This window comes from Lactuca serriola, chromosome 2, assembly GCF_051521515.1.
Source record: "Lactuca serriola cultivar US96UC23 chromosome 2, Lser_US96UC23_V15, whole genome shotgun sequence".
Classification (NCBI taxonomy): domain Eukaryota; kingdom Viridiplantae; phylum Streptophyta; class Magnoliopsida; order Asterales; family Asteraceae; genus Lactuca; species Lactuca serriola.
The window spans coordinates 106,798,057-106,870,145 of record NC_136409.1 but is presented as its reverse complement, the minus strand read 5'-3'; the positions used below and the strand labels follow the sequence as shown (position 1 = coordinate 106,870,145).

Sequence of the window (72,089 nt, the reverse complement as noted above, 5' to 3'; positions counted from 1 at the left end):
GTCTCATAAAAAATCACATCTTATTTATCTCCCAAGAAAGTAAAAATTTTGTTAAAAATTTCACAAGCTCTTACAACCAGTCCACGTAATATGCTGATGTGGAATTATAATTATAATTACATATAAGGGAGTGAAAGTGAAAGATGGTTGCTATGATTGAGCTATAATATACAGCAGGTGATGATATATATTATCTATATGACCACATGACATGGCCACATCCATGATGAGAGTGGTCTTGGATAAATGTGATTGTTTTGTTGTAGACTTGTTGTGTGACTCACTGCTAACCTTACTTTTAAATGTTATAGTTGTTTGTACATATTAAGTTCAAATTTTATAGATGCTCTCCTTGTATAGTGCTTGTCTTGGATTTTTTTTAATTGATTTATTTAAATTGTCTTCATTATTTTCAATCTGTTGTTGGAAGATGTAGCATCATCTATATTTCCTTTGTCATTCCGGGTATTATTATTGTATCTTACCTTTTATTTTGGGACAATTATCACTCATGGAGTCAGAGCAATGTTCATTGCCATTATGTTAAGAATATAAGGTCCTGTTTGATAAGCAGCTGATCGGGTCCGGTCGGTATTAAGGGTGACAACTCTCGAGCCAACCTGTAACCCGACACTGACCCCCGAAAATAGATGGGTTTGAGTTGAGATTTTTGACCCACCGACCCATCAACTCGCCAACCCGTTAACCTTTTTATTTTATGGGTTGGATTGGGTTACCTGTTTGGGTTCATAGGTCAAGCCACCAATATATATATATATATATATATATATATATATATATATATATATATATATATATATATATTACATTTAAAAAAAATAGATATACCTAAATTATAAATGAAATATGATTTTCTTCCGTATTCCTAATATTTCGTATCATTGTATTCTTTCTCTATGTGTATGTTTCTATTTTGTGTTTGTGATGTTTCTATTTTGTGTTTGTGGTTCCCTAATCAAAAAAGAAAAAACACATGTCGTCATTATTAGATACTCACAAGTTACGAACAGGGCTGTTTACTATTTGGATAAAACCGAATTGTCCAATTCGACAATTTGGATTGGACTATTTGGTTCAGATATTCGGATTGGTTTTCAAGAAAACCAAATTATTATTTTGGTTTTCGGATTGGTTTTGATTTATAAAATAAGAACCAAATAGTCCAAAAAAACCGAATAAACATTTATTATTTGTTTATTTATAATATATATCTATAGTTATCTATTACTTTTGTAATTTATTTTTTCAAATAAGTTCAAAACATTTCACCCGATAAGTATGAGGTTGATTTTCTTTTCGATTTGGATGAGTTGACCACGGAAGAAGCATATGAAGATGTAGGATTAACACTGAGTGGTTATGTTTATGATACCATATATCATGTTAAAGATAGTTATGGAGGCCTAGAATTTGATTTTAGTTCTATTTCCACAAATTAAATCAACAAGAAATCATTGGTGTAAATTAAAAGTAGAAGGTAGTGGTAGTGTTCAGTTTTGTTTGGTATGATGTAGTGGATGATTGGATTAGACTAGAATGGATGAAGTTTCAAGAAATGGTGTATGTGTGATCCATGAATGTTGTATAAACCTTAGAATTGATTAACTATATGTATCATAATGCCTATTGCTTATGATCCTAGTGTTATATTTTCGAAGAATACTTGTAAATTACATCATTTTGTCTTTGTCTTATATTTTTATATGCATCTTTTTTTTAAGAATGGTTGTAAATTACATATCCATTTTGTAAATTACACGGTAATTTTATAAATCCAATGGTTAATCATAGATGAATTATTATAAATTTTTTGTTTGAGGGTAATATAGTCATTTTATATCGTCAGTCAGATGTAAAATCAAACAACAAAGTTCAGTCAGAAGTTAACTTAGTTAGAACTTCTAACACAGTCAACTTCTAACCTAGTCAACTTCTAACCCCTCTAACCAATTTAGCAATTATCAAACGACACCTAAGTGAATTTATTGATGAGTTGTTTCCTAAACCAACATTTTTAATCCAATCATGTATAATTCCTGGATGCGTGACAATAAGCTTGTTATCTCCTGGATCTTGAATGTTGTTTCAAAAGAAATCTCTTCAAGTGTCATGCTTGTAGAAATAACTTTTGAAATATGGAATGATTTGAAAGATTGCTTTCAACAACACAATAGTGCAAGAATCATTCAATTTCGTAGAGAAATAATAAACTTGAACCAAAATCAAGACTTGGTTGTTATTTCACAAAATTGATGTCTCTTTGGATGAACTATCCAATTCTTGACCTTATCGTTTCTGTGGGAAATGTCGATAAAATAGAGTTAAAGAAGTAGAGAAATATTTTCAAATGAAACTTGTTATGAACTTCCAAATGGAATTAAAAGATTTCATCTCTCGCCGCTCCAGGTCAATTTCTTATAATGGATCCTATATATCAAATTAACCATGTTTTCTCATTGGTCAGAAGAAATATAGAATGAAAATCAACAATAAAAATTGTTAAGTTTAGTTAGAGCTATAAACAATATTTCAAATATTTTACAGTAGGGATTGAAATGACATTTAATCAAATTTGTCTTGTTTAGCGTGCTTCTTATTAGGATACAACACAAGTGACCACATGCATATGAAGTGTTGGGGGATATATAATATTGGCAACAAAACAACACACTGAATGTTGGAGAGACTCATTAAATGTGGTTTGATTAACCATTTTTTTTCTTGTTTCAAAAGTGACACCCTCCATATTGATCTTTTTACTTTTTTTTCCCAACGTATTGTACAAACATTTTATGTGTTAAACCCAACCAAAATCAAATAGACCCATATTAGCGGCAGTTGAGAGGAATCAGGTATCTTCGGTATATGCGGTTCAACTACTTCTCCATGTTCCTTCTTCGATACACAGTTCCATAGTCTCTGAACGTATGTCTCCTTCACCCTCTCATGAGTTCAACTCCTTCCCCATGTTCTTACTCTCTCGCTATTGATTGTGTCTGTAAGTGTCACACCCCAAAACCAAGAACGGCGGAAACGTTCTGGGGCGGAGGACGTCATGTAAGGTAATCACAACACAGTAAATGTAAATAAGCAAACAACATCATCCATTGCATTAAATATATAAATTTAATACATGCGTGTTCTGTACAGTTTTAGACACCAAAAATATAACGTAAATCAAAATAATAAAATGATGAGTCTTGAGTGCGCTCCATCATCTCAAAAGCTGGCATCGGTACCTGTCTACTGATGACCTGAGAATACAAGTTATTTTGAAAGAGTTTATCAGCATTAAGCTGGTGAGTTCATAAGTATTTTAGTGTCAATGTTTGTAGTCAAAAACGTTTGAACCTGTCTCAATGTATAAGTTTGTAAAAGTTTGAATCTCTCAGAAAATCCTATATTTTCTATAAAAGTAACCTTCTACCAAGGCTAAACTATTTTGTAAACTCGTCTGTTGTAAAAGTGTGTAATTACCCAAGTATAACTATCATTTGTTAAAATATAGTTTGTACATTAATGCTTAAGTGAGGTTATCACTAAAATATGTAATGGGTAAATCATTGTAGCACTGTAGCTTGGTATAATAAGACTACTGCTGTACTAAATACTACTACCTTAAACCGGATTTATATTAAAGTATAATGTGATAAATTGCACCATGCTATCGACTGGTAACAACGACATAAAGAACGGTCGTAATAACGGAATGACGTTTGGCACCCGCAGACCTGCAGGTCCGGCTGTAGCTAGCAGCAAGGTGTAGGATAGTCAATCCAGTATAGATCTATACGCAAACTCAACGCTCTCCCTCCAAGAGAATTCTGGCTACAACTCGGGCCATGACATTTAAGGCATGCTCCGATACAGTGGATCACATTTGTTATCGTATTCTTGCATATGTGATGAAATGTTTCTCGTTCTAGTATAGTTGTATATGTTGTCATAGTATAGTTGTATATATTCTCTTCCTAGTATAGACTCATGAATGAACTGACTCATTGATCTAGCAGTTGTAATAGTATGATTCTGTGTTACCCTGATGGTAACTTGCTAACGGTGCGTCTAGTACGTATGATTATGGAAGTACTTTTATGTCTATATATGTATATTTGATATATGATTAATATGGAAACGACCTTCGGATGGTCACCCGAAATCCCACCAGACCACATCCAAATCGAGGAAAAGGAAATAGGGTGGATGGCCTTCCTAAGCCCTTTAAACATTATTTATACATCTATACATATATGGGCATGTAATTTATAATATAAAAGCATAAATAAGTATTTATAAGACATTTGAAACATAAGTATTATTTTTAAGGAAAGATCGACTTGATGTCAATCTATAAAACAATTTGAAGGCATAGATTTGATTAAAACAGTTTAGGTATAAGAAACATTTGTTTAAATCACAGTTGTAGTATAATTTGAAAAGTAAATGGGTTTGGAAAACATTTTGAAGTAAAACAGTTTGATAGACAGTTTGAACAGTGATAAAATCACTGGTTTCCCCTAGTTATTAATCACATGTGATTAATGCAATCACATGTGATTGAAGCAAATAACTATAAGTATTTAGCTTGTATCCCCCCCCTTGAAAGCATATAAAAGCATTTAGAATATTTAAAAAGGTTGATTAAGGGGTATGAAACTCACTTGATTGATTGAAGAAAGCGAGATGGAAAACCGGGCAGAGTTTTGTCTCGGAAAACGGATTTTTCTCGGGATTCTCGGGAATCTCGAGAGTAAAATCGACCCTCGGGACTTGAGCAAAAAGACCAGAGCTTCGGGTTTGAACGGGCACGGAAAACGAGGCAAGATTGTGAGAGAGAGGAGAGAAATGAGCCCTTTTCTCGGAAGCCCTCGCATCCTATTTATAGGAAGGCTGAACCGCCTCCGTACGCGGGGCATACGCTCGTACGCAGCGCGTACGCGTACGTCATGCATGACCGAAGCCTCGACTGCCTCGGCTTCGGATGGGATGGGTTGCTGGGTAAGCGGGTCGGATGGGACGGGTTGCTGGGGAGACGGGTCGGATGGGACGGCGGGTCGGACGGGTCGGACGCTTCGGACGGGTCGGACACCTCGGATAGGGCGACGTGGACGATCCGAGGCCCTTGATCTCAGTACGCGGGGCGTATGAAGGTACGCAGGGCGTACTTCGGTCCTACCCGATGACTCCCCTTCGGATAATACCGGGAGTTTATAATTAAATTTATATTTAGTTTAAATAAACTTCAGAAATTCATATCTCCCTCATACGAACTCCATTTTTGACGTTCTTTATATCCACGCGAAGGTGAGACCATGATCTACAACTTTCGTTTAGATTCCGTTGGCAAATTCCGAAATTATTTTTATTATTTATTTATTAAAAAGACGTGATTAAGGAATTTCTTCAAAAATTCATAACTTCCTCATCCGAAGTCAGATTTGGACGTTCTTTTTATGTACGAAAACCTTGATATGATTCCTACTACTTTAATTAACCCAAATAAGATTTTAGGAAAATTATATTTTGATCTAGATTTGACCGGTTTTACATTACATTGACTCGAAATATCGGGTTGTCACAGTAAGTTGCTTTTCAAGGAGTACAAAGGTCTCCACCTTATATTTATTTTTTATCTTTTCATTCGTCTTCTTTTTCTGTTCTTGCTAATTTGATTTAAATTATTGTTGCACGTCTCAAGTAATATGAACTTATGACATCAAATCCATGTTACACCCTTGAACCTCTGCTTTGAATCATTTGTTTCGCTCGATTTTATTTTGATTAATGTGATTTTCATATAGTTGGTAGAAATATGTATTTTGATATGGTTTTTTTTGGTAGGTTTTGAAGTAATTTGAAGAAGTCAGATTATATGTTGAATTCCACAGTTCGTATCTCTCATATCTAATAAGCCTTACCTCTCGTTCTCTCATTTCTATATTTGAATCCACTTTCCTTATATTTATGTTGACTAATAGGAATAGAATGGTTTATTTCTATCATAAAGTCTTCTTTGTTCTTGGTTCTGATTGTCTTCCTCGAGGTAACATTATTGACCTTCACTACTGTATGCTGGTTTTAATAGCTGTTTGAGTTGGTGGTTTTATTGTTCTCATTTTGTGTACAGATCGGCTGCTGATTTTGGTGCTTTCGTCATAAAGACGAAGGAAACTGATATCTTCCAAAAATAATTTGTGAGGTTTGTTGTTACTACTAGGAATTTTAAACTTTTTCTTAATTGTATTTTAATTCTTGTTTTAGTTTCACTTTTATTTATTTTAGTTTTACATTACAACTTATGTAATGTAAATTTATTTATTAAACTTGACTTCAATTACAAGTGGTTGGCAGTGATGTATATTTTATTTTGTTTTATTATTGGTGTGGAGTTTTGTGTACATGTTACCAATTCTACTGAAGACATATAATTTTAGATGTGATAAGGAGATATGTATTCATCATTCTCACAGTTTCATATTCTCCTTGTCACTTTAAAGATTTCATCTTCAACATATTCAGACAATGGGGTACTCAGAACATACACCACTTTCAGAGTTTTGTTATTACATTTTAGGTATGGAAATGTTTTTATTACCTATTTAGTTTTATATATCTATGTTTCTACTAAAGAGTTGATGTGTTAAATGTTCACCAAATTTAAAAGATCAATATGCAGTGTATATTGCTATCTATTATTAGTCATAAATCAGTCTAAAAAACTCAACCTGACAATTATCTTCATTGCTTCAATTAAATAAACTTTACCTTCCCTGTTAACCTTATTGACCTTTCATTTACTAGTAAAGTCTTATAAATACCGTAAATTCGTCTTATAACTTTAATCTATGTTCTATTACGCAACTTGATATCCTTTTTCTAAAATCCCCTTTATAGGAATGGGCAAGTGCAATGTCCCTTGGGTGATCAGAGGATCGACACCTACAAGGCCTCTTGTGATGTTGATAAGTTATTAAATAAACTTGATGATCGATTAGATCTTTGTAACAGGTAGTGCGAAGAACATAAAACAATAAATAAGACAAGTATGGATCACAATGTGTCGAATGGTTAATTCAAACAATCCTCAGCAGAGCTCGACTAAGAACTTCCGCTGTAGAGGATTTAGGGTTACAAGAACAATAATAAAAACTTCTGAATAATTCTCTGATCTATCGTTACTATCGTTAACCTAAGATGCATGCAAGCACCTATATTTATAATAAACCCTACTATACTCACGGATGGACAGGCCCATTCCGGAGATACAAAAACGAACTAACAACCGAGCCCAATAGACGCAACATTCAAAACACGACCCAACAATCTCCCCCTTTGTGTCAAATTGGAGCGAGACTACTTCTTCTTCTTACTTGGGCCAGCAGCGGGAGTCTTCTTTACAGTATCAAACAGACGTGTGATAAGAGCGAGAATAGTCTGTCTGAACCGAATGTACCATTATATCATGTCATCGAAGTACTTGACATCATCCGCTAAGTTTTGCTTGCATCTATGGATGATCCCCAAAACATGCTCTAAGCAAGCAGTAGTGTACAGATGTTTGTCAGCCAAGGCAAAAAGACATTTCTGTCCTTCGTTCCTGATGAACATGACCGAATTCCTTCTTGAGTCAATTCTACCCATCTGCATTTGGTTCAGATCACTGGCAGAGCCAACAGGAGATATTTTTGGTTTCTTCTTAAATACGCTTGCTATCTCCTGATCCATCAACGCAACTTCCATGATGTAGCACACCAGCATCCTCTTAAGATGGTCGATGATCGGACCATATTCAGCTTCGTTAGTTAGAAGGATGTTGTGCAAAATTATCCAATCATGGGGATTGAGGTTTGGAAGATCTGCAAGAGAAATGGCATGTTCGGTTTTGGCAGATCCCCGAAGTACCTTGAACCGAATGTTGATGAAGTTCCCTTCAGTATACGGTTTCAAGACCCGAACGTTGATAATCTTCTGAGCGCTCCAAGTCTGATACTGAGGTTGAGCAGCCTTCAGATAGAAATCGATTAAGTCCCGATCAACCTGTGGATGAGGATGAGGGAACTCTACAACGTTGGAGAAGGCATGAAAGATGAACGCCTTTCGGGTCAGTGGCATGTCAAACTGAGAGTCGACAGTATTGGAACAATCAAAAGAGATTACAGGTTCCAGCCACAAGATACTCGGTGTGTCGATGGCTTCTTTTATCATCCTCTCGAGAGTCCAAGCAGGAAAAAGAGTTTTCCTACTCTCAAGAAGGTCGTGGGCTTCCTTCTGTTTTCGTTCAGCTTCTTCAGCTTCTCTTGCCACACGAGCACTGACATCAGCCTCATTGCGTCGACTTCTACACTTCAACAAGTCGGCAATTGTTTCTTTGTCTTCTTCCTCTTCTTCCTCAGCAATATTTTTGCCTTTGTCTTTCACACCAGAACCGGAGGCTTGGCCTACTGGAGGAGGTTCGGTTGAGTGAGTTGCTTTTGAGGAATGAGGTGGTTGGGATATAGAATCCTTCTCTCCCCCTTGTTTCGGAATGGACACGAAATCAAGTAACCCTTCAAGTTTACTTAGTAGGGCAAGGGCTGGAGCGAGTTTCTCTGCAAGGTCACGCCTCACAATGTAGTTAAGGATGGGGTCATGTGCTTCGAGGATGTTTGAAATGGCTGAGTGGACATCCGAAACACACGTCTTTATCACCTCCCTTTCGGACCGAAGAGAGTCAATCTCCTGTTGAGAGTGAGAGAGTTGAACACTCTTGACCTTCAGAGCAGTGGTCTTCTTGGCAAGAACATCCATAAGAGAGTTCTCAACAGCCAAATCTTCTTGGAGCTTCGAGAGACGCTCGTCTATGGTTGTGCAAAAGGCTGAGTTGTCGTCTGAAAGCATTTGACGAAATGAAGCGAAGGACTTCAACTCAGTTGAGACAGACGTTGTCAACTGTTGAACAATTGGTTCCAATGTCGTCTTAGCAACATTTGCACTCTCCTGTAAAGACTTTAACAGGACAGAGGCATCAGAAAATAGTTTATCGACTTTTTCGGTCGCTTCCTGACAGGCTTTTGTTGAGGCGTCGATGGCGGAGGTTGCAGAAGCGATGGAATCTTGCTGAGCCTTTGAGAAAGCATCAACAATCTTCTGAACTGCATCGTCAGAAAGGGATGAATAAGTAGTGGAAGATGAGGCGATGAGTAAATCAACTTTGTCATGGAGCTCCTTGAGATGTCGTTTTGTGACAGGAGCGTTGTCATCGTCATCACTCTGTATTTGAAACGGACTGAAGTAGACCGAGTCAAATGTCATATTTTCCCCGCCAAGGAATGGTTCTTCACCCTCTAAAACATGACCAGGAGAAGGTGGTGGTGGTGAAGCTGGTGGAGCTAAAGTATGGGTAGGTTCAGGTTGGGTTGTTTCGGGTATAGATGTAGGTTCGGATGCTTTTGTGGTTTCGGGTGCTGGGGTGGTTTCGGGTGCATCAGTATGAACCCCCGTATCAGATACGTTGGCTCGAACATCTGCAGTGGATGTTGTGGTTGCTTCGGTGAATATTGGTGTTGGTATTGGGATGGAAGTGGGTGGTATTGAAGTAGTGGAAGTTATGGGGGGAATAGAAATAGGAATGGTTTTAGGTGGAGAGTGAATGGGAGTAGTAGAGACATGAACCTCTGGTGTAGGAGATCTGGGTGGGGTGTTGCCTCGTGGAGAATCGTCAGAATCCGAACTCTCACCCTCAGTCTCGCTTGAGGAGGAAGCGATGATCAGCTTTCGTTTGGGCTGAGTTTTTCGTCTCTTTTGCTGCGGAGACTGAGCAGCCTTGGTTCATTTCCTCTTCTTTGGAGAAGGGCCTTTAGCCCCTTTCGCCACCTGTTTCCCCTTGTCAGCCTTCTTGCCTCTTGGATCAGGCTTGTCGGCATCATGAATAGACTTCAACATCTCCGGAGTAAGATCCCTCAGACCAGAACGCTTGAATCCTTTGTACGTCTGGATAATCCGGCTATTAGCAGGAACATCTCCATACATAGTTTCCGGAATTGAATCGTTGAATGGAAACTTTGAAGCGTCTGAGACAATGATCTTCGTGGTATGGAATGTACCAATCGAAGACATTGGAGCACCAGCAACAATGGGGACGTGGTACTTGTCCATCACCCATTTCGTGATCAAGGTCCAGAACCTAGCGTATGAAATTTCAGAATGTCTGGATGTAGAGGAGAGACTCTGGATGAGTTGTTGCCATAGAACAGATCCATAATCCATGTTGATTCCATTGTAGACACCATACATTATAGACAAAAACAACTGACTGGCACCATCAGATCCAGCGCTTCTTTCAGATAAACCTTTGAATAGAACAGTGAACAGCGCATTCCACTGTGGAGGTAGACACGACTTCTTGAACTTCACGACTGAAGTAAGCACCTCCGTATAACCCATGTTGTAAAACATGTTGAACAAATGCCCCATTGGAATCGTTTCAGGGTTAACCCTCGAGGAATCAGGCTCAAACCCTAACAGTGAGCAAAATCATTACTTGGAAATTGATGCCTTGTGCTGAAAGATATCAAAGAAGACTCTGTCAACAACCTTGTCATAGTGAGCAGTCGCAAAGATCTGCGACAAGAACTCCATCGGAACGGATTCAGCTCTTGTAAGTGCAGGAGCAATCGGCGAAAACTTCAAACACTCGATAATGGGGAACATGAAGGCATCGTAAACATGAGGGGATAAATCAATGATTAGGCTTTGTTGTGGGCGAATGGGTAGTATGTGGGATGTAGCGTGAATAGAAGATGAATCTGCCATTGCTTGAAGAGAGTTGAGAAGATGATGAACAGGAAAGTATTAAGGAATTTTTGCTCTCTGGGAATTTTAATTGCGGTAAAGAGGTAAATGAAGGATAATGTGGCCTTTTATACTGGGGATTTAAGATAGAGAAAGATCTTCCCAAATCTTCAATTGAAAATCGAAGAGATTTCCTGAGTTGACTGATGCGTGACAGTTGGGGTAGCCGATGATCACGCATGAGAGAGAGTGTCAAATTCCAAATAACACGCCTCCCATCAAGCGCCGTTTGGATATGAACCGTTTCAGATTCACACGCGCCCCTTCTGCGCCATTTGGAGAGGAGACGGTTCCAATTCGCACGCTTTCCCTTTTGCGTCGTTTGAAATCAAATCGATTAGACTCTCGCCTGAGTCAGCATGTCTTCATCTTATCCCTTTAAATTGTAACAACATCTTTTGAAAAATACTGCCACGTGGATTAAAAATCAACCATAGCCTTTAATCGACTGCCAATTCAAGTAAAATGCCTTGTAATTAATAGAACCTGAATTTAGGAAGATCAAAGATTTTCGTGCTTAGGGTGTAAAAGAAAAGAAATAAAGCAATATTTTTGGGAAAATATGTAATGTCAATTAAGACACGAAACAAATGATCCCGGGCACGAATCTCTTCCTTCAAAGTTAAGAGAGACCTTAAAGTGTTTGTGTGGTTTCCCGTTGAATAACGATCAAACACTTATTAAGAAGTGTTGAAAGGCTCCTTTTAACTAGGCTTATTAAGGTGGCTATCGTTTCGATTCAAAATTCCTAGTCTTGATATAAGACAGAAATCGAACGAAGTACTTGTGAGACCGGTGTAGTCTATTGAACAAGTAGGTTGGAGATAATTTAATTTGGCTAGGACATTTAAAAAAAAATCTCAACAAAAACTGGATCCCAAGGGAAGAAATGTTATGGGTGTTAACAATTTCATAGGAATCACACATAAGAAAAATTTGAGATTTCAAGGAGGTACGTACGTCAATTCATTAGTGGAAACTAGAGCAAATTAATTGTTCACCGTCAATCCGTATTGGGTATTGAATTTTGGGTTTCACTTAGATCGTAGTGACACGAAACTAAGATCATAAACACAGAAATTGTGTAACCATAAACCTCAGTGGTAATTTCTGAGAGTCTCAAGGGTTACTTTTGTGAAACGAAAGTGATGGAGAAATGCAATTTAGATGGTGTAAGAAAACAAAGTACCTCTGCTGTGAAAAATTTGGACCAAGCAGAAAACTCTTATCTCATTTGAGAAGAGAGTTAGGTAGCTCATGATTAGAATAAATAAGGAAGCCTAATTGGGAAGACAAGGTTTGTTTATACCAAGTCAGTAAGGCCTATTATTCAGAATCAAGTGAGGCTTTGGACACATACAGCAGCATGCTTCTAGGGACACTAAGCTAATTCAATAATTTCCCCATAAACGAACACACACATAAAATTAAAGCCAAAAAAAAATTAAAGAACAAAATATTTTTGGAGTTTTTGAATTTACAAAAGAAATATTTTTGGAATTTTTATGAACAAATAAAAGATGAAATAAAAAATAAGACAAAAGAGAAAAAAAAATTTGGAACCGAACCCGAGCGTTCGTTTTATTTCGGTTGTTAAAAACTTTGGAACCGAACCCGAGCGTTCGGTCTATTTCGGGTAAGAAAAATTTTGGAACCGAACCCGAACGTTCGGTATATTTCAGTTGTCAAAGAAAATAGGTGAAAAAGAGAATAACTTTGAGAATAAAATAAATGCAATTGGAGCAATTATACATAAGATCTACAACAAAGAAAACTACCTTTGATTGATGAGCGAAAAGCAGATTATTCAACCGAACCCGAGCGTTCGGTTCATTTCGGTACATTAGTACAAGACCCGAACCCGAACGTTCGGTCTATTTCGCTTCTTACTTTTGAGTTTGAGAGGTAATGTTTGGTACTGACTCCGATTCCATCATACCTAGCCCTTGTAGAATTTTGTTAAACGATGCTTCAGGAAGAGCTTTGGTGAAGATGTCAGCCAGTTGATCAGTGGTTCAAACAAAATGAATTTCGACGTTCCCATCTTCCACATGATCTTTAATGAAGTGATACCTCAGTGCTATGTGCTTAGTCTTCGAGTGTTGCACTGGGTTATGACAGATCCTAATCGCACTTTCTGAGTCGCAATATAGTGGGATCTTTTTCATATTGAGTCCATAATCCCGGAGTTGACTTTGGATCCAAATCACTTGAGAGGTACAGGAGGCAGCTGCGATGTATTCTGCTTCAGCGGTAGACAGAGATACACAGGTCTGTTTCTTTGATTGCCAACTAACCAACTTCCCGTCTAGGAATTGGCAGCCTCCCGTGGTGCTTTTCCTGTCTAGTCCACAACCTCCAAGGTCTGCATTTGAGTAGGCTTGAACGAAGAAGCCTGAGTTGGATGGATACCATAGGCCTAAAGAGGTAGTTCGCTTGAGATAACGAAGTATGTTCTTCACTGCAAGCATATGAGGTTCACGTGGATTCGCCTGAAATCTAGCACAGTAACAAATAGAGAACATGATATCAGGCCTGCTAGCAGTAAGATACATCAGTGAACCGATCATCTGGCGATATAGTGTAATATCAACTGCTGGTTTATCCAATGATGGAGTAAGCTTGGTGCCGAACGCCATTGGAACTTTAACCTTTGAATCTCCCATCATGCCAAATTTTGCAAGGAGAGTCTTCGTGTAAGCTTCCTGATTAATAAAGATGCCTTCGGGTCCCTGTCTAATGTTTAAACCAAGGAAAAAGTTAATTGGACCCATTGAGCTCATTTAAAATTTAGTCTCCATCAGCTTTCTGAATTCAGCTGTTAAGCCAGGATTCGTTGAGCCGAAGATGATATCATCGACATAAATTTGAACGATCATAAGGTGGTTACCTTCCTTCTTACGAAAGAAGGTTGGGTCAACCGAACCTTGTTTGAATTTTGACATCTTTAAAAATTTGGTTAGCATTTCACACCAGGCCCTCGGAGCTTGTTTCAGTCCATATACAGATTTGTCCAAAATGTAACAGTGATTGGGGTACCTTTCATTGACAAATCCAGGAGGTTGCTCCATGTATACCGTTTCTTCAAGTTCTCCATTTAGAAATGCGCACTTGACATCCATTTGGTAGACCTCAAAGTTTTTGTGTGCAGCATAGGCAAGAAATATTCTAACGGATTCCAGCCTAGCTACATGAGAGAAAGTTTCTTCATAGTCGATTCCTTCCTCCTGACAGTATCCTTTCACTACCAGACGGGCTTTGTTGCGTATTACGTTGCCTTCCTTGTCCATCTTATTTCTGAAGACCCATTTGAGACCAACAACTGAGGCATCTTGAGGAGTTGGAATGAGACGCCAAACTTTATTCCTTTCGAATTCATTCAATTCATCTTGCATAGCTTGAACCCAATCGGAATGATCAAGAGCAGTGTTAACTGTCTTTGGTTCAACTTTTGAGACGAAGGAGTTAAACATATAGAATTCTACTTTTGAAAATAAGGAAGTTTGTTTTTCCTTAAGTTGTGATCGGGTCAGAACCTTTTCAGAGACATTACCGACAACCTGAGAAACAGGATGATCTCTGGTCCATTTGACAAGAGGAGGGTAATTTGGATCATAAGATGGATCCAATTCAGCGTTTACCATCTCTTCTAGTTCAGATTGACTATCATAGTCGTAAGACATATCTGCATTCTCCCCCTCGACAGATAAGCTTTCAGGTGTGTCTTGAGTTTCTGGAGCTATAGGAGTTTCGTGCGGTGTTGAGCTTTCGGGTACCACTGGACTTTCGGGTGCGGATGAGCTTTCGGGAGCAGCTGGAGAATAGTTCTCCTCCTCAACATGTGAGCTCGCCTGTGATGACGAAGATGTGCCCTCCCCCTCAACTGAAGTATCGTGCTGTGGAGGGTCGTCAGAAATTGATCCTCCTTCATTCATTCTCATTGCAGTATCTTTGATGAGTCGCTTCAGATGATCTACTTTGTTGTCTGCTGCACTCGCTTCTAAGAGAGTTGCCTTCTCTGGTTCATCAAATAACTCGACGAACTTCTCAAATAGGTTTGCAATCGAGGCTGTGACTTGGCCTGTGTGAGAAAAGATTTCTCCAACTATGTCTTCTTTGGCCTTAAGCTTTTTGACATAGCTATCATCAAAAGTCACATAATAGGTTTCTTCTATTTTCCTCGAGCGCTTGTTTAATACCCTGTAGGCTTTAGAAGTGAGAGAATAGCCCAGAAATATCCCTTCATCGGCTTTGACATCGAACTTGTTACGATGTTCTTTAGAATTAAAGATGAAGCACCGTGAGCCAAATACATGGAAAAATTTGACATTTGGCTTCCTGTTGTTGATGATCTCATAAGGAGTGAGAGTGAATCGCTTATTGAGATATGACCTGTTCTGTGTAAAACAAGCAGCAGCAATAGCATCAGCCCAAAAATATAAAGGTAAAGAAGCAAAACTTAGCATGCTTCGGGCCGCCTCACACAAAGATCGGTTTCGTCTTTCGACAATCCCGTTTTGTTGAGGAGTGTAGGGAGCTGAGAAGTTATGACTGATTCCTTTGTCGGCCAAGAATTCTTCGAATTCTTTGTTTTTGAACTCCAGTCCATTGTCGCTCCGGATGTTGCGAACGACTTTCTTCAGCTGTACTTCAATCTGCTTGATAAATGTCTTCAGCTTGAGAGTCGCTTCATATTTGTGCTTCAGAAAGAACACCCATGTAAAACGCGAGAAATCATCAACAATGACAAGAATATACTTGCTACCGCCGATGCTTTCGATAGATGATGGACCACACAAGTCAATGTGAATTAACTCTAATAGTTCAACAACTTTAGTGTTTACAATCGATGGGTGACTTTGACGACTCTGCTTCCCCATTTCACACGCAGCACATAAATGTTATCGATCGAATTTGAGCAATGGAAGACCTCGAACATGACCACCTGTGACAAGTTTGTTGATATCCTTGAAGTTGAGATGAGAGAGCCTTCGGTGCCACAGCCAGCTTTCGTTAGATTTTGCTTTGGATAACAGGCAGATAGCTGGATTCCCTTTGATGGGTTTGAGGTTCAGGGGAAACATTTCGCCTTTGCGCTCCGATTTAAGAATAACTCTTTTCGTTTTCTTCTCAATTATTTCCGAACCCTCATCATCAAATGAAACCTTGAGACCGGTACCTCCAACAAGCTGAGATACACTGATGAGGTTGTGCTGTAGTCCTTCAACGTATGCAACCTTCCTAATCGTAAAATCACCATTTGTAATCATTCCATAGCCTTTTATGGTGCCGAAGGAGTTGTTCCCGAACTTGACATTTCCACCGTTTGAAAGAGACCTAAACTCCCTCAGCTCTTCCTTTCTTCCTGTCATGTGACGCGAGCAACCACTGTTAATGTACCATTCTTTGTCAAACTGCTCGTCACTAATAACCTGCAAAAAATAAGCAGATTTTGGAACCCAAAGTTTCTTAGGTCCACGTGAGCCTTTCACAGGAACAGGAATAGTAACAGAGATGTCAACAAGATATGTTCTTTTTATTAATGTTGTTTCATCTTTCCTTTTAATGGTGAAAACCTTAATTTTATTGGGATTTGTTTCTTTCGGTTTGGATTCTGGTTTAGGTATTTGGACTCTGGGATTATTTTGATTTGTTTCAACTGATGAAAACTTTGATTTTCCTTTCATATATGTTGATGATTTAGGTTTTTGAGTGCGAACAGAGTTAAATTTAGACAGAGGTTGAGAGGAATTAGAAAAATTAGAAGAAGAAAAATGAGAGAAGTTAGACTGAGATGATTTCTTGGCTTGAGATTCTAAGTAACCCTTTTGTTTTTGATCATTAGTGGGACCGAACCTAGATCTTTGGTCTCTTTTGCTCTCGGAACCGAACCTCTGCTTTCGGTAGATAGTGTTTTCTGAACCGAACCTTTGCTTTCGGTTGTCAAATTTTTCAGAACCGAATGTATTCTTTCGGTTGTTTTGACTTTCAGAACCGAACCTTTCTCTTCGGTTGTTAAGACTCTCTTGTGACCTAACAGTGCATTTCTCTGACTTTAGATTTCTTTCATGATAAGAGAAATGGGCATTTTTAGATTGCCATAACTGTTTTCTTTCAGAGAGATTCTTCTTGTATCTCTGATTCCTTTGTTGTTTCTGATTTCTCACCTGCTTCGGCTGACGATGGATATTCGCTTTTTGTTTTTGCTTTCTGTCAGCTGATTCACTTTGAACTGATGATGTGTCGCTTGAAGGAGTGACTTCTTTTGCAGAAACTCCTTTTTCTTCAGGAACATCTTTTGTACCACTAGTACTCGGCACGTCGAAGCTATCAGGTTTGTTCAAAGGTTCTGGCACATATCTGCCTTTAGTTTTCCATGAAGTCCTTTCTGACAGACCAACTGTTTCGTCAACATTGTCGATAGGAGCAGACCAGAAAAACTCATCACAACCATCAGCATTATCTTCATTTACAATAGCTGTGAGTTCGGCTGTCTGATGTTCTGTTACGCCTGTGACTTTATACACCTGATTTGGAGTTGTTCTCACTTTTTGGTATACAACAACCTTTTCTTCAAGGATCGGGGGCTTTTGTTGGGACAGACGAGCAAACTCCACAGAATTTTCTGAAATAAGATTTTTGTGGTTTTCGGGTTCGCTCTTGACAAACTCTGAACAGTCAACTGTGTCTTCAACATAAATTTCACTCATATCATCGTCCTCATTGAGCTCAGATGCATTTTCAACATCAATTTTATTTTCAGAACTCAGGTTGGCATTCAATGAGTCGAACTTTTGTATGGTTTCGGTTCTTAGTTTTAGTTTATCATTTTCATCCAAAAGATTTTTCAGCATGTCTTTATGGTCCTTGGACTTTATGAAAGATTCGATTTTGTCTAGACCATACATATATGTCGGATTAACATCCTCAGACGAAACAACACTTTCACAGTTATATGCTTCAGCGTCAATTTCATCCTCCTTAAACTCAAGGAAGGGCAAAATCATGCGATGAATTTTCTGCCCTATTTCACAGTTTAAATGAAGTTGAGTGATATTAGTGTAAAGACGCTTAGCAATTAAACAAAAGACATTTCTCTGTTTTAAAAGTTTTAAATTGTCTCTTTGTAAATAAATGTTTTCATCCTTGGATTTGATTAACTCCGACTCCTTTAGCTCGATCCACATCCTCCGTTCCTCATTCTTTGAAGATACCCTGCTTATTTGGTCAGTTAGGTTAGAATTGGTGACCCGTGTTTGAGTTAAACTGCTGTCTAGATGAGAGATTCTTGAATTAACATTTTTTAGTTCTTTTTCATATGAACTTTGATGGACTTTGAATGAAACAAAAATTGATTGTACCTTCTTGATTAATTCATCAAGCTCGTTAAACTGCACGCTGAGAGGTTTTTCTGTGAAGCACAAGTCCTCTCGCTCCTTTGTGTCTTCATTCCCACCATCTGTGTTGTATCCCCTCATCTGAGACACGTCTGACACAATTAAACACTTTCCACCGCTCACTTCACCTTTTGCAACATAGGCCTTTCCATGAGACGGCTTCCTGACTTCATTATCCTCAGAATCGGTTGACCAGACCTCCACGCCACCGAACTCATCATCCGCTACCGAACCCTGCACAATTAAAGCATTCATAGAGGGGTTAGCAGTGGATTTCTTTCTTTTGATCTCTTCCAGCTTTTTCAACAGCACAGTTTCTTCGTCTTTCTCCTCATCCTTTTCTGCCATTTTCTTGAGAACATAATCTTTGGCATAGTGGTTCTTTCCTCCACAATAATAGTAGTTCACACCCGAATCTCCTTCAGCTTTTGGTTCCTTCTTTGGTTCTTCTGCCTTCGGTTCTTCCCTAACCTTTTCAGAGCTGTAACTTCCCTGCCAGTTTCGGTTCTTATTTGTAGGGAACCTTTTCTTGATGAACCTCTTTGGGTTTGACACCATCATTGCATAGTCTTTAGAGGTAAGGTCATAATCCTCTAGGTTGAGGTCTTCATCTTCCATCACAACTTTGCTTTTGGATAGAAGGGCCAATGATCCCAAGCTTGAAACTACATTTTTCTCCTGTAACACAATCTTTTCTTGGGATTTCAAAATCCCTACCAGTTTCGCCAAAGAGTAAGATTTGAATTGCTCATGCGCTTTAACAGTGGACACAACCGCTCTCCACTCAGATCTGAGACCGTTTAAAAATGTAACCTTTTGTTCAATCAACTTCCTTTCAATATCATGTTTAATCATCTTACTAAGAAGATGATTGAAGCGATCGAACGTCTGAGTTACAGTTTCTTCAGGACTCTGCTTGAATTCACCAAATTCGGACAAAAGCAAAGTTTGAATGGAATGCTCGAGATCTTCATCCGTAGAATATAACTCTCGCAGCCTATCCCATATTTCTTTGGCAGTGCTGCATGAACTCACCAGCCTGAAAGTGTCAGATTGAAGAGCGAATCTGATTAGTCTCAATGCTTTAATATTGCACTGAAATTTATCTTTTTCGTCTTGAGCAATATCTTTAACATCTTTCAAAAGGTCATTATACTCCTTCTGAGTTTTAATAATTCTTGAAGTTGCTGAATGAGCGAATGGCCCAGATACGATTGCTTCCCAGATTAGATATCCATTGTCCTCAGATCCGATGACATAATCTTCAAAGTGATGTGCACAGACTTCGTAATCCTGGGTGTAAAGGATGGGAATCTTTGTCGTTGATCCAATGCTGTTTGAGATGTTAATTGGATTAGATTGTGACTCATCCATGCTTGATCGAAAAACCTGTTTAAAAGATCAGACTTGTAATATATTGAATTAGGGCAACACAAATAAATGTTGAGGTACGTCAATTATGGGATGACGGCTCAATAAATATCAGTAAATGCGGAATAACCCTAATCGCAAACTTTTTCACAGAAAAGAAGTGTATGAATTACACAGCCTCTTGCTCTGATACCAATTGATAAGTTATTAAATAAACTTGATGATCGATTAGATCTTTGTAACAGGTAGTGCGAAGAACAGAAAACAATAAATAAGACAAGTATGGATCACAATGTGTCGAATGATTAATTCAAACAATCCTCAGCAGAGCTCGACTAAGAACTTCCGCTGTAGAGGATTTAGGGTTACAAGAACAATAATAAAAACTTCTGAATAATTCTCTGATCTATCGTTACTATCGTTAACCTAAGATGCATGCAAACACCTATATTTATAATAAACCCTACTATACTCACGGATGGACATGCCCATTCCGGAGATACAAAAACGGACTAACAACCGAGCCCAATAGACGCACCATTCAAAACATGACCCAACAGATGTGTATGGATATTATAATGCCATGTATGAGGGTGCATCATCTTGGGTTTTTCATAGGGCTACCTGAGCGGAAATATGCTAGAGAACGAGTCACTTATGTGGAGTTTGTCAACATTCATAAATTGATTCCTCAAACACTCCAATACATTGTCAGTGAACTTGGGATTAAAACAAAGGTAAATTGGTGATCGCTCATATGTGGTTAGACATTGGATTACGGTCTCATACCACTACACACTGAGTACTACATTTAACGTTTTAAACTAAGTATTTTCTTGATGATTGAAACATGATAGTTTACATGTTCATCGATGAAGAACCACCAAGATGTGATATTTTTTGGCTAGATACACTTAAGAGGGATTGCCCTAAAAAATTGGGAATCTGCTTTATGATTTTGTCTTCGCCAATCTGGATTCAACTCTTGAAGATGCTACTAGCTAGATTTAGGAACACCATGTTGTTCGAATTCCTGAATCTTACATGTTACTAGGGCTAGAATATGCTAGAATGTTAGTTACATATTGGCAGATTGTAGGATGTAAATGAGAATAACTCTTGATGAAAATATTTTTCCTTTATTTTTTTTTTTGTGTATGTTTCTTTTATTGTGAAGGAAAACACAAGGAATGTATTTTTTGTTTGGCTTGTAAATATATATATATATATATATATATATATAATGTTATGTTTTGTTAGAACTGTATGGAAATTGTCATTGTTCATAAGTTTTGTTGCTGTTTTTCTATACATACACAGGGAAAATAGTCTATATTTGTACATAAAGGCAATTGTCCTTACTGTGTATTACCAAAGAGTTTATAATAAAATATCTTATTTACATTATAAATAAGATATGGATGATGAACTCATTTTTGTTCTGTATTAAGTGCAAATTTTGTCGTTATCAGATATGACATATGAACGTTTTGCTACCTCCACAGTAATATCATATGTATAAGGTAGTTGAATTTGTAGCTTATTAGAGGCTGCAGATTAATTATAACATTTATGATTGCAAATTTGAACTTATTTTTGTTCGTTGATGACTATATTGTCTTTTTATTTGTTGTTGAAACACGAGTTAGTTTGATCGAGAGAAACTGAAAATTATTGACCATTATTTGAAGATACCTATTATCTTCCAGATGCAATCATTGGCAACCCTGCTCCTGCTTTTGCTCCAATCAAATCATGATAGGATGCGGATGGATCAAGATCATATTGTGAATCACTTTAATTGTTCTTGTTGTAGCTCCAATGAAATAATGACAAACTACAGATATATCTGGATTGACAAATCTTATGAATCACTTTAATTATTTCCTTTGTAGTTAAACACTTTCTTTTTATTTGTTTGTAATATAATCAATGCTTTTGTAAAAAAGAATACCAACTAGTACTAAAAACATATAACAATATATATAGTGGCGGTTATTCAATATAATAACCTCCTGCACTCCATACATAACCATCTAGGCCACTTTCTTTATAACCGTATGCCCAAGTATTAATGTAACCATGTCCAATTATCTACTTAACATACTTGGTTTTGTAGATAAAATCGTGATAAAAATTGAGTGCTAGGGTGTCACACCCTCGAATCAGGACGGCAGAAACGCCTGGGGGCGGGTGACTTCATCTTGTAATATCATAACAATTGAATATGAATGAAACATAACAATAAAAAATCATACATTAAGGATACCAACATGTATTGTTTACAACATTAAATTTGTTCATGAAAATACATCCAAAATAACATAAGGTGTGATAATCCAAAAATACAACAAATGTCCAATGTCCATGGCTGAGAAAACCTGCACAATGCGTTCCTGAGAATACAAGTCGTTTGAAAAGCGTCAACATATATGTGACAACCATCAATTTCCGACCAATTCAAAGTCAGATAAAGCCAACAGGTCAAACCAGTCAACTCATCTAACCCTTGAATATTAGGGTTTACACTATGTTACTATCGCACAACTTACTATTTTAATAAGAAGTTATCACTGGGAAAGTTCATTCGTTCAGAAATTCTAAACCCTAATCGGGGTAAGTGATGAAACTATTCGATAAAACGTTATTCCATACCCTTCGGGGGCATATAACCATCATAACGAGGCTTAATGGGGTGTACGAACCTTGCTTTGCGAAGCTAAACATCCAGAAAGGTCACAAATGAAGTCTCTCTCAATATCTCTTTATCAATCTCTCTCTCTCTCTATCTCTCTCTCTCTCCTAAATCTCTCCCAAATATATTTCAAATCTCTCTCATAACCTCCCTCAACTTTTTATAGTGATTTGGGGGCATTCCGACCCTTAACTTGGCCAAAAATTGCACAAAACGGAGAGTTTACGTGAAAAACAGCTTTAAGGAGCCGAAACCTCTCAAGGAACCGAAACCTCTTAGACCGAAATCCTTCTATAGAACCGAAACCAAAGCCTGCTGAGGACTGAACCTTCCGAAACGAACCCGAACCCCTCCCTTTCGGGCCGAAACCCTGACTTCGCCTTCGACTCTCGCGCCTGACTTCGCCTTCGCTTCTCACCCAACACTTTCGCTTGCAAAATTACTCGGTTCGGCCAGCTTTCGGTTCCCAGCCCATGGACCGAACCTACCTTTGGTTCTAAGCACAAGGACCGAACCTTCGGCCCTGATCTCGCAGATTCCTTGTTTTTTTTCCTGGTTTTCAATACTTTTAGCGTTTTGAGCCCGTTTTTCGTGATTTTAACGTGGGATTTTCACCCAAACTTATAGTTTGATATATAAAACCCTATATTTTCATAATTTAAACACATTTTTGGGAAATCTTTATTTTAGAAGAAAATCTAGTGGGTAAGATATTGAGGTGGAGTGTTGACTTTACCTTAGAGTTGTGACACAAGCAACCCACCACACTCACTCCAGGGGCATACCCAGCCACTATTCCCCCATACCTAGTCAATCATTGTCCTTTTTACACTCATTTCCAGCCATAATCTTGATCAAAGGCTAGAAGGATCCTTATCTTTCCTCCCATTTCACTCACTTTTCACCAAAAAGCATAACCCATTCTCTCTCACTTCCTCTCACCAAGAATTGGAGATTTAAGGCTGATCTAGAGCTCTTCACACACCTTTGGTAAGTAAATATCTTCCCACATTTGAGTTCCTTACACTTCTTCACTCAAATCATGAGTTCCTTACACAAATATCGTCACATTTGTGTTAGATCTTCGAATCTTCAAGCATCATCTAAAGTGTTCTTGAGTTGAACACTTCCCTTCTTCATCATCCATTCACTGAAACCACACAAGGTGAGTTCATACCCGTATCTTTTCATGTTTTTCTTAAGTTTTAAGGGGGGAATACAAGTTAAAACACCAACAACTTAACTAAACTCAATCATCAGCTTCCAACAGAAAAGTTAATGTTCATTCACGGACTGTGTTGAACATCTTAAACTTTTTAGTTTTCAAAACTGTATTAGAGGAAAATCTTTCAGGTTTATACCTTTAAAATGACTACTTGCACATATTCACACTATTTGTCTACAATTTTTGGCGATTTTTACAAAACTGCCTATCAATGTAGCTACAAATTCGGACTAGTCTGTGAATATGAACGTTTTCACACCAGTTATGATCTTCTAAAAATCATGATAAAAATTATGAATGAACTAGACACAATTTCTAAACTCTCAGAATTTAAGGAATCAATTTTTGACTCTGTATGATTTTTCTATAATTATTCCAAGAAAAGGAACAGAAAAGATAAAACTAGCAAATGGTTGATAACTCATTTACACCTTGTAACATGCTGAGCAAGGTGTGTATTCTCATATATAAATACATGTTGGTTATATTACATGTCTTTTACCTCATTATAAAGGTTCACATCATATACTAAGAAGATTTCTACCATTACCAAACGTTTTTGATAAGCTATAATATGTATAGTTTATGTTTCCATTAACACAACAAACACATTTCGGAAGGTTTTATTCCCATAGAAAAAGGTTGTACACTCATGCACACTACACGTAAACTTGTTAACGTAAATTGTGAGACATTCTTCTCAGTACTCTTAGAGTACGGGTTAAAATTTCCTGGTAGTTACAACCAGAGTCTCTTGTAGGGAGAACGTGATAGTTGTGTATAGATCTATATTGGGTTTGACAAACCCACACCTTAGCTGCATGCAACAGCTAGACCGGCAGGTCTGGGGTGACAAATGTCACTTAACATTTCGACGCCTGAGAAACGTCATGGCAGGTTCATTAGTCATAGTATGGTTATAGCGACTCACATAGGGAGTTAACAACACATAAATTTTACGGGGATTTTCTCAAACTAAAGGGTTTTGTGTCAATTTAAAATCACTTTTTGTATCAATAAGTATGGATATTACTTGTACACTTTCGGTCTTGGAATTAAAGACCAAACATCACTTTTGTAAGGAAAATATTGGATTTTTCTTGGTAACACACAACTCATTACAAATATTGATTTTCAAACTCTTCATCTAAAAAGCTTATGAACTCACCAACTTAATTGTTGACACTTTTTCAAAACTACTTGTATTCTCAGGAAATCAACGAACCCAGGTAACCACAAACTTTTGAGGATGGAACGCTACGACGTCGAACAAGTATTTTTACATCATGTTGTAATCAATCATTTTGAAAGAAGTAACACTTGAAACCATGTAATTGTTTTCCAATTATATTTATGATTGGTTGTATTGCTTTGATCACTATTGTACTAGTTGTTATGATAATATACATGAAGTCCGCCACCCCCGGACGTTTCTGCCATCCTTGGTTTGGGGGTGTGACAATATAAAATGTTGATGAGTTAATAAGCATGTTTGTAAGAAAAACTTTGTAATAGTTTGTAAGCTCCAGAAAATCCAATATTTTCTGTAAAAAAAATAGTTTGAGAGTCTTGTTTAAAATCGTCTGTGTTTGCATGTGTATACTTTGTTTGAAAATTTCATAGAGAGTGTTTCAGAAAATCCTATATTTTCTGTTTATACAAAATATTGTCGTCTTAAAACCCTAAGACCAGAGTGATGAGACTAGTGCAAAATAGGAGGCACGTAGTTTTGTACTTTGTAAAACGTGTAGAGTGTATGTCTTGCATAAATTTTTAAAATGATGATGTTATTCTCTATGTGAGTCGTTACAACCATATTCATGTGACAAGAGCACCTGTCTTGACGTTCTTCAGGCATTGGTTTCGAAAGATAATTGTCACCCTAGACTGGCCTGTCTAGCTGTAGCGAACATCTCAGGTGTGAGGGTGTCACACCCCATATAGATCTATACACAATATCCCGCTCTCCCTCCAGGAGACTCTGATTGTAACTACAAGACTTACGATGTACGCTAGGTAGGTACGAGTGAAGGAGTGTCTCACAAGAGCCTTAATGAAAATTTACGCACTTATTGAATCCCGTTGTTTAACGTTATAAATCATGTTATTAGTGTATATTTTCGACTGCCGTTTATGACGCACAACTTTTGTATCAGGAAGTGAGTTTTTGTTCACCAAATTGATAGATTTATTTATAACATTATTTTTATAAATAATTAAAGTTGGAACTAATATAATTAGGCATTTTTACCATAATTGACAGAATAATCCATTTTTATCGTAAGAGTAAAAAATGGCCAATTATTATTGAAAATGTTACTTTTATATAAATAGACTTAGTATTGAATATTGAAATAACATCACTAGTGTCAATAGACTGTTTTGTATATGATTTCTGTCAGTTGTTCATTATTGTGTTTCATTTTTTCATGTTTTACTTCCAAAATATTAAGACAGTTCAAACATCCATAGTCGATCATACTTTTGGAAGTAAGTAGTGAATTAAGACTATCATGAATCAGACTGTAGATTGTCTAAGGGTTTAGACATAGCAAAGGTTTGCTGCAGTATTCATGAATACTTTTGAAATAGGGATTTAAGTATTGGATGAACCCACGCTCAGAGAATTACTTCATTCAATTTTTATTAATCAGGTTGCATACACGAAGACCTTGCTCACTAAGTTTGGAATGGTGTGAGACTCAAAAGCAAAGGTTCCAATAGCATTCAGAATGAAACTAACACCATCTCTGGAAAAAACAGCAACTGATATGACTCTTTATCGTCAGATGATAGGATCATTGATGTATCTAACCGCTAGTAGACCAAATATCATGTTTTCCGTTTGTTATTGTGCTAGGTTCCAAGCGAATCCTGGAGAACCTCACATACCGCCAGTCAAAAACATCTTCAGGTACTAAAAACAAACCTCCTCGCTTGGCATTTGGTATCCAACAACCTCAAGACTCTCCATACAAGCGTTTTCAGATGCTGACCTTGGAGGATGTGGATTAGATATAAAAAGTACAATCGGAGGATGCCAATTTCTTGATGACAAACTTGTCAGTTGGCAATCCAAGAAGCAAACTATAATGGCCCAATTTCTAGTATGTAATTTTAATATAGTTTTTTCCCTTTCTTAAAGGTAGTCGACGAGTCAGTGGCCTGACTCGTCGAGTAGAGACGTGATTTGCTTGCACTTTTAGCGAACGACTCGACGAGTCCATATTCCGGACTCGGCGAGTCCGCTAGTCTGGATGAAACCCTAATGCACCCTATTTAAACAACCTTATGAGCCCTAAACCAGACTCCATCACCTTCAAAACGTCCCTTGCAAAACCTTAGCATTTCCTTTAGCAATTTTTGAGTATTTCTCACCTTGTGAAGGACATTGGTGCATTTTGGGTGTTAGAAGGAGAAGAGAGAAGAGGGGTATTCAAAGAGAGCAAAGAAGATCCGAGTTTTGGGTCACATTTCAGTTCCCATTAAGGTATAAGCTCAAATCTTTACTTACTATCATTTAGATCTCCTTAAAAGCTTGTTATTGTTATTTTGGGCCATTTCTTGACTTTGATGTCTATTTGAGAAGTAGTGGAGTTAAATGGGCTTCGGATCTAGGCATTTTAGAGTTTCATAAGCTCAAGGTTGCCACCTTTATTGAGCCAAGCTCCTATTCCAAACCTAGATCTCCACTTTTAGCATATTTAGGGTAGTTAAGCTCAATATTATCATGCATGCACGTAAAGTTAGAAACTTTACGTAAAAAGCCAACCCTAGGAATCCATATCTATGAATTGGATGCACTGAAATTAAATGTATAGTGTTAGCATCCATGGGACTCGATGAGTTGCCCTCAGGACTCGGCGAGTCGGTTCATGCTCAAGAGCAGACTCGATGAGTTGTTCATATAACTTGGTGAGTCACACACTGGACGTGTTCATATGATGAAGGAGAACTCGATGGGTTGTTTATACAACTCGGTGAGTCGGATGAAGTTAGATTCGACGTTAGAATGGAGGAAAAACGCGTCGAGTTGTTGCCAAACTCGACGAGTTGACACGAGTAGAGGATGAGAAAAGGTGTTAGGGACTCGGCGAGTTGGCGGCCCAACTCGGTGAGTCCAGTCAACTAAAACTTGACTTTGACTAGGAAGTCGACTTTGACTTGGATGTTGACTTTGACCAGGGGTAAAATTGTTATTTCACCTTGAGGTTTGTTATCAGTATTTGATTTAGTGTTTATGGGATTTATAGCCGCGGAGTTCCGGAGCAGCAGTCAGAGAGTTGCAGATTTAGCACCTCAGCAGCCAGCGATACGAGGTGAGTTTCCTTCCAGTAGGAATGGGTCTACGGCCACAATGCTGAACCATATTAGTTACCAGTAGTTATGTACGTCGGTCCGACGTACTAGTTCAGTGTGCTTGATGTCTTTGTGATTCATGCATGTTTTGTGTAGTATGCCGGGCAAGCCCGATTCAGTATGTGAATATGCTACTTGTTCATGATATGTTATATTCAGTTTATTCTGGACTTCGGTTCGATGCCGGGAGGGGCCCGATGCAGTGGGCGGGGCTAAAGATATTCCGGAATTCGGTCAGATGCCGAGCGGGGCCCGATGCAGTGGGTGTGGCCCAAGTTATTTCGGGCTTGGGTTCGATGCCGGGCGGGGCCCGATGCAGTAGGCGTGGCCCAGTATGTGTTATTTGTATTATTATGGTATGTGGTAGTTTGGGGGAGCTCATTAAGATTCGTGCTTACAGTTTCAGTTTTTGGTTTCACGTACTTCCACATGTAAAGGGAAGAGCTCGGGATGATACATGGCACACACCATAGTTTTAGGTTTGCCGGGGAGTTAGACTCTGATATTTTGATATGATCTTGACACTAGTTTCGATTTGATAAACTTGTTGTGACATTTTGAGATGCATGATTCATGGTTTTTATATTTTGATACTTGATATTATGGTTTAGTAAAGTTGTCAAACAAAATTTTTTGGGTTGTATTTCTGGGATGTTACACAAACTTGTGTATCCTTATCAACAACTGAGGCTAAATATATAGCTGTTGCCTTATGCACATCCCAAGTTATTTGGATTCAAATTCATGTTCATGACTATGGCTTAAGTATGAAAATAATTCCATTGTACTGTGACTCGGAGATTGCCATTCGTATTTGTCACAACCCAATGAAACACTCAAAGACGAAACACATAGCACTGAGGTATCATTTCAATAAGGATCACATAGAAGATGGCAATGTTGAAATTCACTTTGTAAAATCCTCTAATCAGTAAGTTGACATATTCACAAAAACCATGCCTGAAACAACCTTCAATAGAATTCTTCAAGGCCTAGGAATGATGAAAGCCAATTCTGTTCCGAAACCACTTTTGCATACATAATGTTTACACTGCGAATCAGTGCAGACATTTGCAGTAGTTCATAGTCCATTGTTCATTCGCAGTCTACTTTAATGCTGTGAATCGATGCGAACGCTCATAGTAATTCGCAATCAACTTTTCATTTGTGGTTTGGATTTTCCAATATACTTTTGTACATTATGTATACTTTTTCTTATTTTTTTTCGTTTTTCAATCTTTTCTGTTTTAATTTCTTTTTTCAGAAACTTTCAAAATACAAAAATATTTTATTTGTGTTTATTTTTATTTCTTTTATTTTCACAAATCACAAAAAAACCAAAAATATCTTAAGAAGATCATGGAGGAACAGGTTCGTATCATATCTCAATTCGTGTGATGGGGCAGGTATCAATCTCTTTATCTATATATTAGCTAAGTGTCCCTAGAAGCATGGTGATGCATGTTGTCTGAAGCTTTAATCGACTCGATGTGAAGTCTTAATGAACTGATCCTACTAATCATTTCTTTTCAACCAAGCTGTTAAATTCACATTAGTCATGAGCTACCTTACTCTTCTCATTTTGAGTTAAGAGTTATTTGTTTGGTCACTTTCGCCTAACAGAGGTACATTCACTTCTTTGGAACCACCTTCATGCTTCTCCACTACCTTTGCACTCAGGAATGTAACCCTTTAGACTCTCAGCTATACCACTGAGGTTTATAATTACACAACATTTGTGTTAATGATCTTGAAACGAATGATTTATTAATGTATTATGTAAATAATATAGTAATTAGAAATCATACTATTTAGTTAATGGTTAATCAGAAATTAATTGGAATTTATTAAATTAATTAAAAGTGCAGGGGCTGCTTGGTAATTTATTGATAATTGAGGAGCTCTAGAACCCTCCTAAGAGGCGTCGACGAAAATCTTCTAGTGAAGCCCTAGAATTTTCATCTAAGGGCTTGTAGATGGAAGGTTTGAGGCTTCCTTGGTCCTTAAGTAGAGCAATTAGGGTTTCCTACTCTTAACTCTAGCTTTGGCTCTAAGTTACCTCACTATATAAAGATGCATTCCCTTATGAATTTCGACCACTAGAAACCCTAGAGAGTTATAGCCAATATTTGAAGCGTCTCTCATCCTCTTGCTAAGTGTGTTTGTGATTTATTAGAGGTATTACACTTGTGATACTTGCTCTCAAGCTTCAAGATCTAAAGGGTTTTGGATTGTTATTACAATATAACAATATAAGGTATGTTTCATAACCCTTTATTTTTATGATTTTTGATTATTATCTATAGATTTAGGGTTTGCATGTCGTTGTTTATATGGTATATTCCATTTTAGAGACATAGATCTTTTTAGTGTTGGATGCACACATAGAATTGTATGTTATGCTAAAATCCATCAGGGGTATCAGAGCGTTGGTTTAGTTTTCAATTGAACTGGTACTAATATGAACTTGAACAAGTAAAAGTATTTCAGAATCTGCGTTCTGTTCCGCCACCTCGACGTGGTGTTCTTAACCACGACGTGGTGCCTGTGATTTTTGCCTTGCCATGACGTGTTAATTGTTTACCACGACATGTTAAGCTGTCAGATGTAAAATATTTTTGTTTTCGATATGTTTTGAAATTGATTAGGATAATTACAATTTATAATATTGTTTAATTGTGTAAACCTAAATATTTTGACTTGTAATTTGATATCCTTATCTAAAATTGATGAATTGATGATTAGTTATCCATGTAATTTAATTAATTGGATATGAATTTTGAAAATTTAAAATATGACCTTAGTATTTTTAAAAACTTTAAAAATACACCATTATAATATATGTAACATTAAAAGTCTAATATATATATATATATATATATATATATATATATATATATATATATAAAACACAAGTCAGTCGAACCGATAGTATGGCTCATTCATGAAGCCGATCTATAAGGGGGGGGGGATAAGGAAACTGCCTATAAAATAGTAGTTGAATGCGTGTCCACTCACACCTAGCGCTTCCTTGATTGATGGAGGTTTGTTAGTGGAACGGGTTTGACAGGACACTTAATTCTTATTAATACGTATAACGAAATTAATAATGTAACTAAATGTTTTTTACATAAATTTCCAATCTTAGTTACTTTAGGAAAAATGTGAAAATGATGCCATCGCACGAAATTGCATATTGCACTTTATATAAGTCATTAGTGGAGTGTGTGTGGTTAACGAGGACACAAATATTGATTAATAAAGGGTTTAAGTGGGTGTCTCATTGTTCAGTCTAATAGATTGCGTCATGGGCTCGGTCCGTAGCCCAGTTTTGATTGCCGGTATTGGGCCTGTCCAACCATGCATGTTTTTGTACTAGGGTTTAGTATATAAGCTGCATGCATGCAGTCTGTGACAAACCGAAATTTCCACTCTGTACAAACTATATCACTTCAATAGAAGTTATAGCAGTCACAGTTAATTTTCAGACTTTTTCGTGTAAGTTTGAGTAATTCAGGGTTTACACTTCAGGAGATATCAGGAGAGTGGATGCACTAGGGTTTAGTGCAACACTGTTATTCCAACACTCTCTTATATTAGAAATCATTTCTGGAATAAAAATATTTTCTGCCAAAAATATCTCAAGACTATAAATAGAATTCTGAACCAAATTCATTCATTATTCGCATTTCCAACTAGAGAAAAGCCATTTTCTCTCTCACGGATCTTTGGGTTTTTATACCAAAACATGAGTAAATCTTTCTAGTAGTGTTAGAAAGCTTATTATGTGTTTATAACATGATTTAGATGGCTAAATCACTAGATTTAGGAGTTTACTCCCCAAGGTGTTCGTGGGCGGTAAACTCCCGAAACAATGCCTAGACCTTCCCTTGTGATATGATACTACCTTGGACTCATATATATGTGTGTTAGGGACATGAAAGCAACCAAGAATCATCAACTTTTGGGTGTTCACGGCCCAAGAAGATCTTGGACCGTGAACTCCAAAATCTTGGACAAAAGAGTGCTTTTAAGGCACCTAAAGCCTTAGACATTTACTAGTAATTGTTTCCACTTAAATGAAGGACCAAAACACATCAAAATCACCCCTGAAAGTGAGTTCACGGTCGTAATAAGGTCCTTGGGCCGTGAACATCAAAGAAGGGCACCAAAGTGTGCCTAAGGCCTTCATATGCTTGGGATAAAAGTTTGAGACCTATACTACATGTGAATAAGACTTGAAAGCATCAAAAACACCCATCCTTAAGAGTTTACGGCCGCAAACTCTAAAGGAAATGGACTTAAGGCCGTAAACTCATCAAAGGGGTGTTTCTATGCCTTAAACCCTTCCAAGGATTTAACCACCAAGTTGGAATAATTCTAGGAATCATTTAGAACTTCAAAACATCCTCAAGAGTTTACAACCGTAAACTCCATGTGTGAGGATATATGGAGAGTAAACTCATATATGGGGTCCTTTGGAACCCTAAACCCAAGTACCTTGTCCCACAATATCTTAGATGCAATCCTTAGGGCTTAAAACACTTATATAAAGTGTTTATTATGTTCTAGGATGTCTTAACATTATCAATTAGTAATTTAAGACTAATTGAGTGGATATATGTGTGATTATATGTTCATTAGGATCGTAGTGTGTGTACAAGTCCTCTTTTGACACCTAACAATCCTACACCGTCGAGTTCATCCAAACCACCATCTACAGGTGAGTTCATACCCCTAATCAATGTTTCAAATGATTTAAATGCTTTAATGGGGGGGGGGGATACAAGTAGAAAATAGCATGTTATTAAATCATCTATATGTATTTTATAACTGTGTTTTCATTCAATAGATTTCACATACTACAAAATGTGATGAATGAAATGGTTTTCTATCTTTAAAATACTGTGTTATCAAATGTATTACTTTTGAAATATTTATCAAAATGACATCAAGTCACCTTTATATTTGTTCAAAACGCTTAGATGTCTTACAAAACCATTTTTCATTCTTGAACTAAACTATGCATATACACTTATATTCTTATATATGTAATGATGTAATAGTTTACATCTTTCATTTAGTTTCCCACACCCTTGAGTAGTAAGAGTGTATAAACCTACTTGAACAACCAATTACCTTTCAGTTAACTATCATAGGGATAGTTAGAAGATATCGAACATTAGTCCTATTAAGAAGTGTCACACAAAAGTCAGTTCATTCATGAGTCTTTACTAGTACCTTACCTGATACGTGAGTACCTTTACATATGCTTACATCATACATGAATACGCTTACAAGAACACATTACATGAATACCTTTACGTAGATACAATTACCTGTGTATACTTATAGGAATACTTGAAACTCAATTTGTGGAGATGATTTATTAGTATTTTCAGTAAATCACCCAGCCCATCCCAGTTCAACGGGAGTCAGTTACGGGATTAACCATTCCTGGAACCTACTGTTTGCTACAGTGGTTAATTGGACAATCTTCGGGTGTTCATTAGGTTATCTAGTTCGCTTATCGCGATGTAGAGTCAGTTACGGGACTAACCATTCCTGGAACCTACTGTTCGCTACAGAGGTTAATTGGACAATCTTCGGATGTTCATTAGGTTGTTATTACTTATATTAGGAGACGGTTACAGGACTAACCATTCCTGGAACCTACTGTTCGCTACAGAGGTTAATTGGACAATCTTCGGAGGTTCATTAGGTTATTTACTTCGACTACATCGATGTAAAGTCAGTTACAGGACTAACCATTCCTGGAACCTACTGTTCGCCACAGAGGTTAATTGGACAATCTTTGGATGTTCATTAGGTTATACCTTTCACTTCAACGATGTTGTGGTAACCCTGGTAATCCAAGGGTAATACTTACATGATTATACTTTTTTCCTGTTTACTTTAATTGTGATACTTTCACATAAGTGATGAGTTAGACTAACTACTTTAGTACTAGTCAATAGAAGGAAAAACTATCATTTTACTTACAAAATATTCGAGTCTTGGTAGAAAACTACATCTCAAACTAATAGAAAATAAGGGATTTTCTAGGGCTTTTCATACTTATATCAACATTTTCATTTAAAGGTTTACATGACTTTTAAAACAGCTTTTCAAAGAAAGACAATGACACTTAAATACTTATGAATTCACCAGCTTTAAAGCTGATACTCTCTTTCAAAATAACTTGTATTCTCAGGTCATCAGTAGACAGGTACGGTGGCCAGGTTTTGAGAAGACGAAGCAGACAAGTCTCGTCTTTTATTTTGATTGTATATTTTTGGTGTCTTATTACAATGAAAGAACACACATATATTAAAACTTTACTTATAATGCAATGGATGATGTTGTTGCTTGTTTACTATTTTACACTGTTGTGATACTGTACATGACGTCCTCCACCCCTGAACGTTTCCGTCGTTCGTGGTTTTGGGGGTGTGACAGATTGGTATCAGAGCATTGTTTATAATGAGTATAGTATATCAACCCATAAAAGATATACTAACTATAAATACATAGGGATTAAAACACTCTGTCTAAGAGTTATACTTTTAAATAATAAAATATTTAATTAAGTATACGTGCCTGCATTCATACTAAAATCAGTGTCACAATGACAAGAACAAAAGTATTATGATTTTTGAATATCACAAGTAAGCCTGGGGATATATGGTCAGTCTTGGGAATGGCATAGCTTGATCAACTATGCTGGTCCGAGGAGTGATTAGCGTATGCCCAAGAATGGTTGTGATGTGGCAACAAGTCTAAAAACTTACCAACACAACCATAATGAAATACCATAGGGGTGTTTGGTCTTACTGTAATTATCTTAGTCAGTTCGTCTATTTAGCTATTTCTTATATCCCTTTTCTCGCGTAGATTTTAATGGCTGGATTTCACCACGGCGATCCGTACTTCCCGAACCAAGGCAACGCTGGTTGGCTAGAGGCAGAACCAGAAGATGATCACCCAATCCCTTTGGATGATCACCATGCTGAGGGTTTTTCCGATGGTTCTGACTCGGAGCCTGAAGTCAACAACCTACCCCCAGATGCTCAAAACCCAAACCTGAACCCCCGTCCCGCATTTCAAGGACCCACACCTCTGTGGGCCATGAACTTGAATACATGGAGTCAGGAACAAGGTCAACCCATTCCATACAATGGAGACCGAAGTTTCTACAACCTCACTGAGGGAGGTTCTGCTGACAGGGTCCTACTCATCATGGTTCGCAGAATTTCTAGAAACACGATACTCGGTCAAGCAACTATTGACCGGGTCGTGGAGATTGAAGCCAACTCTGGCGTTAACACTGTCCACATTCGCCAACTAGAGTCTGCTCATGAAAGGACTCTGGTCCGCAATGCAAATCTGCAGAGGGAACTTGCTGAAGTTAGGGAACTTCGAGCTCAGCAAGTGAGAGCTGACAGACGTATGAGGGACATGGAACGTCTACTATCGGGATCAAGAACTCATGCTAGCAGTTCTCGTCGCCGATAGAATCTCATCGACTCATCTTTTGGATATAACCTAGTTTATGTAAAACTTTGGTCTAATTTCCTATCTTTATAAATCTTAGACCTGTTAGGTCTTGATCTAGTCTTAAATCTGTCAAAATTTTCCATCTTGGTTGATGTAAGGCCTACTTCTAGGCCATTTTTCCCGAACTTGTTACATCTGTAATTCCAATATTATTGACAGATATCTAATCTTATGGAAATCATTATCCAAATGCTGTCATCTTCATTTAGTCATTCTATTCATTATGTTGTTGGACTATGGGGAGTTAGTACATGAAACACTTTCATTATTCATTTATTGTTATCCATGTCGTCATCTTTTAAACGTATAGTTAAAGATGCCGCCACGCAAAAATACAAGGCGTAACCCAAACAACGAAGCACCGATACCACCACCTCCACCACCACCTGACCCTATTCAACCACCTACTCCTTTCGATGCCAACATGTTCCAGGCAGCTTTCACAGCAGCAGTTGCAGCGGCTGTGTCAGCAATCAACGCTCCTGTCCCTAGTGGATCGAGATCAGGTGCACCTCCCTCGAACCACGGCGAAAGCCATGGGCACCCTCGGGAATGCACCTATAAGGACTTCACAAAGGCCAAACCCCGCAGCTTCAATGGTACTGGTGGGGTTATGGTGTTAAGGAAATGGATTGAAAAGATGGAATCTGTCTTTAAAATCTGCGGATGCCAAGAAGGCAACAAGGTCAAGTTCGCAGCTTGTACCTTCTCTGACAGAGCACTAACATGGTGGAGCGGCCATGTTAAGTATCCGACTTTGGTGGTGGCGTATTCCATCAGCTGGGAAAAGTTGAAAGACATGCTGATGAAAGAGTACTGTCCTCGAGGTGAAGTACAAAAACTCGAGCAGGAATTCTGGGGTCTTCAAATGGTTGGATCCGACATCACGACCTACACAAATAGGTTCTGTGATCTGGAAAACCTATGCCCTGATATGGTTGCTCTTGAGAGCAAGAATATAGAGAGATATATCTGGGGACTGTCGCCCCAGATCCAGTCGAGTGTGTTAGCTTCTAGGCCTATTACTTTCGATAGCGCCAAAGAACTGGCACAATCTCTCATAAATCACCGAAAACCTCAGAACCCAACAATTGTGACATCCCCATATTTCTCGGCCAGAAAAGACCGATTTAATTTATGCTTTTTAAAATAAAATCAGAGAAATCTTTTTATAAGATATTGCGGAATTGGTCCCCAAACAATATATGATAAAAGTTTATCAAAATCCTTCATTAAGAAGGTATATATTTTCCATATATATATATCAAAACCTCGGGATGTCATGTTCCAGAACAGATCAAAAGCATAAACAAGACATTATAAGCCTTTCAACAGTTATTTACAACTACTGGCCTATAATCCAAAAATCTCTCGTCATCCTCCGACTATGCTCGGGGTCCACTACCTGTAATCATAAAACTGAGTGGGTCAGGCTTGGGAGCCTGGTGAGCATATAGGGTTTTCAACCCACAGTAATAATATACTTATTAAGTTCACCAATCAACAATAACCCTGATTACCCATTCCCGTTGTCCTCACTTTACGTCCCTAAACACCTATCACAAGGGACCTAGCCTAAGGATTATCATCGGGATGGACACTACTGCTAAGGGGTTTCCTCAGCCATACATGTCCTTAAGGCAACCATGAGGGGGATGAAGTACGCCAATGAACATTTAATTCATCAACACCTACAAGTTGCGAACCTGCTAGTGTTCCACTGGACTATCTAGAAAGTCCATGGTCGTCCTCTATACTTCGCTAGATGACTACAACAACAACAACAACATCGACATCGACATCGAGGCCTCTCACCATTTTAACACACATCAACTATTTCATCTACCCATGTTCTACCTAACGTATTTTGTAGATAAAAAGCATATACAGTTTAAAACATGTATAAAACATCAATTCAACAGTCACCTCGAATAAACAATTAGCATATTTACACATAACACGTATTTCAAGGTAAATACTTCATATCTATGTGTAAATTGAAAGTAACTACACACTCACTTATTTTGGTGAAAATCGGGCAGCAATTCGTTTCCTAAAACGATCGTTTCTAATAAAACCGGGAGTTTTATTGAGAAACCGGGCTCTGCAAAAGTCGGGCTTCGAAACCGAAAAGATAAATTTTCCGGGCTTCTCGGGCACTTCGTGGGGTATTCCGGGCTTTACAATTGATACCGGGGCTTTGCGGGATGTTAAGATGAAGAAAATATGGAGAGAGGGGCTAAAAATGGCTAAATTCCAAAAGTAACCGGAAACCCTCGCAGGTACCCTTCTATTTATAGGGTCCGAAGTTTGATCCAACGGCTGAGAAGTCTCCGGATCCGACGGCTAAGAGGCTTCGCAGAGGGGGTCTCGCACATGCCTCGCATGGCTCGCACCTGGCTCGCACATGCGAGGGCTCGCTGTCGGCTTCTAAGTGGACCGCGGCTTGCTGGCGCACCTGCGAGGCTCGGAGCTAGGCTATGCGAGGCTCGGACACACGCGGCAGCTGGGCGAAGCTTCGGCTGGGGAGCTAGCTGCTTCGGATTGGGCCTCCTCCTCGGTCGAATCAGAAGAGGGCACGTGGCTCGCATGACTCAGCAGCCTCGGTGACTCAGCAGCCTAATGACTCAGCAGCCAGGTGACTCAGCAGGACACGTGTCACTTTCTAAGCGAGGGTGACGTGGCAAAGTGTGACTATGCGAAATTTCTCGGTTTTCGCGCCAAAACTTCTAAAATCCATAACTTTCGCATACGAGCTCCGTTTTTGACGTTCTTTATATGCACGCGTAGCTAAAATTACGATCTAAAACTTCCGTTTAGACTTTGTCGGCTAATTTTGACTTGAAATTTTATATTATTATTTTTAACAGACCGGGACAGGAAATCCGTTAAAAATTCATAACTTCTTCATCCGACGTCCGTTTTCGTCAGACTTTTTACCGTTGTGCTCCTAATAACGAGACCTTCAATTCTCGTTTAGGTTGTGTCGGCTAAAAATTGCTCGATCTAAAATTCGAGTTTTTAGTTGTCTACTGCTACGCTGAAACTTCGAAAAATCATAACTTCCTCATACGAAGTCAGATTTGGGCGTTCTTTTTATCGAACTTCTCGGTTTAACGAATACTACAACTTTCGTTTAGATTACTAAGGCTAAAAAGTAGTTTATCAAAAACTCACTTTTTACGACATTCAGCACCGTGCCGGTTTTGTCGCGAAACTTCGACAGGTCATAACTTCTTCGTTATAACTCGGATTTTGGTATTCTTTATATCCCCGAAATCCTTGTTTCGATCACTACAACTTTATGTAAAGATATCGGGCTTATCTCACACTTTAATTTTGACGCTTATTTTTATTCTTAATTAATTAAGCCCTAATAATTAAGCACAAAACACATTATTCACATAATATTCACATAACTCCTTTTCATTTCTTCAAAATGAGTTACAAAGGTTAGCCTAGACTATCAACTCAATATAAATGCCTAGGCTAGAAACACGAGTGTTACAATTCTCTCCCCCTTAGGATGATTCCGTCCCCGGAATCATATATCACCAAACAAATGCGGGTAGCGACTCATCATGTCACTCTCCGTTTCCCAAGTGAGATTTGGTCCATTCGTATGTTTCCAGCACACAAGCACTAAATCGACCATCTTGCGTCGTAACTTCATAGTCTTACGGTCAACGATTGCCTCAGGTTCTTCGGTCAACCTCTTGTTTTCATCCAACCTTAACTCAGAAATCTGAATTATGTCGGGCACATCTCCTGTGAACTTTCTCAAGTAACACACATGAAAGGTGTTATGAATACCTTCCAGTTCTTCCGGTAACTCTAGCTTGTAAGCTTGATTCCCGATCCTCTGAAGAACTTTAAGTGGTCCAATAAACCTTGGACTCAACTTCCCTCGTTTCCCAAATCTTATAAGTCCCTTCCACGGCGAGACTTTAAGTAAAACCGAATCTCCAACATCGAAGGATATCGGTTGTCTTTTCTTGTCAGCATAACTCTTTTGTCGATCTTGAGCAGCTAACATCCTTTCCCTTATCACTTTCAACTTTTCAGCAGTCTCATGGACTATTTCAGGTCCCATAAACTGCTTTTCTCCAGCTTCCAGCCAACATGATGGCGTTCGACACTTCTCCCCATACAAATCGTGATAAGGTGCCATCTTAATGCTTGAGTGGAAACTATTATTATAGGAGAATTCTACTAAAGGTAAGTGTTCATCCCAGTTACCTTGGAATTCTAGGGTACATGCTCTCAGCATATCCTCCAATGTTTGAATCGTTCGCTCGCTCTGACCATCGGTTTGCGGATGGTAAGCTGTACTCAAACACAACTTGGTACCCAATTCCTCTTGTAGACTCCTCCAAAACCTTGAGGTAAAACGGCTGTCACGATCGGACACAATCGTTAACGGAACACCGTGAAGCCTCACAATTTCCTTCACGTAAGACTTCGCAAGTTTATCCATAGACCATTTCTCTTTGGCCGCTATGAAATGCGCACTCTTAGTGAAGCGATCAACGACCACCCAAATCATGTCGTGACCGTTCCTTGTTCTGGGCAGTTTAGTCACAAAATCCATGGTGACGTCTTCCCATTTACCCATGGGTATGGGTAAAGGTTCTAAACTCCCATACGGTTTCTGATGTTGTGCCTTAACCCTAGCACAAGTTACACACTCGGCCACATACTTAGCAACATCGAGCTTCATCGTCGGCCACCAATAATAGGGTTTTAGATCCCTATACATTTTCGTACTGCCGGGATGAATTAAGTACATGGTCTTGTGAGCTTCTTCCATCAGAAGATCTCTTATTCTGCCCGTCTTAGGTACCCAAATTCTATCTTGAAATACCTTCAACCCTTGGTTGTTTGTACCGAACACTAACGTTTTTCCCAAACGTTCTTCCTTTCGGTCATTTTTCTCTAAAGCTTCCTCTTGAGCTTTCTTTATACTTTCCACAATTGTCGAGACAACTTCAATTCTCAACGCTCTTGGCCTTTTCTTTTCAAGGTTTACCTTCCGACTGAGAGCATCGGCAACAACATTTGCTTTACCAGGGTGGTAAAGTATCTCGCAGTCGTAGTCCTTGAGTAACTCTAGCCAGCGTCGTTGCCTCATGTTCAATTCCTTCTGATTAAAGAGATATTGGAGACTCTTATGATCAGTGAAAAGTTTACACTTGGTGCCATAAAGATAATGCCTCCATATCTTCAAGGCAAATACTACCGCTGCCAACTCCAAATCATGAGTGGGGTAGTTCTTTTCATGCTCCTTCAATTGCCTCGATGCATACGCGATCACTTTATCCCTTTGGGTCAGAACACAACCAAACCCAACTCCGGATGCATCGCTATAAACTGCAAAGTCATCAACTCCTTCGGGCAATGAAAGAATCGGTGCTTCACACAATCTCTTCTTCAACTCCTCAAAGGCTTCCTTATGCTTCTCATTCCAAGCATAAGTGGCTCCTTTGTGGGTCAAAGCTGTTAATGGAGTAGCAATCGAAGAAAAGCCTTGGATAAACCTTTGGTAATATCCAGCTAATCCTAAAAAGCTTCGAATCTCCGTAGGACTTTTTGGTTGTTCCCACTTCATTACAGCTTCAATCTTTACTGGGTCGACCATTATCCCTTCTTGGTTAACCACATGACCTAAAAATTGGACTTCCTGAATCCAAAATTCACACTTGGAGAACTTTGCATACAGCTTCTCCTTTTTCAGGACTTCTAGCACTTCACGCAGATGTTGTTCATGCTCCTGCTTGCTTTTCGAATAAATCAAGATATCATCTATGAATACTATCACGGATTTATCTAAGAATGGTTTACAAACCCTATTCATCAAATCCATGAAAGCTGCTGGGGCATTGGTTAGTCCGAACGACATAACCAAAAATTCATAGTGTCCATATCTCGTTCTAAAAGCCGTCTTTTCGATGTCCTGCTCTCTCACATTTAGTTGATGGTATCCCGACCTAAGATCGATCTTCGAGAAATAGCTTGAACCCTGCAACTGGTCGAACAAGTCATCGATCCTTGGCAACGGGTACTTGTTCTTTATCGTCACTTTGTTCAGCTCTCTGTAATCGATGCACATTCTCATGCTTCCGTCTTTCTTCTTTACAAATAACACAGGGGCTCCCCAGGGTGATGAACTAGGTCGAATGAAACCTTTGTCCAATAACTCCTGAAGTTGTGTCATAAGTTCTTTCATTTTGGTTGGCGCTAGTCGATAAGGTGCTTTCGCTATCGGTGTCGTTCCTGGCAACAAGTCGATACGAAATTCTACTTGTCGATCAGGGGGCAATCTGGGAAGATCTTCGGGAAAGACTTCCGGATAATCACACACCACCGGAATATTCTGCACCTCCTTCTTTTCCATCTTGGCATCGATCACGAATGCTAGATATGATGTACATCCCTTGGCCAAACACTTTCTAGCTTTCATTAGGGAAATGATTCCAGAGTTTACTCTGTGTTTGTCTCCGTACACCATAAACGACTCTTTCCCTGGCGGGTTTACTTTTACTATCTTCTTTCTACATAGTATTTCTGCGTCGTTGGCGCTAAGCCAATCCATTCCTAAAACTATGTCGAATCCATTTAACTCGATAGGCAATAATTCCTCTTGGAACTTATTCCCATCCAAGTCAATGAAGATGTTTTTCATACGATGGCTAACAGGTACAAACTTGCCGCTAGCAATCTCGACTATTATAGCATTAACTAGCATATCTACAGGCAAAGCTAGCTTTCTACCAAATTCATGCGATATAAAGGAGTAATTGGCTCCAGAATCAAACAAAATTTGGGCAGGCAATTCGTTTACGAGAAAGGTACCTGAAGCAACATCGGCTTCTTCTTTCGCAGCTTCGAGGGTCATCTGAAAGGCTCTCGCCTTCGGCTTTGGTGGTATATTGGGTTTTGCTGCGTCCTTCTTCTTCGGGCAGTCCCTCAAAATATGCCCTTCTTCATTGCACCCAAAACATACGTTCTTATTGAAGGTGCATTCATTGGCATAATGCCCTGGCTTTCCACATTTGTAACAAGTGACTTCCATGCTGCACTTCCCAACATGTTTCTTCCTACACTTGTCACACCACTTGGCTTCGCTTCCTCCTCCAAACTTTCTCGAACCAGTCTTCGAGAATTTGTTCTTTTTATTGGAACCTGAAGTTCCTTCAAACTTTCTCTTTTCGCCAACTTCAACCTTGCTGGAGGCTCTCCCTTTTATCATATCTTCAACAGACTTGGCAGCCCAGATAGCTGCCTCCAAAGTAAGTGCCTGACGTACTGGCACCGCATACTCCCATGGAAGTCCCTTTGCGTACCTGTCTATTTTTGCCAACTCATCTGGGACAATACGCAAAGCAAACTCCATTTTGTCTGTGAAGTTATTTGTATATTCGTCAACGGTCATACTCCCCTTCTGCAACGTTAGAAATTGGTTTTCTAACTCAAGTACGTTTTGGGCCAAGCAGTACTTGCGCTTGAAGTGCACTAAGAACTCTGCCCAAGTTAATTGCAGTGGCTCATTAGGGCTTAGGGTTTTCCCCAAAGTGCTCCACCAATGAACAGCACTACCCCTGAACTGACGTACTGCAAACGTAGTTTGTAACTTGCCTTGGCAATCACAAGTCATGAAAGCCAACTCCATTTCCGAGATCCAGTCCATTACTCCGACAGGATCTTCTTTTCCATTGAAGGTCGATGGCTTGCAAGTCATAAAGTCCTTATACTTGCACCCATTTCTCTCCACTCTACCCTCGTGGTGATTCCTCCCAACCACAAGCGGTTCACCATGACCAACCGATCTGCTAGTGTTCCCTTCTTCAGATCGATCGTCATTTAGTTCATGTTGTTCAACATGAACTGAAGGTTCATCCCTGTCGTTCAGCAACATTTGCCTCAATTCCTCCCTCTGTTCAGCCAACATGGCCTGAATCATAGTTCGTACTCCAGCCATGGTGATGGGTTCGGGTGCAGCTCCTACTATAGGCACCTGTTCCACCACTGGAGGTTGAGGTTGTTGGTTTCTGTTTGCATTTCCAGCTCCACTCCGAGTTCTTGCCATTACAATCTATATACCGAATAAGGCGAAATTTTGGTCTTTATCCTTGTTAGACATGTCAATTCCCTTATCACTCCGAAACGTTTACATGTTAGTTCTAATCTCGTATTCATACGCTAAGAATCCTACACACATAAGGTTTCCAGATCCGGTCGGCAACATACCATAGATCCGAACAAATAATGACACACATGGCAAACACATAGCATTTAGCACATAAGGGCATTTTAGGCATCTTCCCTAAAATAAACTAGTGCTCGTGTCTAAAATATGGTAGACACTCATCTCACAATCATCACTTAGCATTCTAAGTTCAAGTCTAGAAATTCTACAATTTCTTAGTTCGCTTAAACTAATGCTCTGATACCAACTGTGACATCCCCATATTTCTCAGCCAGAAAAGTCCGATTTAATTTATGCTTTTTAAAATAAAATCAGAGAAATCTATTTATAAGATATTGCGGAATTGGTCCCCAAACAATATATGATAAAAGTTTATCAAAATCCTTCATTAAGAAGGTATATATTTTCCATATATATATATCAAAACCTCGGGATGTCATGTTCCGATACAGATCAAAAGCATAAACAAGACATTATAAGCCTTTCAACAGTTATTTACAACTACTGGCCTATAATCCAAAAATCTCTCGTCATCCTCCGACTATGCTCGGGGTCCACTACCTGTAATCATAAAACTGAGTGGGTCAGGCTTGGGAGCCTAGTGAGCATATAGGGTTTTCAACCCACAGTAATAATATACTTATTAAGTTCACCAATCAACAATAACCCTGATTACCCATTCCCGTTGTCCTCACTTTACGTCCCTAAACACCTATCACAAGGGACCTAGCCTAAGGATTATCATCGGGATGGACACTACTGCTAAGGGGTTTCCTCAGCCATACATGTCCTTAAGGCAACCATGAGGGGGATGAAGTACGCCAATGAACATTTAATTCATCAACACCTACAAGTTGCGAACCTGCTAGTGTTCCACTGGACTATCTAGAAAGTCCATGGTCGTCATCTATACTTCGCTAGATGACTACAACAACAACAACAACATCGACATCGACATCGAGGCCTCTCACCATTTTAACACACATCAACTATTTCATCTACCCATGTTCTACCCAACATATTTTGTAGATAAAAAGCATATACAGTTTAAAACATGTATAAAACATCAATTCAACAGTCACCTCGAATAAACAATTAGCATATTTACACATAACACGTATTTCAAGGTAAATACTTCATATCTATGTGTAAATTGAAAGTAACTACACACTCACTTATTTTGGTGAAAATCGGGCAGCAATTCGTTTCCTAAAACGATCGTTTCTAATAAAACCGGGAGTTTTATTGAGAAACCGGGCTCTGCAAAAGTCGGGCTTCGAAACCGAAAAGATAAATTTTCCGGGCTTCTCGGGCACTTCGTGGGGTATTCCGGGCTTTACAATTGATACCGGGGCTTTGCGGGATGTTAAGATGAAGAAAATATGGAGAGAGGGGCTAAAAATGGCTAAATTCCAAAAGTAACCGGAAACCCTCGCAGGTACCCTTCTATTTATAGGGTCCGAAGTTTGATCCAACGGCTGAGAAGTCTCCGGATCCGACGGCTAAGAGGCTTCGCAGAGGGGGTCTCGCACATGCCTCGCACCTGGCTCGCACATGCGAGGGCTCGCTGTCGGCTTCTAAGTGGACCGCGGCTTGCTGGCGCACCTGCGAGGCTCGGAGCTAGGCTATGCGAGGCTCGGACACACGCGGCAGCTGGGCGAAGCTTCGGCTGGGGAGCTGGCTGCTTCGGATTGGGCCTCCTCCTCGGTCGAATCAGAAGAGGGCACGTGGCTCGCATGACTCAGCAGCCTCGGTGACTCAGCAGCCTAATGACTCAGCAGCCAGGTGACTCAGCAGGACACGTGTCACTTTCTAAGCGAGGGTGACGTGGCAAAGTGTGACTATGCGAAATTTCTCGGTTTTCGCGCCAAAACTTCTAAAATCCATAACTTTCGCATACGAGCTCCGTTTTTGACGTTCTTTATATGCACGCGTAGCTAAAATTACGATCTAAAACTTCCGTTTAGACTTCGTCGGCTAATTTTGACTTGAAATTTTATATTATTATTTTTAACATACCGGGACAGGAAATCCGTTAAAAATTCATAACTTCTTCATCCGACGTCCGTTTTCGTCAGACTTTTTACCGTTGTGCTCCTAATAACGAGACCTTCAATTCTCGTTTAGGTTGTGTCGGCTAAAAATCGCTCGATCTAAAATTCGAGTTTTTAGCTGTCTACTGCTACGCTGAAACTTCGAAAAATCATAACTTCCTCATACGAAGTCAGATTTGGGCGTTCTTTTTATCGAACTTCTCGGTTTAACGAATACTACAACTTTCGTTTAGATTACTAAGGCTAAAAAGTAGTTTATCAAAAACTCACTTTTTACGACATTCAGCACCGTGCCGGTTTTGTCGCGAAACTTTGACATGTCATAACTTCTTCGTTATAACTCGGATTTTGGTATTCTTTATATCCCCGAAATCCTTGTTTCGACCACTACAACTTTATGTAAAGATATCGGGATTATCTCACACTTTAATTTTGACGCTTATTTTTATTCTTAATTAATTAAGTCCTAATAATTAAGCATAAAACACATTATTCACATAATATTCACATAACTCCTTTTCATTTCTTCAAAATGAGTTACAAAGGTTAGCCTAGACTATCAACTCAATATAAATGCCTAGGCTAGAAACACGAGTGTTACAACAATCCCCGCACCTGTACCACCAAAGGCCAACAACAACAAAAAGGGGTGGTCTAAGAGGAAAACAGGGGCTTCGCAAGAATCCTCCAAGAGACAAAAACTTGTGGCAATCAATGCTGCCACAGTAACTCCTGTTGTCCCTACGAACCCCTTACCAGCAAAAACATATGCTGGAACCCTTCCGAGGTGCACCAGGTGCAACTACCACCACCACGGACCTTGCAAGGAGATGCAATGCTCTAACTGCAATAGAAAGGGGCATACAACCCGTGTCTGCAGGACGCCAACAGCTCAGGCCGCCTAGGTTCCTAACGCCAGTATGGGCCAAGCTTGCTACGGTTGCGGCGAAGTGGGCCACTACAAGAGGAACTTCCCTAAAGTGGGGATGGCTGGAGGGGTAGGAAGAGTTATGGCCCTAGGCCACGAGGAAGCAGTAGCTGATCCTGCGATAGTTACTATTACGTTCCTCCTCGATAACTCATATGCTTGCATACTTTTCGACAGTGGAGCAGAGAGAAGTTTCGTAAGTCACAAATTTGCACACCTGCTTAAACAAAAACCATGTGCGTTAGATAGTTCATTCACGATAGAAATGGCTAATGGGAAAACAGAGAGTACTAACTGCATATACGTAGGTTGTACCTTAACTTTAGATGGCCATACTTTCAAGATAGATCTCATGCCAGTCCGAATTAAATGTTTCGACGTTATCATCGGTATTGATTGGTTGAGTCTTCTTCGCGCCGATATCATGTGCTTTGAAAAAGCAGTTCGTCTTAACCTTCCTAACAACGAAACCTTAGTTATCTATGGCGACAAACCTAGTACGAGCCTTCGCATCATTTCGTGCATTCAAGCCCGGAAGTGCTTGCGAAAGGAATATCATGCATTTCTCGTACACGTCGTCGATACAAGTCAAGAAATGAAAGACATTCAGAACATCCCAGAAGTACGCGACTTTCCTGACATCTTCCCAGAAGAACTTCCCGGTTTACCACCACAACACCAAGTCGAGTTCAGAATCGACTTAGTGCCAGGAGCTACCCCCGTAGCCAAATGTCCTTATCGTCTGGCACCGGCCGAGATGCAGGAACTTTCCAGTCAACTTAACGAACTCCTCAAGAAGGGATTCATTCGACCAAGCTTCTCACCATGGGGAGCACCAGTCTTGTTCGTCAAGAAGAAAGATGGATCGTTTCGCATGTGCATCGACTATAGAGAACTCAACAAACTTACCATTAAAAATCGTTATCCTTTGCCCCACATTGACGATTTATTTGATCAACTTCAAGGAGCCAACTACTTCTCGAAGATAGATCTACGATCTGGATATCACCAACAGCGAGTGTTAGAGGAGGATGTTCCCAAGACAGCCTTTCGAACTCTTTATGGACACTACAAGTTTGTGGTGATGCCGTTCGGATTGACGAACGCACCCGCAGTATTCATGGATCTGATGAATAAGGTGTGTCGTCCTTACTTGGATCAGTTCGTCATCCTCTTCATCGATGACATACTCATCTACTCTCAAAGTAAGGAGGAACATAATCAACACCTCCGTAGAGTCTTAGAAACATTGCGAGCGGAGAAGCTCTATGCAAAGTTCTCCAAGTGCGAATTTTGGATTCGACGAGTCGAATTTTTGGGCCATGTTGTTAGCGAAGAAGGAATACACGTGGACCCTTCCAAAATCAAGGCCATTGAGAACTGGTCAGCACCGAAGACACCTACAGAAATTCGTCAATTTCTAGGTCTGGCTGGCTACTATCGTAGGTTCATTCAGAACTTCTCCAGCATAGCGAAACCTCTTACAACCCTGACCCAGAAAGACGTGGCCTTTGACTGGGAAGAGAAACAGGAAAGAGCGTTCCAAACGCTCAAACGAGCCTTGTGCACCGCACCGATACTATCCCTCCCCGAAGGGATAGAAGACTTCATTGTCTATTGAGATGCATCCAATCAAGGACTCGGATGTATTCTGATGCAGCGAGGTAAAGTCATAGCCTATGCCTCGAGACAGCTGAAGACACATGATGTTAACTACACCACCCACGATCTTGAACTAGGAGCAGTTGTGTTTGCTCTGAAGATCTGGCGACATTACTTATATGGTACAAAAAGCACGATCGTTACAGACCATAAGAGTCTACAACACATTTTCGACCAGAAAGAGCTCAACATGAGATAACGATGGTGGGTCGAGCTACTCAGTGATTACGAGTGCGATATTCGTTATCATCCGGGTAAAGCCAATGTAGTAGCCGACACCCTAAGTCGGAAAGAATATTCTGGTCGCAGAGTCAAATCTTTGACCCTAACTATCCATTCACACTTGTCCGCACAAATAAAGGAGGCTCAGCTCGACGCTTTGAAACCTGAAAACGTGGCTAGTGAATCCCTTAGAGGAATGGATAAGAACTTGGAAGTCAAGGGTGGCGGAGCCTTGTACCTCATGGATCGGATCTGGACACCGAAACACAGTGGCTTCAGAGACTTGGTCATGACGGAAGCTCACAACACTCGTTATTCCGTCCACCCGAGTTCAGATAAGATGTATCTGGATCTTAAAAAGTTATACTGGTGGCCTAACATGAAAGTAGATATTGGTACCTTCGTTAGTAAATGCCTTACTTGCGTAAAGGTCAAGGTCGAATACCAGAAACCCTCCGGTCTCCTACAGCAACCGGAGATACCAGAATGGAAGTGGGAGCGGATCACTATGGACTTCATAACCAAGTTGCCCAAGACGACAAGTGGACTTGATTCCATATGGGTCATCGTCGATAGACTGACCAAGTCTGCAGACTTCCTACCGATCAAAAAAACAGACAAGATGGAGAAACTTACCAGAACATACATTAGGGAGATTGTAAGGCTGCACGGTGTTCCTTTATCTATCATCTCGGACAGAGATAGTAGATTCACTTCGAGGTTCTGGCAGTCATTACAAAGTTCCCTAGGAACTAGGATGGACATGAGTATAGCCTACCACCCACAGACCGACGGGCAAAGTGAGAGAACTATCTAAACCTTAGAAGATATGTTGCGTGCGTGTGTGATTGACTTTGGAAAAGCTTGGGATACCCATTTACCCCTTGGCGAATTCTCCTACAACAACAGTTATCACACGAGCATAAAGGCAGCTCCATTCGAGGCCCTCTATGGCTAAAAGTGCAAGTCCCTTCTGTGCTGGGATGAGGTGGGTGATACCCAGTTAGCTAAGGGACGAGTTCCCGAAAGCACTCTCATGGGTCCGGAGATCATTCGGGAAACGACAGAGAAGATCATTCAAATTCGTGAATGATTGAAAGCCTCTAGAGACCGACAGAAAAACTACGCTGACAAGCGAAGGAAACCATTGGAATTCCAGGTGGGCGACCGAGTCCTACTGAAGGTCTCACCCTAGAAGGGCTTGATACGCTTTGGAAAGCGTGGGAAGTTCAATCCAAGATACAAAGGGCCTTTCGAGATTCTCACGAGAATCGGCCCTGTAGCTTACAAACTCAATCTACCGCACGAACTCAGTAACGTACATCCTACCTTCCACGTCTCGAACTTGAAAAAGTGTCTGTCCGACGAGACTCTTGTTATTCAACTCGACGAGATCGAGATCAACGAGAGACTCAACTTCGTGGAGGAACCAATAGAGATCATAGACCGAGAGGTCAAGCAAACAAAGCAGAGCCGTATCCCGATAGTGAAGGTGCGCTGGAACGCAAAGCGTGGACCTGAATTCACTTGGGAACGAGAGGATCAGATGAAACTGAAATACCCTCACCTTTTCGCTTAGTTATTTATAACTTCTTAATTGCTTAAATTCTAATTTCGGGACGAAATTCCTTCTAACGGGGGGATGATGTGACAACCTGAAATTTCCATTCTGTACAAACTATATCACTTCAATAGAAGTTATAGCAGTCACAGTTAATTTTCAGACTTTTTCGTGTAAGTTTGAGTAATTTAGGGTTTACACTTCAGGAGATATCAGGAGAGTGGATGCACTAGGGTTTAGTGCAACACTGTTATTCCAACACTCTCTTATATTAGAAATCATTTCTGGAATAAAAATATTTTCTGCCAAAAATATCTCAGGACTATAAATAGAATTCTGAACCAAATCCATTCATTATTCGCATTTCCAACTAGAGAAAAGCCATTTTCTCTCTCACGGATCTTCGGGTTTTTATACCAAAACGTGAGTAACTCTTTCTAGTAGTGTTAGAAAGCTTATTATGTGTTTATAACATGATTTAGATGGCTAAATCACTAGATTTAGGAGTTTACTCCCCAAGGTGTTCTTGGGCGGTAAACTCCCGAAACAATGCCTAGACCTTCCCTTGTGATATGATACTACCTTGGACTCATATATATGTGTGTTAGGGACATGAAAACAACCAAGAATCATCAAGTTTTGGGTGTTCACGGCCCAAGAAGATCTTGGACCGTGAACTCCAAAATCTTGGACAAAAGAGTGCTTTTAAGGCACCTAAAGCCTTAGACATTTACTAGTAATTGTTTCCACTTAAATGAAGGACCAAAACACATCAAAATCACCCATGAAAGTGAGTTCATGGCCCTAATAAGGTCCTTGGGCCGTGAACATCAAAGAAGGGCACCAAAGTGTGCCTAAGGCCTTCATATGCTTGGGATAAAAGTTTGAGACCTATACTACATGTGAATAAGACTTGAAAGCATCAAAAACACCCATCCTTAAGATTTTACGGCCGCAAACTCTAAAGGAAATGGACTTAAGGCCGCAAACTCATCAAAGGGGTGTTTCTATGCCTTAAACCCTTCCAAGGATTTAACCACCAAGTTGGAATAATTCTAGGAATCATTTAGAACTTCAAAACACAAAATACCACCAAGTTTTGGAGTTTATGGCCGTAAACTCAAGAGCTTACAACCGTAAACTCCATGTGTGAGGATATATGGAGAGTAAACTCATATATGGGGTCCTTTGGAACCCTAAACCCAAGTACCTTGTCCCACAATAGCTTAGATGCAATCCTTAGGGCTTAAAACACTTATATAAAGTGTTTATTATGTTCTAGGATGTCTTAACATTATCAATTAGTAATTTAAGACTAATTGAGTGCATATATGTGTGATTATATGTTCATTAGGATCGTAGTGTGTGTACAAGTCCTCTTTTGACACCTAACAATCCTACAACGTCGAGTTCATCCAAACCACCATCTACAGGTGAGTTCATACCCCTAATCAATGTTTCAAATGATTTAAATGCTTTAATGGGGGGGATACAAGTAGAAAACAACATGTTATTAAATCATCTATATGTATTTTATAACTGTGATTCAACAAATTTCACATACTACAAAATGTGATGCATGAAATGGTTTTCTATCTTTAAAATACTGTGTTATCAAATGTTTTACTTTTGAAATATTTATCAAAATGACATCAAGTCACCTTTATATTTGTTCAAAACCCTTAGATGTCTTACAAAACCATTTTTCATTCTTGAACTAAACTATGCATATACACTTATATTCTTATATATGTAATGATGTAATAGTTTACATCTTTCATTTAGTTTCCCACACCCTTGAGTAGTAAGAGTGTATAAACCTACTTGAACAACCAATTACCTTTCAGTTAACTATCATAGCGATAGTTAGAAGATATCGAACATTAGTCCTATTAAGAAGTGTCACACAAGAGTCAGTTCATTCATGAGTCTTTACTAGTACCTTACCTGATACATGAGTACCTTTACATATGCTTACATCATACATGAATACGCTTACATGAACACATTACATGAATACCTTTATGTAGATACAATTACCTGTGTATACTTATAGGAATACTTGAAACTCAATTTGTGGAGATGATTTATTAGTATTTTCAGTAAATCACCCAGCCCATCCAAGTTCAACGGGAGTCAGTTACGGGATTAACCATTCCTGGAACCTACTGTTCGCTACAGTGGTTAATTGGACAATCTTCGGATGTTCATTAGGTTATCTAGTTCGCTTATCGCGATGTAGAGTCAGTTACGGGACTAACCATTCCTGCAACCTACTGTTCGCTATAGAGGTTAATTGGACAATCTTCGGATGTTCATTAGGTTGTTATTACTTATATTAGGAGACGGTTACGGGACTAACCATTCCTGGAACCTACTGTTCGCTACAGAGGTTAATTGGACAATCTTCGGAGGTTCATTAGGTTATTTACTTCGACTACATCGATGTAAAGTCAGTTACAGGACTAACCATTCCTGGAACCTACTGTTCGCCATAGAGGTTAATTGGACAATCTTTGGATGTTCATTAGGTTATACCTTTCGCTTCAACGATGTCGTGGTAACCCTGGTAATCCAAGGGTAATACTTACATGATTATACTTTTTTCCTGTTTACTTTAATTGTGATACTTTCACATAAGCGATGAGTTAGACTAAGTACTTTAGTACTAGTCAATAGAAGGAAAAACTATCATTTTACTTACAAAACATTCGAGTCTTGGTATAAAACTACATCTCAAACTAATAGAAAATAAGGGATTTTCTAGGGCTTTTCATACTTATATCAACATTTTCATTTAAAGGTTTACATGACTTTTAAAACAGCTTTTCAAAGCAAGACAATGACACTTAAATACTTATGAATTCACCAGCTTTAAAGCTGATACTCTCTTTCAAAATAACTTGTATTCTCAGGTCATCAGTAGACAGGTACGGTGGCTAGGTTTTGAGAAGACGAAGCAGACAAGTCTCGTCTTTTATTTTGATTGTATATTTTTGGTGTCTTATTACAATGAAAGAACACACATGTATTAAAACTTTACTTATAATGCAATGGATGATGTTGTTGCTTGTTTACTATTTTACACTGTTGTGATACTGTACATGACGTCCTCCACCCCTGAACGTTTCCGCCGTTCATTTTTTTGGGGGTGTGACACAGTCTTAGAAGTTATCGCTTTCATTGTTTATTTTTCTCAGAGTTTTGTAAAACCGTAGCTCGCCTCTACAACAGAAGTTCTTCATTGAGCTCTGCTGAGGCGTGACTTTGTTTAGAATCATAAGCATAAATTTGATTCTGTTCCATGTTCATTCTTTTACTATTTTTGACTTGTTTGATCTCGATAATCACACCTGTGATAGATCTAATTGATCTCGAGTTTAATTCTCATCAATTGGTATCAAAAGGCAAAATCGATCTCTGTGTGAAGCAGCTTGAACTATGCTATGCTTCGCGTCCTTACCTTTGTATGTCTGGGCTGATGCAATTGCTGCTGCATGTTATACTCAAAATAGATCATATTTGAATAAGCGATTCTCCATTACCCCTTACGAGATCTTGAATCGAAAATCAAATGTGAAATTCTTTCATGTGTTCGGTTCAAGATGTTTCATTTTCAACTCCAGAGAGTATCGAAACAAGTTCGATGCTAAGGCAGATGAAGGAATTTTCTTAGGATACTCCCTGAACTCCAAGGCGTACAGAGTTCTCAATAAGCACTCAAAGAAAATTGAAGAAACATACTATGTCACCTTTGACGATAGTTATGTTAAGAAGATAAAATCAACAGAAGGTGCATCGCAAGAGATTTTTCCAAAGAATGGTCAAGTCACTATCTCTATCTCGAATCTTTTCAACCAATTCATGCGTCTGTTTGATGAGCCTCAAAAGGTGATTGAATCTGAATCAAATGCAAAAGACAACAAAGTTGATAATCTAAAACAAGTTGCCGACAACGCTGCTCAAAAGATGGCTGATGATCAATCCAAAGAAACTGAAAGGCCAGAAGCAAGCGAACCTTCATGTGATCATCCCAATGTACATGGGGAGGGTCCAACTCCTCATAATGATCAAGATTCTTCATTCCAGGGGGAGAAGTCATCGCCACATTCTTCAAGATCTACTGAAGTTCCAACCAAAGAAGGGGATACCAATACTGGTCTTGAACAAGAGTCGTTCTTCGAGGGGGAGAACACCAATGTCAGTGATGATGACATTCTGTCTGAGCAAGAGGAAGAAATAAATGTCGAATTGGATCCTATCTGTGATCTAAATTTTCCTCCACTTATCAAATGGACCAAAGATCACCCTCAAAGTCAAATTATCGGGGAATCTTCAGAAAAAGTGTTAACTCGCTCTCAAATCAAAGCGAAACAGGTTGCACTCTTTTCTAAAGTTGAGTTTTGCATGTTCAACTCCTTTGTTTCCAAAGTTGAACCGAAAACTATTAAGTCGACTCTTGATCATTCAGATTGGGTTCAATCCATGCAAGATGAATTAAATGAGTTTGAAAGAAATAGAGTATGGAGTCTTATTCCAACTCCAAATGATGCTTCGGTTGTCGGTCTCAAATGGGTTTTTAGGAACAAGATGGACAAGGAGGGGAATGTCATTCGTAACAAAGCGAGGCTGGTGGTCAAAGGATACTGTCAGGAAGAGGGAATTGATTATGAAGAGACCTTCGCTCTGGTTGCAAGATTAGAGTCTGTTCGTATCTTTCTTGCATACGCAGCTCACAAGAACTTTGAAGTCTATCGGATGGACGTCAAATGTGCCTTCCTCAACGGTGAACTTGAAGAAACCATATATGTTGAGCAACCTCCAGGCTTCGTGAACGAGAAGTATCCAGATTATTGTTATGTCCTTGACAAAGCTGTATATGGCCTCAAACAGGCTCCCAGAGCATGATATGAAACTCTCACTCGTTTCTTAAAAATGTCTAAATTCAAACAAGGTTCGGTTGACCCAAGCTTCTTTCGTAAGCGAGTAGGTAACCACCTTATGATAGTCCAAATTTATGTTGTTGAAATCATCTTTGGCTCCATGAATCCTAGCTTAACAGCTGAATTCAGAAAGTTGATGGAAACTAAATTTTTGATGAGCTCAATGGGTCCAATTAACTTCATTCTTGGATTGAACATTAGACAAGGATCCGAAGGCATTTTTATTAATCAGGAGGCATACACCAAGACGCTATTAGCTAAATTTGGGATGATGGGAGACTCCAAAGTGAAAGTGCCTATGGCCTTTGGAACTAAGCTTACACCCTCATTGGAGAAACCAGCAGCTGATGTGACACTGTATCGACAAATGATTGGGTCTCTGATGTATCTTATAGCCAGTAGACCTGACATCATGTTTTCAGGCTGTTACTGTGCAAGATTTCAAGCCAACCCACGCGAACCTCATTTACAAGCTGTGAAAAAGATCTTTCGCTATCTGAAGTGAACCTCCTCTCTCGGTCTGTGGCATCCAGCCAACTCAGGATTATTTGTTCAAGCATTCTCAGATGCTGACTTAGGTGGCTGTGGATTAGATCGTAAAAGCACAACTGGAGGATGTCAATTTCTAGATGGTAAATTGGTTAGTTGGCAATCAAAGAAGCAAACTTGCGTTTCTCTATCCACTGCAGAAGCTGAGTATATTGCTGCAACATCCTTCACATCTCAAGTCGTATGGATACAAAGTCAACTCAGGGATTACGGGCTGAACATGAAGAAAATCCCACTATATTGCGACTCTAAAAGCGCAATCAGGATTTGTCACAACCCAGTGCAACATTCGAAGACTAAGCATATAGCACTGAGGAACCATTTTATGAAGGATCACGTCGAAGATGGTAACGTAGAAATTCACTTCGTCAGAACGACTGATCAACTGGCAGACATATTCACAAAGGCCTTACCTGAAGCAAGCTTCAATAAGATTCTACAAGGCCTAGGAATGATACAAGCTGAATCTATACCAAAATCGCCTTCACTTTCATAAAGGTAACAAGAAAAATAGAGCGAACCGAAATGAACTGAACGTTCGGTCTATTTCGGGTTCGGTCTATTTCGGGTGAAGTTCGACCAAGAACCAAAATGAACCGAACGTTCGGTCTATTTCGGGTTCGGTCCTTCTGAACTCGTTCGCTTCTTTTTCTTAACAAGGCATTTTAACTGTTTTTTTGTAATCCTTTTTCATATAAAATTCCAAAAATATTTTTCTCTTTTATTCTCATAAAAATACTTATAAAATCCAAAAATATTTCTCACTATTTTTCAATTGGTCAATTCTCACAAAATACAAAAACATTTCTTTTATTTTTTTATTATTTTTTTATATCTAATGTTTTTATTTTTTTTTAAGTGTGTTTCTCGATGGCAAAGCTAAGGGAGGTAAATGGTTTATTAGTTAGGAGTCCCTAGAAGCATGCTGTTGTATGTTGACTAAAGCCTCGAAAGATTTTTGAGTGAAGCCTTAATAATATGATATATACCAATCATGTTTTCCCAATCCAGGCTGTCAAATTCACTCTAATCATGAGCTACCTTACTCTACTCACATTGAGTTTAGAGTTTTCTGCTTGGTCATTCTTTTCTTTAAAGCAGAGGTACATTCGCTTCTTCTACCATCTCCATCATTTTTCTCCATTATACTTCGCTTCACCAATATAACCCTTGAGACTCTCAGCATTAACCACTGAGTTTTCTGGTTATACACAACCTACGTTCATGATCTTAGTTTCATGCCACTATGTACTAAGTGAAACCCAAAGTTCAACACCACTAATGAATTGACGGTGAATTCTAACATTCAAGATCTTACTTGTTACCAAATGAAATCTCTTTTTCTTTTGAGTGATCTTTATGAGCTTGTCTTTAACCAAGGCTTCTCTAACCCAAAAGATCTAGTTTAATATTTTTTTTGAGATTTCCTTACTTCCTTTAGTCACTATAAAGTTTATCTTACCTACTTGTTCAACATATCACAATGATCTCACAAGTACTTCATTCAGTTTCGGTCTTATGTCAAGTATCGCAAATATGAATTGAAGCGAAAGCCACCAATTATAACCTTCAAAAGATGCCTTTCAATACTTCTCAACAAGTTATTGATCGTTATTTAATGGGAAACCAAGCAAGCACTTTAATGTCTTTCTTGACTTTGAAGGAAGTGATTTTTGCCCAGAATCCATTGTTTTATGTCTTCTAAAGGCATCACAGATTATCCCATAAATTTTGCTTTATTTCTTTATCTTTTACACCCTATGCACGAAATTTTTTAATTTTCACCACTCTAGTTTTTTTTATGTTCGATAAAACATTACAAGCGACTGAGATCATAACGTATTTTTGAATGGCGATTGGGATAAAGTGAAAGCTGACTCAACAGTTATCCAAACGGTTTGGCGATTTAAAAAAGTGCATTTTTATGGAATGGCGTGTAAAAGGGAAACGTCCTTTCTCCTTCATGTGTCATCCTCGGCATGCCAACTGTCCTTCCATCAAATCAGGCGCTCTTTTTGAGATAATCCAAAATCTCAGCCGGATTTTTCTCTCTCTTCCTTGTACGTATAAAAGGATTTGGACTGGTTCACTCTCAACCTTTACCACTTACCATTCTCTCTCAAAAGAACACAGGCGATTTTCTGCAACTATTCATTGTCTTCTTCAAGCTACTACAATGGCAGACTCTTCATCTGTTCACGATACTTCCGTTCGTCAACCACTTCTCACAATCAAACCCCAACATAACCTGATCATCGATCTCACCCCGTTTATCTATGAGCCATACATGCTGTATGTGGTTGAGAGTCTCAAATACTCACCGCTCGTCGACGCGCTGACTAAAGTCGAAGTTGTTCCAATGTCTTGCCTGTCTTTTGTCTACTCTACTGCCTTCTATGACAAGATTAATGAACGAACTCACTTCAAACTCCACGATGAGAAGACCTCCATCTCTAAGCATAGATTATGTGCCCTAATTGGTCTTTCTCAAGACCAATCTCTGGTAAACCCCGACTCCATTACCATTGGTCAAATGTTTTCTATGTTCTATCAGATGGGGTATACTGAAACCCTAACCACCATCACAAAGTTCAAGAAGTCCTGCCTTCCTCCTCAATGGAATGGCCTTTTCACGCTGCTGTTGAAGGGACTTTCTGAGTGAAGCGCTGTCTTAGATGGTGCAAGCAAGTCTTTCATGACTGTGCTGTATGGGTTGTACCATGGGATTGAGCTCGATTACGGGTCTATAATCTGGCAGTAGTTGGTTCAAAGCTTGGTCTCTTAGTCAAGGCATTCTGAGATTTCCTGTGGACGATTTTGGACAATCATCACGAATTTGGCAATGGACCGCCTTCGTGTCCCAATAATGGCGGATTCTATTCTCTCATCCATTGCTACCTTCCATACAGCCAAAATAATTGTCACTGATCCAACCAAGTTCTCCTTTATTGGATCCATTCCTGAAGCAATGCTTGGTCGTGTATCTGCGTCGAGTAACGTTCTCCAACAGTATAGGAAGTGTCCATCGTCAGGACACGGGGAGCTTACGCCAGCAATGGTTCGCTCCATCGAAGAGGCTGACAAGCCTGCCAAAAGGGGAAAGAAGCCTGATACTCAGAAGGATGGACCTGTCTCCAAAGCAACCAAGGGGCAGACCTCCAAGAAACGAAATTCCGACAAGGCTGCAACATCACAGGCTCCACCGAAGAAACAAAAGAAGCCGACTAGAAGACTTATTCTGCAATCTTCAAGCGATCCAGACTCAGAATATGTCCCTCCTAAGCACAAGAACGCTCCTCCATCGGAATCTGAGAGCGAAAGCTCAGGTGATGAGGCTTCGGGCCGAGGTGATACTCCGCCTCGCTCCCCTACCCCAGAAAATCCAGTTCGCTCTCACCCACCTTCACCTCCACCTGTAACCATCCCAGTATCCATCCCTCCTATATCTCCCATTTCAACCACTCAACCATTCACTACAATTCCTATCCCAACTCCCATTTTCATAGATACCACTATTACCACTACTACCACAGAACCTCACTTTACTGTACCGAATCCACCAGCAACTGAACCACCTGTCACAACCAAAACTCCATCTACTTCAAAACCCTTATCTCCCACACAATCCACTGAAACAACCCCTATTCTAGGCGGTGAGGACTTGGAATTTGATTCCACGTACTTCAGTCCTTACCGAGTGCAGAGCGATGATGATGACGATGAGCCTGTTACGGAACGTCATCTCAAGGCCATAAATGAGAAGCTTTATAAACTACTCTCATCATCTACCTCCGGAGCTTATTCTGAAGCTGCATTGAAGGCCTTGTTCTCCTCCGTTGTTACTGAACACAGTGCTGCATTATCTTCTGCAGCCAAAGCAATCGAAGCCTCTACTTCCCAATGTCAACAAGCCTCAATCGCTATTGATGCTTCGACTAAAGAATTCAAGGAAGCGACCACAAAAGTCGATAAACTAGTTTCTGAAGCTCATTTGTTCTTAGATTCCTTGTAGGCTGCTGCTGCCAAGAACGCTCAAACTGTTAACGCTTCAGTAGAGAACCTTCAAAAGTCTCTTCACTCTGAACGCTCAAACTTTGAAGCTGCACGTCAAGCCATTGAAGCAGCCAATGCGACTCTACATGCTAACGTTACCGATCGTTTGACTCAGTTGGAAGCCGAATTAGCTGTAGAGAATTGCATTATGGATGAGCTAGACAGATGCACCTCATAGCTCAAAATGCAAAACCTCAAGCTGCATACTGCCACTAATGAGGTTAATGACCTAAAGTCAGAAAGGGAGGTCATTAGGAGTTCTGCTGCTGATGTTCACTCCATTCTCCTCCATCTCATTGAATCTCACGATCCTATCATTACAATAACCATCCGGCGCCATCTCGCAGACAAGCTCCGACCAGCATTAGACATCCTTAGTCGCATCGAGGGTGTTCCGGTGACTGGGGTCCAACCAAAACAAGGGGGAGAGAAGGTGACAACTCAACCTCCTTAGGGACCGAAACGATCTACTGAACCAAAGGGTAATGTGTCACACCCCAAAACCGGAACGACGGAAATGTTCTGGGGTGGATGACGTCATGTCAAGTATCACAACACATGCATATAGTAATCAAAGTACAACAATACATTGCATTAATAGTAATAATTTTACATGGTTACATTACATAGTATCGAAGTAATACATTTAATATAATAAGTACAACAAGGTACTAAGCCATCTTCATCAGCAGCTCCGGGGGATGTACCTGTCTAATTGCTGACCTGAGATTACAAGTTATTTGAAAAGCGAGTATCAGCATTTTTACAAATGCTGGTGAGTTCATAAGCATTTAGTGACATTTCATTCAAATAACTTAATAAAGTAATAGTTTAAGAGGTTTCAGAGTATTCGAGTCTTTTCCAGAAAATCCTATATTTTCTTTAACTAAAGCAGCCTTCTACCAAGACTGGTCAGTGATGTGTGGTAAAAAGTAGTTTTCCCTAAGTTGCTATCATTATCAAAATACTAAATTTGAATATTAAGGAAAGCAAACGACGTCAGGGAATACCATACGCCTCAGCAGTGAGGACTGCTGACTAAGGCAAGAACCATAGACTCCAGGGAGGTTTCAATCAAATGATATGCCTGGTTCAGCCTAACTAAGGGGAGACACAGACCCCAGAAGGTACTAGGTGAAAGGTACAACTAGTAAGGTCTAAAACAGTGAATATAGACCGAAAACGATACCAAATGAAAAGTACATCTCGCAAGGTCAAAACAAGGACTATAGACCCCAGACAGTATCAAATGAAGGATACAGTTAGCAAGGTTGAAACAGAGACTACAGACCCCAGACAGTATCAAATGAAAGATATAGCTAGCAAGGTCGAAACTGAGACTATAGACCCTAGACAGTATCAAATTAAAGATACAGCTAGCAAGGTCGATACAGAGGCTATAGACCCTAGACAGTATGAATGAAAGATACAACTAGCAAGGTCGAAGCAGAGACTATAGACCCCAGACAGTATCAAATGAAAGATACAGCTAGCAAGGTCGAAACAGTGTGACTCTGAAAAGTGACATCAGCATACAGTGTAAATTGCTGACGAAATACCGTTACCTTAAAGCCATGAATTATAAGGCAACCCAAGATACTCGTAACCATACTGACTAGAGTTCCAGACGCCCTACAAGCATCTATAGAATGTGACATTTGTCACCCCTTGGCTTGGTGGGCCGTGGACTGTAGCTAGCAGTCAGGGTGCGGGGTTGTCAATCCCGTATAGGCCCATACACATAATGTCCGCTCTCCCTACAGGAGACTCTGGTTACCAACTAGACGACGGAGAAGGCCGCGTCCCGAAGATGCATCCCAAATAGAGGATAGGGTGTTTCTAGAGGGGAGTGGGTTTCTAATGTAAGTGATATACTAGAGGTAAAGACTTCCCAATAGTGGGTTTCTAATGAAAGTATAGACTTGAAGTAGAGACTCTTAACTGAAATAACTGAATAACCCGTATGCCTACGCTTGTATACATAGTATATAACTAATGAATCAAATGACATTCGGATGGACATCCGATCCCACCAGACCACATCTCAACGAAGAAAAGGAAATAGGGCGGACAACCTTCGTAAGTCCTTCAACCATTATTTATATGCATTTACACGAGCACAGACATACATCTATCTATGCTTGAGTGGGTATCAAGTAAAAATGATTCTCGTGAAGTAGGAGTGTTTAACAACTGAAGTAAGAGCGGTCACAAGTGAAGTATAAGTGTCGAATAAGTATAGGCGCATCGCGAAGTGGATATAACCACAAGTGAAGTAAGAGCGTATCAAGTATAAGTGAAGTAAGGTCGATCTCAAGTATAAGCGAAGTAGATTCGTATCACTAAGTAAGAGGGTGAATAAGTATAAGCGTCATCAGGTACAAGTGACTTCAGGTATAATCGAAAGCATTACAGAGTAGGAGTATAAAATAAGTATAAGCGAAGCAGCGGTATCTAACAATCAAAAGTGTTCATGAAAACCTTTGAAGACTTTGTTACTCAGGAAAAATCGCATTTGTATTCTTTGACAAATTAGGTGTGAAAACCTTTAGAAATCCTTTATAAATCAGTTTGAAAATGAATCTTTGGTAAGCTATGAAAGTAAGAACTTGAACAATTTAAAAACCCTTTTTGAAAGCCATTTACAGTGTCCTACTCGGTAAAACAGTGTGTGGTGGTAAAATCTTGTGCATGCGGGTTATCAATCACATGTGATTGATATGATAACTGGCATGTTTAACTTGTAATCCCCCCCTATAAAACATTTAAAAGCACTTAAAAGGGTCATTCAGGGGTATGAACTCACCTGGTGTAAGTAGGTCCGACGGTAGTGCCGTTTAGGCGTTCGGGGTCACGCAAGGACTTGAACACACACAAGGACCTATTTTAACATATGATAACATATGTTCACATAATATTAGCATATAATATACTAATTAAACAATTATACACACTCAAAGGAGTGGAAAACACTTTTGGTTGAGTGTTTGGGGTCCCGGGTAGCGTTTAAGGGTGCTAAGGGTCTCCTATCAGCTGTGGGACTTTGCTATACTCACATATCTAGTGTGTAAATGGATTTAAAACACCAACATGGACCAAACAAGGAGTTTACGGCCCAAACTAAGGGAGTTTACGGCCGTAAACTCCCAAGGTCAATTTCTTGGGTGTTTGATGCTTCTAGCTTGTTCCTTGATTTATTCTAAGCACTTTTCCCAAAAGGCATGAGTGGAATTGAGGCCTCTAAGGGTATTTTATAGGAGTTTACGGCCTAAGAACTCTCCCAAGGGAGTTTATGGCCGTAAACTCTCACCCTTAGTGATTTGTGAAGTTTCAAGCCTCTAATGCCTTTCTAGGATTTTCTTATGAAGTTTGATGCTATTATGGGTGATTAAAACCAACATTTGAGGGGGTTTTGGGGAGTTTACGGCTTAGATAATGCTTGGGCCGTAAACTCCAAGAAATGTCTCATTTTCTTGGGTTTAAGTCCTTAGATCCCCTCCTAGTAGTTTATGGTAAATGTCTAAGGCCATTAGGGGGGCAAAATCACACTTTTGGGCATGATTTTTGGGAGTTTACGGCCTTGACTATTCATGGGCCGTAAACTCTTTTCTTTAATTCATTTTGGAGTGTTCCAGTGTCCTAAACTCAAAGGAATAAGTCCCTAAATTATGTAATAAGCCCTAGGATGAGTTTGGTGCACATTTGGGACCATGACTTGTGGAGTTTACGGCCTAAGCATGTGCTTGGGCCGTAAACTCTTCTTTCAGTCCTAAATCCATGCATTTTAGTGTTTAAACACCCCTAGGCTATAACCCCTATTAATTTCTAAGCTTATGGTCAAGTTTAAAGGCATATTTAGCACCTTTTTAGGGGTTTACGGCCCTAGAATGTTCCTGGGCCGTAAACTCCTTATCCTATGCCTTCTTGGATGATTTTTGGGCTTTAAACATAAATCAATACGCTTAGAATAAGCTAGGGTAAGCGGACTTACAATTTGGAAGCGTTTGGTTGCGAATTCGGGGCGAAAACGGGTCTAGCGAGAGAGTATAGAGAGAGAGTGTAAAAAAATCTCCAATGGACTCCATTCACCTATATATAGGTTTCACAGTCGGGGCTCAGTGGAATTTTACCCGATACTGCCGTTAAACGGGGCTTTTGGTGGCACCCGATTTAGTGGTCCTAATAATAAAACTTGACATTTTCTAAATGAATGAAAATGTGTGTCCTGTGTTTTTTATTCCCTTTTATCACGACTTAACGGCATGTTAAAGGTATTCAATGGTCATGTTTATTAAATTGATGCCCTCTAATTAACGGAACTTTTATACAGTGGAAAAATTTCATTAACGGTAACGGGGAAATGTAACGGGTCAACTTGGGTTGTCACATCATCCCCCCGTTAGAGGGAATTTCGTCCCGAAATTCAAGTCTAGACAAGGAAGTAGGTATGAATGGACAAGTAGAGATGAGGGAGTACTTCCTATACGGTTTTCCTCGCATTCCCAAGTGATCTCTAGTCTGTGTTTGTCCTTCTCACAGACCTTCACATAAGGGATGTGGATTCCGTCTAGTGTAGCTAGCGGTTTCCGACGAGTGTATCTATGAAGTCAGGGTCCTCGATGGATTCTATCAAGATGATTGAGGTACGAAAAGTGTTGTCGGGAAATCACGTATCAAGTCTAAGAAGTGGATGGATCGGGTGTGAATCTGGTGGCATATCCGAAGGTAGTGGCAGCCTGGAAAGGGTTGGACCAAGTCTCCATGAGTATTCTCGGATGGTCCTACGCTCTCGGAAGGGTAGAGCCTTTCAGTACTTAGAACATAGTGTATTTCTATGGCAAGATCATCACTGGCGTGATCGCCATTCCGAAGTTCCTAACGTTCTCTCTCGTACTGGTAGTGTAGTCCTTCGGGTTGGTTCTTAGGAATCTCAAGTGGTCTTCAGTTTCATGTTTTCTGCCATCTGGCTGACAGATGCTTTCTAGATCGTCAAGTGGGTTGCGCGACTATGGTCATCGGTTTGCTATAGAGTCTCTATCTCCAGCTTGTGCAAAATGGACCTGCACTAACGACGCTTGAGATACGGAAACCCTGAGAATCGGGGAGATAGGGTTTCACCAGACGATTGTTGGACTATCTCGCGAGGTGGTTCTACTATCTCTGCTTGAGATAGTATTCGGGAAACACCTATTAGTCCAAGGAATCTCTAAGGCGGTGGTTTATTCTAGCGTGGAAAGTGCGTGTTCCTGCATAATCCTTCGACTAACCCCAAAGCTGGTGTCATGTCTATAATCTCATCGGGATCCGGGTCATGAGATTTAACACAACTACCTTCGCACTTGACCAAGTATTCTTGGCTGCGAAGGTTACCCTGTGGTTCTCGGTATCCTAGTGTTCACTTCGGAGAATGAAGTCTATCGTCTACAGGGCGACGACGATTTCCTCCTTGCGAGAGGGTGGAGGATGATAGGCACCACTGGTCTATAACTGGGTGGACAAGGTGCAGGAGTAGTGCAAGCACCTACCGCAAATACTCTCCCAAAGGTTCTGAGTTTTTATCAGTCTAAGTCAAATCTAGTGGGTACAGGGTCTCTTCACTCGAAACTTTACTAGCTCAATCCGCAGTAGTTCTCTTGATTTCTGCTCCTATGTTATCGAATGGGGTGAAAGTGTTTTCCGAAGAGGTTCATGGTAGAACTCATGCTTGGCTTAACCGCCTATACTTGATGGATGCCAGCAGTACACCTGGTCATAGTGGCCAGCCTCATGAGTTTTATTCTCTGGGTTCACGAACCTGATGTGTGAGGTGAGGAGGGTCAGGGGAATCTACGGAGTATGCCTCAGATGGTTGTCGTTTTCTGAGGTATTTGCAGTGCCTTTCACTTCGGTGTTCATTTGACTACGAGGGGTCGATCGACGGCGTGGGGTACCCTCACTTGAGTACTTCGGAAGGTTTGAGATAAGAGGGACGATTGACGAATTGCATTAGATGTGATTCTTTGTGTTAGGTTCGGGTTCGGAGGAACCTTTATTTGCCGATATGGCCATGGAGAAAGCTCACAGCACTAAGAATGTACACATGGTTTCACAAAGTCAAACCGTGCTCAATAGAGTCGTCGAAGTTGGCACACTTCGACATGATATAAAGTGAAGATCGATAGAGTCATGTGCCGAACAGGCACACAAGTTCTAGGCGTCTCGGGTTTCGTCCTATGTATCGCTACCGCGGATACTTGGACCGATAGAGTCGACGCGGAACTATAGAGAGTTCTAAGTGCTTCCGGATAGAGTATCTTTTCATGAATGGATTCGAACGAGGCATTTCTATAATCACCTCACATATACTAGTCATGTATATTTAAGGTGGGGAGGACTGTTGACTGAGCGACTCCGCCCTAAATCCACAACCAAACGAGGAACAGGAAATGAGGCGGCATTCGCTCACTCTAGGTCTGTCCATCTCAAATATACATGGCCATAACGTATATGTTTAGCCATCATAGTTTTACCTAATGAATTTTAAATTTTATAACAGTGCTGCGACTTTCGCCTTACTGGAAAGAATTTGCATTTGAATTAGTCTTTTATTATTCTTAGCTTAGTTATCCGAGATAGAGAGACGTACCAAAAATCTAACGAGTTTCCTTGCTGCTCTCCCTAAGCAGTAGTGTCAGGCTCCTTCTATGTCTTTGTCTTTCTCTTCGGTTGGGCAGTCCCTCTTAAAGTGTCCCATTTTACCACATAGGTGGCAAACTGTACAGGTCGCCACATTGGTGGTTGATGTAATGAACTCAACCGGGGTTCTGCAGACACGAGCAGTATGCCCCAGCATGTGGCACCTAGCACAATAAAGCTCCCGGCAGGTACCATGATGATGGTAGCTGCACTTGCTGCAGTAGGGAAGGCCTCCTAGGTATGGTCTTCTTGAGATCAGGAGGGAAGGATTGACAGGTGTATAGACTGCCTCAACTCGTTGCCCTTCGGAAGGTCCTGGAGCCGAGGTAATTCCCTCCTCTATCTTGAGTTTTCTCTTTAGTGGGTTCAGTGGAGGTTCTTGGGTGGCTGAGTGTGGAAGAGTGGGTTGCTGCCATCCATTGCCAGGATTGGAATTCCTGTCAGGGTCCTTGCTAACATTGGCGTTGTTAGCATTCAGGTGAGCCATGACAGCTGCTACGGCTGCCGAGACCGCAGCTTGGAACGTAGCTTCATCGAATAAGAGGGCAGGTTTCTTGCTTGCGGATTGGTTACGTTTCTTTGGTGGCATGGCTTTTCCTACACGGAAAGGAATACAAGGTAATGAGAGACGATGGTTAACCCTAGACATTTCTGTCCTGAACGTATTAGGCATAAATTTCTCCCGTGCCTCGGGTACTGGTTGTCTGAGTGTCGACCTACATCCCTATGATGTAGTCCTGGTAATCAAGGTAAGAGTATGAGTATCGGAAAAAGGCCATGAGATGCGAGTCGTTCCTACTAAGTTACCTTTATACTGGGAAAGGTTTCACTCTCCGGCCTGGAGAGAATTGAGAACGGTTTGGAACGAAATCATGGAAAGAGAGGCTCACAAGGGCAGATGGCTAAAATTCTCTCAATAGGGATGCGGGGATCCGCCCTAATCGTGTACCTGGCAACGGGAAATGACGATTTACCTAACACATAGCGTGAGTAGTGTAACCACTAACTCACTAAATTGCATCATTTTAAGGGTGAATTATTGTGACGAAAACGAGGAAAAGACAATTCCCGAGTTCCATGTATTGGCTCCCTCGGTCTGACTCGTGCTTCTGACTGGAATCGGCGTTGGTTTCCTCCGGGTAGTTTCCTAGGGTTCTCTTCTCGTATGGACTTATTGAGTTTCTACTCCGCCTTCCTTCTGATTCCAACTGTGGGTGTCATCACTTCATGATGGATGACTAGGAATCTCTGAAGTTTAGGCGAATCTCTCACCATTGTCCCTAAGAGAATATGGGCACTTGGTGCATTCAATAGTCTCGACACAGTTCATTTATTTCCGAACAGGAAATCTTCTCAATGAATCTCCTCTGGGTCAGAATCAACTCTTCTGTCAAGCACTGAAGTGAGTAGGGTTTTCTACGGGATTCGCGCGAGAACGGAAATGTCTAAAGAATCCTAAGAGATTATTAACATTTCACTGTATAATCCATATTGAGTCCTGCTACGATTACACAGGGTATACAAATCCTATATAGCTTAGATCCGATAGGCCTTCGAATATGTGATACTACTCTAGGACCACATCCCAACGAGGAAAAGGAAACAGAGCGAAACCACACATTCTTAGCCTATGGGGTCCTTATTATAGAAAATCTTGGAAGTATACCCTCTGTAGTTGTAGGTATATCAACAAGGATCTTTTTAGTTATTCACGCAAGGTTGTTTATAGGTTCTAAAATACTCCTATGGTATTTTAATTCTTGTTTGAGTTCTTATCTTCTGAATATGACTTCTGGGATTAGTGTGGATCTTTTAGCGCTCTAAAATACTCCTATAGTATTTTTACTTTATGTTTGGCTCTAGAGTTCCTATTTGGTAAGTTTCAGATCTGCTGCACACCACTATCACTCCCGAGCACACGTTCATCGCATCTCAGATAAATGTAGTTGATCAGGTTACATTTATCCCAGTTTACGATTACATAACTGCCCAGGTCTGACTGTAGTGCTCAATATCCGAAGACTTTTATTATTGTTCTTCTTGTGATACTTTTGTTCGAGTGTTTAGATTCTGGATGTTATTATACTTTGGTAAAATATGGTTATATTTTTAAAGTATAATTCTTGGTCAGAGTGTTTTATCCCATTGTATTTATAGGTTGTATATCTTTTTATGAATTGATATACTTAGCTCACTATAAACAATGCTCTGATACCAATCTGTCACACCCCAAAACCGGAACGGCGGAAACGTTCTGGGGTGGATGACGTCATGTCAAGTATCACAACACATTCATATAGTAATCAAAGTACAACAATACATTGCATTAATAGTAATAATTTTACATGGTTACATTACATAGTATCGAAGTAATACATTTAATATAATAAGTACAGCAAGGTACTAAGCCATCTTCATCAGCAGCTCCGGGGGATGTACCTGTCTAATTGCTGACCTGAGATTACAAGTTATTTGAAAAGCGAGTATCAGCATTTTTACAAATGCTGGTGAGTTCATAAGCATTTAGTGACATTTCATTCAAATAACTTAATAAAGTAATAGTTTAAGAGGTTTCAGAGTATTCGAGTCTTTTCCAGAAAATCCTATATTTTCTTTAACTAAAGCAGCCTTCTACCAAGACTGGTCAGTGATGTGTGGTAAAAAGTAGTTTTCCCTAAGTTGCTATCATTATCAAAATACTAAATTTGAATATTGAGGAAAGCAAATGACGTCAGGGAATACCATACGCCTCAGCAGTGAGGACTGCTGACTAAGGCAAGAACCATAGACTCCAGGGAGGTTTCAATCAAATGATACGCCTGGTTCAGCCTAACTAAGCGGAGACACATACCCCAGAAGGTACTAGGTGAAAGGTACAGCTAGTAAGGTCTAAAACAGTGAATATAGACCGAAAACGATACCAAATGAAAAGTACATCTCGCAAGGTCAAAACAAGGACTATAGACCCCAGACAGTATCAAATGAAGGATACAGTTAGCAAGGTTGAAACAGAGACTATAAGCCCCAGACAGTATCAAATGAAAGATACAGCTAGCAAGGTCGAAACTGAGACTATAGACCCCAGACAGTATCAAATGAAAGATACAGCTAGCAAGGTCGATACAGAGGCTATAGACCCCAGACAATATCAATGAAAGATACAGCTAGCAAGGTCGAAGCAGAGACTATAGACCCCAGACAGTATCAAATGAAAGATACAGCTAGCAAGGTCGAAACAGTGTGACTCTGAAAAGTGACGTCAGCATACAGTGTAAATTGCTGACGAAATACCGTTACCTTAAAGCCATGAATTATAAGGCAACCCAGGATACTCGTAACCATACTGACTAGAGTTCCAGACGCCCTACAAGCATCTATAGAATGTGACATTTGTCACCCCTTGGCTTGGTGGGCCGTGGACTGTAGCTAGCAGTCAGGGTGCGGGGTTGTCAATCCCGTATAGGCCCATACACATAATGTCCGCTCTCCCTACATGAGACTCTGGTTACCAACTAGACGACGGAAAAGGCCGCGTCCCGAAGATGCATCCCAAATAGAGGATAGTGTGTTTCTAGAGCGGAGTGGGTTTCTAATGTAAGTGATATACTAGAGGTAAAGACTTCCCAATAGTGGGTTTCTAATGAAAGTATAGACTTGAAGTAGAGACTCTTAACTGAAATAACTGAATAACCCGTATGCCTACGCTTGTATACATAGTATATAACTAATGAATCAAATGACATTCGGATGGACATCCGATCCCACCAAACCACATCTCAATGAAGAAAAGGAAATAGGGCGGACAACCTTCCTAAGTCCTTCAACCATTATTTATATGCATTTACACGAGCACAGACATACATCTATCTATGCTTGAGTGGGTATCATGTAAAAATGATTCTCGTGAAGTAGGAGTGTTTAACAAGTGAAGTAAGGGCGGTCGCAAGTGAAGTATAAGTGTCGAATAAGTATAGGCGCATCGCGAAGTGGATATGACCACAAGTGAAGTAAGAGCGTATCAAGTATACGTGAAGTAAGGTCGATCTCAAGTATAAGCGAAGTAGATTCGTATCACTAAGTAAGAGGGTGAATAAGTATAAGCGTCATCAGGTACAAGTGACTTCAGGTATAATCGAAAGCATTACAGAGTAGGAGTATAAAATAAGTATAAGCGAAGCAGCGGTATCTAACAATCTAAAGTGTTCATGAAAACCTTTGAAGACTTTGTTACTCAGGAAAAATCGCATTTGTATTCTTTGACAAATTAGGTGTGAAAACCTTTAGAAATCCTTTATAAATCAGTTTGAAAATGAATCTTTGGTAAGCTATGAAGGTAAGAACTTGAACAATTTAAAAACCCTTTTTGAAAGCCATTTACAGTGTCCTACTCGGTAAAACAGTGTATGGTGGTAAAATCTTGTGCATGCGGGTTATCAATCACATGTGATTGATATGATAACTGGCATGTTTAACTTGTAATCCCCCCCCCCCTATAAAACATTTAAAAGCACTTAAAAGGGTCATTCAGGGGTATGAACTCACCTGGTGTAAGTAGGTCCGACGGTAGTGCCGTTTAGGCGTTCGGGGTCACGCAAGGACTTGAACACACACAAGGACCTATTTTAACATATGATAACATATGTTCACATAATATTAGCATATAATATACTAATTAAACAATTATACACACTCAAAGGAGTGGAAAACACTTTTGGTTGAGTGTTTGGGGTCCCGGGTAGCGTTTAAGGGTGCTAAGGGTCTCCTATCAGCTGTGGGACTTTGCTATACTCACATATCTAGTGTGTAAATGGATTTAAAACACCAACATGGACCAAACAAGGAGTTTACGGCCCAAACTAAGGGAGTTTACGGCCGTAAACTCCCAAGGTCAATTTCTTGGGTGTTTGATGCTTCTAGCTTGTTCCTTGATTTATTCTAAGCACTTTTCCCAAAAGGCATGAGTGGAATTGAGGCCTCTAAGGGTATTTTATAGGAGTTTACGGCCTAAGAACTCTCCCAAGGGAGTTTACGGCCGTAAACTCTCACCCTTAGTGATTTGTGAAGTTTCAAGCCTCTAATGCCTTTCTAGGATTTTCTTATGAAGTTTGATGCTATTATGGGTGATTAAAACCAACATTTGAGGGGGTTTTGGGGAGTTTACGGCCTAGATAATGCTTGGGCCGTAAACTCCAAGAAATGTCTCATTTTCTTGGGTTTAAGTCCTTAGATCCCCTCCTAGTAGTTTATGGTAAATGTCTAAGGCCATTAGGGGGGCAAAATCACACTTTTGGGCATGATTTTTGGGAGTTTACGGCCTTGACTATTCATGGGCCGTAAACTCTTTTCTTTAATTCATTTTGGAGTGTTCCAGTGTCCTAAACTCAAAGGAATAAGTCCCTAAATTATGTAATAAGCCCTAGGATGAGTTTGGTGCACATTTGGGACCATGACTTGTGGAGTTTACGGCCTAAGCATGTGCTTGGGCCGTAAACTCTTCTTTCAGTCCTAAATCCATGCATTTTAGTGTTTAAACACCCCTAGGCTATAACCCCTATTAATTTCTAAGCTTATGGTCAAGTTTAAAGGCATATTTAGCACCTTTTTAGGGGTTTACGGCCCTAGAATGTTCCTGGGCCGTAAACTCCTTATCCTATGCCTTCTTGGATGATTTTTGGGCTTTAAACATAAATCAATACGCTTAGAATAAGCTAGGGTAAGCGGACTTACAATTTGGAAGCGTTTGGTTGCGAATTCGGGGCGAAAACGGGTCTAGTGAGAGAG

At 39.7% G+C, this 72,089-nt stretch overlaps 1 pseudogene across 1 annotated transcript in view; it reads left to right on the top strand.

The window, feature by feature from the left end:
* The window catches only part of LOC145086607 (histone-lysine N-methyltransferase family member SUVH9 pseudogene), a 3,596-nt pseudogene extending 3,180 nt beyond the window's left edge, over nucleotides 1-416 (top strand). The window contains exon 2 of the transcript XR_013700514.1: nucleotides 1-416. This exon is cut by the window's left edge and continues 41 nt beyond it. The product of XR_013700514.1 is annotated as a histone-lysine N-methyltransferase family member SUVH9 pseudogene (transcript).
* The last annotated feature ends 71,673 nt before the right edge of the window (nucleotides 417-72,089 follow it).